A 72,089-nucleotide genomic window follows, 5' to 3' on the forward strand; every position below is an offset into this window, starting at 1 on the left:
TAAATCAACTTATAAAGAGAAAAGTTTTGTTTCATTCACACTTTTGGAGGTACCCATACATGATCAGGTGGCCCTGATGATAAGCACTGGTAGAGTAAAAACAATTACCTCATGGCTGGAAAGTGAACAAAAGAGATTCCCTGGGGCACATTTTCAATGACCTAAAGATTTCCCACAAGGCCTTTCCTTTTAAAGGTTTCAGCACCTCCCATGGTGCAAAGTTAAGGATCACATGTTTAGCACTTGGGCTTTGGAGTACCCTTAAGTGCCAAACTATAGCTAGCTCCAAGATAAGTTCTGTGTTCAATTCCATTAACTTCTACTTGCTTAGTCATGTGCCATAACTATTCTTCCTCTGCTTGTCTTTGTCATGTTTCAATAATTCCTTGATTTTGTTTTTGTAATAAGTAAATGTTAAAATGATGCTACACATGAATTAATGCTAATGTCCTTTGTTGACAATCTCCTTAGCATAGAAAAGACTACTATTTTTAGGGTGTTGTATAGATAAAATTAATGTAAAGGAGTGTTTAAATTAAGGAAACAGGAATTATAAAATCAATCAAACAAGATAAGGAATTAAGACAAAGTTCTTAATTGTAAGGTCATTGATTAATTTGTAATTTTTATTAAGTCTAAGCTAAATCCTAAATTTATTTTTAAACAGACACTTGATGACTTATGGAAAATAAAAAATAAACACCACTAAGAAACACAAATAATTGTAAAACTCAAGCTGATATTACTAACAGAGAACATGTGGTCATAAATTTAGTGAATCTTTTGAGGATTTAGCTGATAGGAATGAGGATTTATTTATTAAATTGTTAAAATCATTACATGCTTCCACAAATTGAACAAACTGGTGATATATTTATAGCTTGGAATTCCTAATCTCTTATCATGACTATACAATATAAAAACCATTGAAAAATCAATAATTACATTATTGTGTTATAATACTAATCTTCTTCCCAGTTTGGTGCAAGTTGCAAGTACATATGCATGTGCAAACACATACCTTTTGTTCGTAGAATCTTCTAGCTTAATATTTATTGAGCTTCCAGAGATACTACAATTTATTATAGTCAGTTGTATATTGGCATTTACAAGTAAACAAATAACTGTATTAGAATTAATTACACTATTACCTACTTAATTTCACTATTCAGTAGTAGATAAACAGCTCTGAGACTGTTTCTATGTGATGAAAGGCTGATTTCCAAAAACCTATATTCTATTATTTCTAGCAAAATTCACTTATATTAGCAGAAAAGTCACCCATAGCCACGTACACAAAACCTAGGACTGCAAATGAATCCCCAGGAGAAAGAATATTCCCTAATTATAATGCAGCTTCTATGCTAATATAGACAGTTATGGTTATTTTAAGGATACACACTTTCTCTCCTCAAAGTTTCTGAGAAGTGAAGTAGAAATACAAAAAAAACAAAGAACATTTCAGATAGGTTTGTCTGTACCCACATAAGTATCCGTGGTGGAATAGACGGAAAACATAGCATGGACCTTAACAAAACTGGAGTATCCCATTGCTTCCTGCACCAACTCAGACATGGTGACAATGAAATGCTGAATTAAGTAAAGAAGTGAGTTGGACTGGCCTAATTGTTTACCCCATGGGGACTTGAATTGAAAGGTAAACTCAGTCCAGTTCGGCACAGCCAATCATTGAGAAAAAGATAAAAAGGGAGAAGCCATGACACTACAAAGGCCAGGGGCAGCAGACTCCAGATTTTCATGAGTCAAATAAGCTATTCACATTATTTCCCCCACTGAGTAACAGGAAGGTATTTTTCTGTGACATGTGGGGAAGGGCAATCTTTATCCTTCAGTTCCTGTCCCACTTCTGCATTGGAAGTCAAACTGATCTAGGGAAGCTACTAATTATTTTGGCACCATTTTAAGATGACTTTGCTATGGAAAAGGATATACCTTAAACCTACAGAAACTTCAATGTAACATAACAGATTTTAATTCTAAGATCAATTCATGTCTCCAATTTCTTTGTCTTGCATTATTGAGCCTCACATCTGTGTTATTGAATGATACAATAGTCAATTTACTTCTTACATTCAGTCCCCCCAAACCTCTCTCTTTCCCATGGTACAATGATATTTATCTGATATAAGAGAAATGTAATACTGAAAATAAAAAAATTACATTTACTCTCTCCCTCCCTCTCTTTGACCTTACCCAAACGAATTCCTATATATTTCTGTTCTGTATTCCAAGTTCAACCCTGAAACTGCATCTAAAAATTAGAATTCTGAGACATTGAATATGCCAATAAATAACTGGAAAATAAAGCAAAATTATCTCCCATCCCAATCACATTCATGAGATTTTACACATCAGTCCTACTAAGTCATAAACCAGATAACTAAGAGGTTATCATGTTAATTGTTCTATATGAAACCATTAAAATTCCAATCTTCACATTCTTCATTTATGTGAGGAAATACAAAAACTGCAAAGAAGTAGAAATAGTGAGAAGTAAAATATTCAATTGAACATCAAGATCATTCATAGAAAGCTGCATATGCAGGGGAGCAGAAGACACTGAAGGAATTTTTAGATGAAGACTATATAAGCTTCATTTATCTAATATACAGACAGCTCATCTTTCTCAAATCACTTTACAAATATCTTTCACAAAAGTGACTGGATGTTGCCTTTCTGAAATGAATTTGCTACCACTTCTGTGATTATACAGTGATTTTTTTTAAAGTAAATTGCAGATCTTATTATGGCAATCCATTAGTAATGAAAGGATAGGAAGATCATTACCACCATGACTTTACCAAATGACAAAGCAGCAGGTAAGAATAATCTCTCTACCTAACATTTCCATGTTGCTGCTAATAGCATTGTCTAGCTTTTCAAGCTGTTTGACAAACAAACAATATAGCAATTTCTCAGTGAGGCAGCCAGGATAATATTTAGAACAAATGCATTATCTAACCCTCACAGCAATACACTCAGTAGAAAACTATTAGATTCTAACATTGTATATATCTGATTTTGATTCCAAGGTTGAAGCAAATTATAAGAGCTCAATAAATGTTTCAGCCAATTATACCCTTGCAAATATATTTCAAATAATTGTTTCACATTTGTATTTTTCTGTTTTAAATTATTTGCTAATATAAAGTGAGATTGCAGTAAAATATTTTCTTCAGACTAAACAAGTGTGATTTATGCAAAAGTTTTCCTACAAACTCACAATTCAAAATATTTGACTATGAAAAATGTAAACATCTTTTACTTTCATCAGAGGAATCAATGAACTATAACGGACACTGTTGCATTGAGGAGTTCAAATTAACTGCTGGTTCTATTTGTACAAAGAGATGAGACTTATACAAGTAGTATGAAATAACATCAATTTTATTGACAGAAACATTCCAGCCACTCCAGCCTCTAAGTTTACTAGCACTCTTATTTAGTGCACACCAAAAGAAAGCTCTGAATCTTTATTTTGAAAATTTCATTACATAACCATAACCCACTTTTTATATTCTGTTTCTCAAGAAAATTCTACTTACCATATAAATCATCTGAAATCCTTCCTACCTCCAATTTAACTTGTAGATAATGAGGGAAGATATTCAGTGGCTTAATATGCTTGGTTGGTTCTGGACCACCTTTGTCAGGTGAGAGAATAACACCAAAAGAAACATCAAAATGCAAAACAACTACAATCACTTTTCAAATAACTCAGAAAAACTAACTTCACTCCATTTTTTTAAAAATCCAATGAAACTTCAGCTAGTGACTTAATATCAAAATGGAGGAAGACATGATTCAAATTAGTTTCAAGAAGTTGTATTCTTATTCATTATTTATCCAAATTTTATATTCAAATAAACTTACATTCTAACTGACAATACCCTTCAAATTGAATACTTCCTCTGTAAAACCCAATCTTCAATTGTGCATGTTGAAATGATGTATTTAGAAACTATGGTTCCACCCTGTGCTCACTTCCATTGGTATTTGGCTTTGAAGTATTACCTATCTAGACGGCTCATATAGAGAGGGTTGACCTCAAATATTCTTTCTTTGTTTTCCATAGCTATTTGATATACAGGCCTGTAGGGATTTTATTTTTAAGAATGATCCCAGAGGAAAAAAAAAATAGAGCATGAGCTTCACAGTCTATCTCTGCCAAGTCATGTACTTTGAGTGGAACAACCTATCAAGGTTCAAAATGTTTCTCCGTACCTAAGCTAACCTGTCTGTCTGTTGACATTCCATATCCTCCAAAATAAAGTGGTTTGTCCTCAGCATGCTGATTTTTAAAAGTCCCTTCATCTGGGACAAAAACAGATACAGTTAGCCTAGCCTGGTTTAGTCCTTCATTCAGCAGTCTTAGAAATCACAAACAAAACCTGAGCCTGCTACTATCAGCCTCTGTTCAATTATCCAACAGCACCTCCCATCTCCATGAACCCAATTCCCACTAATTCTTGCACAGAGCCATAATTTTGCCAGAGCACTCAGAACAAAGGCAGGCCGTTGAAAACTCATAAGGTGATGTAACAATGAAAAACCTGAAACAAAATTTGAAGATTTTGTGGTTTATGTCTTCAGGAAGAATTATTTGTGCACACTCAGATAAAGATAATTTCTTAGTAAAAACATTAGGATATCAAATTTTAGAGGAGAAGAAAAGTAATTTGTTTCTTCTTCATTTAATAAATGACAAAAAAATAAGGTTCAGAGAATTGAAATGTTATGTCCAAAGTCACCCAAAAGTTAAAGACATAAATGGTGCAAGTGGGACCATGGTAACTACTATTTGCAGTCTATTCAGTTCCCAAGGTGTGGACATTGGAGTCCTCACAGTTCATTGTAAGGAAGAAAAGCTTTTAGAAGCAGCAACTTGTACTTGAGGCACTACAGAAATTTCTCAAGCCAAAAAAAAAAAAAAAAGGAAAATGCAAGAGAAATCCCTTTTCTAACTGATAGTTTTGAAGAATAAACAAAGTGGATAGCAGTCTAAGTAATAAGCCTTATTTTTTCTGTAGTCCACCAGCTTAATTTTCTGCTAAATTTTAACTCATGGATTATCAAGATCAAAACGACTAAGCAGTGAAGTTTTCTTTTTCTTTTCTATTAATTTGCTAATCTTGGATTTCCCCAATGGGCTCGGTTTGCAGCATATCATTTCTGCTGATTTTCTTCTATTATCTTTCATTTTTAGGAACACATAAAATATTGAAAAATTAAATTGTTCTTTCTACATCTTCTTGTCTAAAAAGAATGTCTTCTGACATACAAACACATAGCAAAATGAATACTTATAATGAAGACGTTTGTCTAATAGGAATAGTAAAATAAAATAGTAAAATCAGAATCTCCTATGGTCACAGCTTGGGATTTATAAGTTATACCGCTTAGTTTATTTCCAGATAATTCAATAAGAAGGCTGTACCCAGTTTCACATATGTGCTGTGACTTGTGTCACCTTCATTGTGCAGAGTCACCAGCATAATAATTGCACCAGCTAAAGATGAAATAGCCTTTTCATACACATATGGGAATATTTCTGCATTATGCCACCTCCTATCAAGTTGAACATTAGGTAAACAAATCTAGATTTTCAATCCTTGTTCTGACCTTGGCAAACATAAAATGTTCCAAAGAGCTTATTAATTTAAAAATTCAATAATCTTCAAAGCAGGACTATTCAAGAAGAGATTGATGGGGTTATTATTCAAGCTAAAGTACCATGCAAAACATGAATAAAATATGATACATTTGTAAATCCTGTTTTTCTTAACATGTTAAAATCTTCATTCTTTATGTACAGAAGTGTTTCCCCTTCTTATCTGCATTATAGAGCTCCTTATATCATTAAATAATTTTCTAAAATATAATTTGTAATTATTATGTTCTAATTAATGGATTTTGGGATACTAGTTGTTCCCTAGAAGAGAATTTGACATCTTTTTTCAGGATCATACATCTAAACTATATCAGAGGGAAAACTTAGACTCTCAAAGTTCTTAGTACATCCTTTATTCTTTTTTTCTTGGTTTATATAACTAAGGCATATTTCTTCTAATTTTAATATTTTTCTGAATAATTCACTGAGACTTTTTGAGTGGGAAGAATTAGATATCCATACTCAAATAACTGAAAAAATCACCAGACTTGTCAACATTCACACATTAACTGTGGGAGTATATTTTCAAATAGATATATTAGCATACAGAGCTCATGCCTACTTGGTTTTAGAAATAATGACCCTTAAGCTAAATATTGGACATAATAAGCTTACTTAATGGACATCAACATTCTACGGCAAAGGAATTCAAAGAAATCTCAACTCCAAGCTATGTATGGTCTGTTCTCTGATTTTCTTCTCAGTGTAGGGGTAGTTATTTATCATGTTTTGATTTCTTAAATAAATTTACAAAAGAATCAGTGCAGTGCAGTCTAGAATAAAAATATGCAATACTAACATAAGTACCTAATTCTTTAGTTTACATACACACATAGCTTGATAGTTGTTGAATCAAAAATTGGCATCTTTTTGCTGATCCTCAGGAATTTGAAATATTAAAACTTTTTTAGGTGAATTTTGGCTTTTTTCTAAAAGAATTATTTCTTTAGCCCTCAATAACTGTCTTTCAGTCATGTTTGCTTTATCTAATTGCTTTGTTATTGTAACAACCAAAAAATAAATAATTGTTAGGTAATTCCTACCATCTTTCATTCTGTGAGATCTGTAATGTCAAATGTATTTTTGTGATGGTATCAAAAACTTATGTCTTTTCAAGGTACTTACATATTCTCCTATCTGTATTTAATCTGCTGAAATACGCTGTTTGGGTTGAACATGAAAATAAAGGAAGGGATATTTTAATAGACTTTTCAATTTGCTCTGGATATTCTTATTTGATACTATTTATCTACATATGGATGTTTTTTAAAGGTTAGTTATAATGTACAATATAAAAACATCAATGACATTTTTGTATTCTGTTATATTAAAAGCTATTGGTTTGCCTTTTCTTTTCACTCGGAATGGTTATTTTTTACTTACGTATGATTTTGTAGCATCTTGCATTGACATTTGGAAAGTATTGGTTCACTAAGTTATACAACTTCTGACACATTGTGTTGACACGTTTTATTACATAACATATATGTATTTTTTTAAAGCCATAATTTAGAACTCACATCAGAAAAGTCTTTTAAGAATTGGAAAACTGTCAAATTCAAGGTAACCAATACAACTGATTGGCTTGCTTCCTTTGTTTTCAAGAACATGTCTGCCACATACGCAATTTGAATAACCATAGTTTTTTAAAGTAAAAATGTTCCTTTATAACAAAAGCAGCCGTTTCAGATTGTAACACAAAGTGTTGTGATTTTCCTGGATACAATCATCTCACAGTATCAAATGCAGCAGAAATGCCTTATATCTGCTCCTGCTATGTGTTAGAGTCTGTAAACAAGTCAAGATGGTGCCTGGCATTTTGCAGAGGGAGTGGTTTGTGAAGTAAAGCCAGCAAGCCATTAAGTGTGGAGATTCCTTATTGTTTGACTGCTGTATCTAGTTAATGTTAATTAAGATAAGATGTGTGTAATGTATATATACCCCTCCATTCCTACAATAAACGGCTCCCACTCCTGCTGTATCAATGTACACAAGTTGCTCGTCACCCCCCGGTTATTTTGCTGCAGCCAGACTGCGGCAGCTATGTCACTACATATTAAAAATATGTGTGCTCAAGTGTTGAGATTTAATGAAATTATTGATAGTCTTCTGCTAAATAACACCATGATACTCTTAAGGAAAACTGACTCATTTTGTAAGTATGTGGAGATGATTAATAAGTAACTAAGACAAGAGCTTAGCATCCTGCCTCAACCTTGGTTTGTGCTAAAAATCCCAGTAGTTTTACCATTACTCTCTGTTGGTTCAAATGTAAATACATGTTCTTTCTGTGCCGAATCCCTACTTGCAGATACCTTCTGGACTCATGGCCCCTTTTCTGCAAGGTCCTACTTAAATTTTCTCTCATCAGAAAAGCCTTACTAACCATTTTATTTTACATAGACCCTCCTACCTCATGACTCTCTACTGTTTACCCAGCATTATTTTATGTAATACACTAGCCACTATGAGACTTTTTTATTTTTATTATTCTGGTTGGAATGTAAGCACCACCAGAGCACAGTGCTTTGCTCTTGCATTACTGGATGTCTGAAACATAATTCATGCTCAGTGAAGATTAATTTAAACAATGAAAAAATATGGGCTCTGCTTTTTTAGTTAATTGAAATATGATGATTTAAATATATCACTTTAACTGAAAAAGTTTGGGAATCAAGATTTCATTATTAGAGTGATACCTACAGAGTGCTTGTCTCCCCAAAGAACTTATGTCTATCAAAAAAAAAAGTAAAACTTTGAACACTGTGTCCCTTTCGAGAAAGCAGAAAATTTTTGTACTTGACTCTGGATCTGCTCACTCAGGAATGACACTGAAAACATTGTAGCCACTATGCTTGTGAGTGCCAATAATAGTGACTTGACAAGAAACAATATGCTTCTGCACTACGGAGAGGAATAGGAAAAAAAAAACTAAGTAGAAATGGATATCAATCTTATCTTGGACCCACTTCTATGTACATTGAAAGAAGTATTTAACCTTCTAATGAAATATAGTTTAATCCATTTACATAACCAAATATCCATTGGAGGCCTATAGTCATGAACATAAGGTAAGAATACTAAGCCCAGATATAAACTTTTTCTTTGGCTACAGTGGCACAAATGAAAAAAGGAAAAAAAAAAAGTCTAACCCCATGGTAGATCCAATTCTGCTTTCCTAAAAAACTTACTATCTGATTATTTATATTATTCTCTTAATATATTGATGGATTTTATTTGCTAATATTTCTTTAAATTCTTTACATCAATGTTAAATGTGTAAGTTGAGACTAAAAGTTCTTATTTACTCTTAATTATTTTAACCACAGATTGGTATAAATTACATGCTCTCGGAATTCAAAAGATTTTTTTTTTCCTTTAAAAACTGATTTCTCCATCAATGCTTACTTTTAAAGAGGGGTGATATTTACTTTCTTCTTTTCTTTCTCTTTTTCTTATTTCAACGGTTTTAAAAGTGTTGGGAATAAATAAAGGGATACAAAGGACAAAGCTTTCCTCTGATCTAATTGCTCACTAACTGGCATATTGTGTTCCTAATGTGTGGGAGTTTAATTTCCTCCTTGGAGGATTATTCATCCTTAAAGAGGGCAAGATATAACTTCAGGTGGCTGAGTGGAAGATCTAGGAATAATGCCAAATGTCTCTGCACGTATTTCTTTCATTGCAGTTTTAATAGACGTGAAGAAAAATGACAGACAGCACTCCCTTCCTGAGGTTGTGTAATGCTTTGGCTCCTATCTACTGCTCGACACCACTCTGTGTTACAATAGATGAGTCACAATAATGGTTACAATGGTTATTTAAAAATAATCCATCCAGTCATCCAGCTGAGAATTTACCTTAAAATGCTAATGATAAAAGAAAAAAGGGTAAGTGGAAATACTTTTTACATAACTGTACTATTTTTTAGCAGGCAAGAATAGGATCATGTTTCATGGTTAAATAACCAATAAAAACCATAAAGATCACTGGAGTCATAAAAACACACTTCAGTATAAGATAATGACAGCATTTAGAGCTAAAAGGCAACTTCACTTAAACTGATCAACAAGTAATCAGAAATGGTAGAGTAATACCTTCATAATTCTCTTCTTCATAAATACAATAGTAAATGTGAAAAATATATCAGAATCAACGTTTTCAAAACTACAAATTAACCGAAGGTCTGCATGCTTAATTGGAGCATTTCTTCAGAAGAACAGATTGAATCTTGGTAAGAACAGTGGATTTTGTGACATTTAAAAAATATGCTATACTTGCCAGGTGCAGTGGCACATGCCTGTAATCCCAGCAGCTCAGCAGGCTAAGACAGGAGGATCAAGAGTTCAAAGCCAGCCTCAGCAACTTATTGAGGCCCTAAGAACTCAGTGAGATCCTGTCTCTAAAATACCAAATGGGCTAGGATGTGGCTCAGTGATTTAGCAGCTCTGGGTTCAATCCCTGGTACTATAATAAATATATGTAATATGTATATGTATGTATATTATATATATACATATATATGTGTGTGTGTGTGTGCACACCATTTATATATTATATATAATGTATAATTATAGATAATATATCATATTATATATATATACATATATATATATATATATATTATATATACTATTCTCATCCCCTATTCTCAGAAAAATAAAGGAGAAATTAAGACATTTTCTGATAAATAAAATCTAACAGAAGATTAACATGAAGATCTGTCACTCACAAATTGCCCTGCAAGAAATACTACAAGAGTCCTTCATAGGGTAATGAAAGGACACTACACAGTAACTTAAACTCACTGAAGTAAATAAACAGCATTAGTAAAAACAACTGTATAGGTAAATATAAAAGCATAAATTTGCATTTTGTTATAATTTGCATTTTTCTCTCATATGATTTAAAAGAGTAAAGTAATTACCATGCATATATATAGATTATGGTATACAGTATAAAATGCAATTTAATAAAAATACAACAAAAAGTAAGGAGAGCAAATACAAGCAAAGTTACTATATATTATTGAAATTAAATTGTTAATAATCCAAAGTAGATTTTTATAAATAAAAATATAAATTATAATACGCAGGACAACCACTAAGAAAATAATAAAAAATATACATTAAACACATGAGAGAATTAAAATGGCATACCAGAATATAAGAGTTTATAATACTTAGGGAGAAGTTAATGGAAGACTAGAGGAACAAAAGATATAGGAAATAGCAAAGTGGCTTAAGTAACTGCTACCTCTTCATGATTATGTTTAATTAAAGTGTTAAATACTCTAACAAAAAGTCTGAGATAGGTAAAAATGGGTTTAAAGTAAATAGGAGAGTATTATATCCCATCTAAATTAGAGTCAAATTTTAGATGCAGATACACAAATATTTTGAAGGTAACAGAACAGGGTAAATATATACAGTATAAACAGTAATCAAGAGTAGATGGAGCTGCTGTATTAATATTAAGAACAATATGCTTTAAATAAAAAATTACAAAGAAAAAGGATAATCTAAATTGATTTGTTCTGTCAAGATTGCATGACAATTATTAAGATGTATGCAGCTAAACACAGAGCCCAAAATACATGAAAAAAGCTAAAACATTGAAGAATAGACACCTCAACAATAATATGTGGAAACATTCATACCCTTTCTTGAATAATAGAACAACTAGAGAGAACAATAAGGAAAAGTCACACTTAAGCAGTACTGTAACTGGAGGAACCGACATCTGTATACTACTTCATTTAACACCAGAATATATGTTTTTGCAAGTGTATATGTGGGTAAGGATAGGTAATATGTTAGGTCAAAAAGCAAATCTCAATACATTTTAAAGGATGAAAACTTTCAAAGTTACCATAATGAAATGATACCAATAAAAGACATAAATGTGGGACATTCACAAATAAATGGAAATTAAGCAACATACTCCTTAATAATCAAAAGGCTACAGGATAAAACCAAAAGGAAATTACAAATATTTTGGACTAAATAAAAATGTACACAAAACACTTCAGACTTATGGAATGCATCTAAAGCAGTGCATAGAGAGAAATTTATAAGTATATTAAAAACATCTGTATTAAAATGAAAAGAAAAATCTTAAATTAATAACCGAATTTTCCACCTTAAGAAACTAGAAACATGAAGAGTACATTAAACCCAAAGCAAGCTGAAGAAATGCAATAGTGAAGATTATAAAGGATATAATTAAATAGAAAATAAAAAAACAATAAACAAAACCAATAAAGCCCCCATAAATGGTTCTTTGAAAAGATCAATGAAGTAAGCAAGTTTAACTAAGCTTATGAAGGAGAAAAAGAGAAAAGACTCAAAATACCAAAATCAGGCATGAAAAAGGGATATTGCTTTTGACATTACAGAAATTAAAAGGATTAAAGAAAACCATTAATAATTCTATGCCAACAACTAAGAAATTTAATCACTAAATTTAAAACTTTCCACAAAGAACATCTAAAAGTAAAACCAAATGCCGTCACTTTCAAGTGATCCCAGTGTTATACTATCTATCCACAAGTGATATGATATAGAAAATTCTGAAGAATAAAGAAGAGATTAGATATAGTGTACTAATTCAAACATGTCTCAATATGCAAAGTTAATATACAAAAATCAATATGCTTGTATTTATGAACAATGATTTTTGAAATGAATATAAAATTAAAAACACGAACTTACAATGTGATCAAGAAGAATAAAAAGCTAAAGGATAAATTTAGCAAACAAAAATCGCACAAGATTTGTACACCAAAACTATAACACATCATTGAAAGTAGTTGAAGGTAATAAACATAAAGACATCCCATGTTCTTGTGATCCCATGGATCACAATCCCTAATATTATTCAGATGACATTACCCCAAATAATCTACAGATTCAATGCAATCACTATCAAATTTCCACATAGTAAGAATATTTCAAAGATGTCTTTTAAAATCCTTATTTCTTGGTATGAACAATCTTTTATAATTCTTTTCACCTGAGTTTAAGATGGAGCTTGTGACTTACTTCTAAAGCAATAGGCTATTACTTGGTGATTAAATTATAAGATTATGATCTCTATTTTGCTGGTGGTCTATAGGTTTCCTGACTTACCTGCTCTGTTGGAGCACCCTACCAGGTATGGAAGGCCTGTTGGCAAGGAACTAAGACTGACTCTGATCAACAGTCAGCCCCAAAGCCCAGAGGAATTAAGTGGTATCAGAAACCACTAAGTGAGCTTGGAACTCTAGTTGAGCCTTCAGATAAAACCTAAGTTCACAGACCCTGAACTAATACTGAGATTGCAACTTTGTGAAACATTAGGAAGCAAAGCAGAGATTCCATTTAAGCTAAAACCCTTCCTGACACACAAAAATGGTGAGGCAATAAATGTCTACTGTATTAAGTCACCATAGGTTTTTAATAACTTGTTAATCAGCAATCAATAATTATCATACTTGGTTTCATACAAACAATGTCCTTTCCTATTCCTGAACCACATTCCTCACACCTGCACAATTCTTGGCAAGGTTTTTTGTTTATTTTTTGATTATTTATTTATATATGTTGTAGTTCAACACAATACCTTTATGTTATTTATTTATTTTTATGTGGTGCTAAAGATCGAAGACGGCACCTCACACATGCTAGGCGAGGACTCTACCACTGAGCCACAACCCCAGCCTTAACTTCACTTTTGATTTTATTAAACACAAAATTTCAGGAATCAAAAAAGATTTTTAAAATGACAACTTTTCTTGGGAAGGATGGAAAAAACTTCTAACTGTGAGCTCAAACTACAAATTACTTTTTCATTATATCATTTTAATGTTGTAAAAATCTCTTTTGAATATAGTGTCAAATGTGTAGAAGGATATTTTAAGATCTTTTCATCTCATATCCAGAGGTCAGTGTAATCATCATTTTTTTTGCCTTTAAATCTTTTATCTAAAGTGGTTTCCTTATTCAAAAACCTGTCAAATTGGTCAAAGATAAATTTATTTCATAGTGCTTATTATATGTGATAGATAACTTCTTCATGCTTTTTACCTAATATTTAAATATTACAATATAATATTATTTTTCTCATTCCACAATTAACAAAGATGCATTTTAAATGACTAGTCAACCTATGGCATTAGATTCAAATGCAGACTGTCAGCCACTGATGTCTCAAATTTTCCCTACTGCCAAAAATAACAGACACATCATGGTCTAGTCCTAGAGATTTCCATTTGGAAGAAAGCTCAATACTCACTGTAACCAGCTTAGCAAAAATATAGATATTATAATAATATGTTCCTCAAATATTTTTTGAATAACCCAATTTTATTTTTTGTATTTTGCCCAATATTTGATTTTTATGACATTCAAAACAAGAATCAGCATCTTGTTGATTTATCAGACTAATTCCAAATTTCCTTAAACTTACTTGGGCAATATTTCACAAACTATATTGCACATATTAACTTATAACAACCATATCAAATAGATCATTTAACAAATATTAATAGCCACTAACTTTGTGTAGGCACTGTAGGCAATTTTATTTTAATATGACTATTTTTCTTTTTTTGTGGTGCTGGAGATTGAACCCAGGGCATTGTGCATGTGAGGCAAGCACTCTACCAACTGAGCTTAATATGACATTTTATGAACTTCAATTGTGTTTTTGATACACCAACAGATTATGAAAATTTTATTTCCTGGGTTTTAAATAATATCCTTATTTTCATAAAATATTTAATCCATCAACATAGATGCATGTTCGATTAACGTTATGATATAGGAAAAAATATTTTGTGTTCTATTATTTGGTAAGCCATAACTAATTTTTTTCCAAATTTTCAATAATAATAATTTGAATGCAAATCTTCTATAATAACATAAATACGCTGGAATCTCAAATCATACTTAAAAATATTTAGTGTATCTCCTAAATTGCCACTCATAGTATCATAATCTGAGAATTGAAGCATTCATGATTTATAGCTGTTTTCAAGCACAAAGGCCTATGCTATATGTTAAGAGAGTTATCCAAGACATTAGAACTTTGGGAATCAAGGGCTTAAGAAGTCATCTCCTCGAATGGCTGATATGAAAGGGTAAATCTCATGGAAAATAATTCACTTAGAATTTAAATAATTTGTGTGTTATAGAATCACAAAATAAGAGAAGTCGAATATTTCCCATTATTACCTATAAAAAGGGTTCTACTACACTGGTATAGGCAGTAGATGTCTCCTGGCAGAAGAAAATGCCCTGATTACATATTTTTTACTCTTTATGACTTAATTTCCTTGTTGTGCTTCTTGTTGAAGTCAATTATTAGATCTAAGAATGAGTGGGACAAACTGATTACCATATTGATTGAGCCTTACCTTTGTAATCTAAAATGAAGTATGAAATTTGAGGGAGAAGTGGTATGAATGTTACTAAATTTAGAATTTTCTTTATAAAGAAAAATGACTGACTATAATCCTTTGTCATCTATGAAGAGTATGATTGTTACTTAAAATATATCTTTAAATTCTCATCTCCATAATGAAACACCACAAAGAACAAATCTCTTCATTGCCACTGTATAGGTTGTTTCATTTATATGTCTAGCCCTTCAAAGTTAGTTCATCAGCAACTATAGTAATTATTTTCCTTATTTTATCAAAGCCCTACATGTTTTTTAAGCCTTTTTTTATATCAGTTACTTTGATAAGCAAATGAGCTCATAGAGACGAAGTTTTAAGTGGTATTGGCATAAAGACTGAAATCCTTAACATTCCCAAAATTCATATGTAACATTAAAATTTTATATCATTTAAAACTTTTCTTTCAGAAAGAGAGATAACTAATATTGAAAATGGTGAATGATTCTGTATGTTCTACTTCACTTAAATATATTCTAATTTATGAAAAGAGAAAAAAGTAGAGATTTGTCATGTTTTTTTAAGTAGGACAGCCTTCCTAGTTTCTCTGATTTCACTAAAGAACTAAAGATAAATGTTCTCAAAATCAACATGACTGATTTGCTTTTTTCTCATAGATAGAGCTTATTTAGTGCCTAGAAGCAATTTGTGTGTAATAGAGATGCCATTTCTTCAAATGAGTTCTTTAATGAGCTTTTGTCCCACAACTTAATAGTACTTCTTATTTTATTTCCCAAGATGGTCTGGTGTCTTTTGTGCAAAGTATGAGGAACAATATGTCCACCTGGAGAAATTCTGATACGGCCCACCTTTAGTAATAATGACAAAAACAATAATAACAATAATAAGTTACTCTTGTAAAAGGATTTTAAATATTTAAAGAATATTCAAAGAATTTGTTTTCAAGAATAAGACTTAGCTTATTAAGTAAATTATTCATTTACTTTTACAATCTCAATATTCTTACAATCTATGAAAAGCATTAGCTTTTCATTTTTCCCAGCTGAATTTTGCAGTTTGTAATGTTTAACCATATTTTAACCTCATTTTACTTTTGAGTAGTCTTAATGTTAAATTCAGTTGACTTAAAGAGATAGTAATATTCACATATCTAAAAAGAAAAATATAAATATACCCTGTTCGTGGATAGGCAGAACCAATATCATCAAAATGGCGATATTACCAAAAGTTCTCTATAGGTTTAATGCAATGCCAATCAAAATCCCAACGGCATTTCTTGTAGAAATAGAGAAAGCAATCATGAAATTCATATGGAAAAATAAAAGACCCAGAATAGCAAAAACAATGCTAAGCAGGAAGTGTGAATCAGGCAGTATAGCGATACCAGACTTCAAACTATACTACAGAGCAATAGTAAAAAAAACAGCATGGTACTAGTACCAAAACAGGCGGGTGGACCAATGGTACAGAATAGAGGACACAGAAACCAATCCACAAAACTACAACTATCTTATATTTGATAAAGGGGCTAAAAGCATGCAATGGAGGAAGGATAGCATCTTCAACAAATGGTGCTGGGAAAACTGGAAATCCATATGCAACAAAATGAAACTGAATCCCTTTCTCTCGCCATGCACAAAAGTGAATTCAAAATGGATCAAGGAGCTTGATATCAAATCAGAGACACGCCGTCTGATAGAAGAAAAAGTTAGCTACGATCTACAGTCGGTGGGGTCGGGCTCCAAATTCCTCAATAGGACACCCATAGCACAAAAGTTAATAACTAGAATCAACAAATGGGACTTACTCAAACTAAAAAGTTTTTTCTCAGCAAAAGAAACAATAAGAGAGGTAAATAGGGAGCCTACACCCTGGGAACAAATCTTTACTCCTCACACTTCAGATAGAGCCCTAATATCCAGAGTATACAAAGAACTCCAAAAATTAGACAATAAGAGAACAAACAACCCAATCAACAAATGGGCCAAGGACCTGAACAGACACTTCTCAGAGGAGGACATACAGTCAATCAACAAGTACATGAAAAAATGCTCACCATCTCTAGCTGTCAGAGAAATGCAAATCAAAACCACCCTAAGATACCATCTCACTCCAGTAAGATTGGCAGCCATTATGAAGTCAAACAACAACAAGTGCTGGCGAGGATGTGGGGAAAAGGGTACACTTGTACATTGCTGGTGGGACTGCAAATTGGTGCAGCCAATTTGGAAAGCAGTATGGAGATTTCTTGGAAAGCTGGGAATGGAACCACCATTTGACCCAGCTATTCCCCTTCTTGGTCTATTCCCTAAAGACCTAAAAAGAGCATGCTACAGGGACACTGCTACATCGATGTTCATAGCAGCACAATTCACAATAGCAAGACTGTGGAACCAACCTAGATGCCCTTCAATAGACGAATGGATAAAAAAAAATGTGGCATTTATACACAATGGAGTATTACTCTGCATTAAAAAATGACAAAATCATGGAATTTGCAGGGAAATGGATGGCATTAGAGCAGATTATGCTAAGTGAAGCTAGCCAATCCCTAAAAAACAAGTGCCAAATGTCTTCTTTGATATAAGGAGAGTAACTAAGAACAGAGTAGGGATGAAGAGCATGAGAAGAAGATTAACATTTAACAGGGATGAGAGGTGGGAGGGAAAGGGAGAGAGAAGGGAAATTGCTTGGAAATGGAAGGAGACCCTCAGGGTTATACAGTGGAGGGGGTAGAGAGAGAGGAGGGGAGGGGAGGGGAGAGGTGAGGAGGGGGGATGGTGGAGGATGGGAAAGGCAGCGGAGCACAACAGACACTAGTATGGCAATATGTAAATCAATGGATGAAAAAAAAAAAAAGAAAAAGAAAAATAGTCTTGGTCAGGGGATATGGGTCTAATACTATTAAGATTTGGAGAAGGTGCCAAGGAAAGTAAATGCTGTCAAAAGAATATGTTTCATTGAAAAACTGTTCCTGGCAGTTTTCAATAAAAGCCATTCAGAAAATAATGCTTTGTGCCAATGTCTGAAGTGCAAATGAAATCTTGATTTAATTTATTTATATTTATTTATATCATTTCTATGTCTTGCTCTTAATTAAGCTATTGTTCTCTTCATAAGTATGCCTCTTTAACTTTTCATTTTTCAACAATGTGGTTCTCCCTAATACTGTAAATGTGAAAAGGAGAAATCAAAATATCATTCTTAGAAAATTCAAGATATGCATATATGTGTATATATATATAAATATTTGTTGTTTTTTATATACTTAAGAAAATAAAGAGAAACACTAAATCATTTTCACTTGTATAACTCACTTGTATTGCTTCCCAGTTTCTCCTCATTGCAAGCCCAACCAGTTTATTAAGGAATCCTGACTCTTTAGAGTATAAAGCTTTATTGCTTCAAATGTCATTTCCACCCCTACTCCAAGCATCTTTTGCTCAGTGGAAGATCCTTTAACATTTGAGGTCATATTTCTTTGGAAATTTTACTTCTGATTTTGTTTTTCAGTTACTAAATTATTTTATCCAACAGTTCTTACCCATTCAATTCAGAAAATCCTACCAAACCATATTTCTCCCCACCATTGTGCTGACCAAAAATGTTAAAGAAATATTGGATAATAGAAAAAAATATCAAGAGGTTAGGGAATGGAAATTTCTAAAATAGTTATAGAGCTTTCTTTTAATTGTTCTTGTTATCTAGCAACAACATTTTCTCAAAAGTCTCATCTACAATTATTACACAGTTCATGGAAGAATCATATCACTATTTATAGTATATTCTAGTGTTAAATAGTAGTGCCAAATTTATATTCAAATATAGGTTCCTTTCCCAGGTAAATAAATAAGTGGAAATATTTCAGCAGCTATAAGGGAAATACTACCATATCATCCAGGGACCTTTAGGTAGGAAAAGTAACACACCTTGGCTCACATACATAGGAAACGTGTGTCACTGATACCAGATGCTCTCTTTGCATTTCATAGAATCACAGGTGACCTAGGCTCAGCCAATTCAATGTCCAGGACTTTGAATCTTTCAGAAATAATTTGATCACAAAGACAGTTGAAATTATTCATACCAGACAGGGTGGAATCAAGAACCCTGTATCAATATTAAGCAGCAGAGAAGAAGGTTTGTCAGTGGAAGTTTCACTAGCTGTATTCTAAAACTATACCTTGTTCTTGAGCTTGATGAGCTAAGCTTGCTGTACTCTGTGTGAGTAATCAAATATACTTTTTAATAAATTTTTTCTATATAATTGTTCAAAATTTTATTTATACTTCCCACAATTTTGATAATATAAGACAGGAAAGCTCTAAGCTGAAACACAAAGAGAAAAAAAACCTAAAAACCTCTGAATGGTGCATGCAAGACCTGAGGACACACCAGTCTACCATATGTGCAATATGAGTCTCAACGGGAAAAAAAAAAAGAGACACTGGGCAAATAAAATACTTAAAGAAATAATAAACATGAATTTTCTACAATTAGTGAACAATGCCATATCATAGATCCAAGAAGTTTAGAAAATTCCAAATAAATTTTCATTTTTATAAAAACCAAAAAGGATTATTATTGAACTTCTGAAAAACAAAAATATAGAGAAACTCTTGAAGGAAGCCAGAGAAAGAAATGTTAGATAGAAATGATAAAGATAGGCATGATATAAAATTATTTGTTCAAAACTAGGAAAGCCTAAATATAAAAGAGGGCTTAAAGTGGGTGTGGTAGCACATGCCTGTTATCCCAGCAACTCAGGAGGCTGAGGCAGGAGTACCACGAGTTTGAGACCTTAGTGAGATCTTCAGCAACTTAGCAAGACCCTGTCTCAAAATAAAAATAAAAAGTACTGGGATAAATTACCCCTGGCTTCAATCCTCAGTACCAAAGGGTTGGGGGAGAGGGTTTAAATGTAGTAGAAGAAAAATATCTAGCAACACAAAATTCTATACCTGTGGTATGATTTGGAAGTATTCTTCTAAAGAACCATGTGTTAAGAACTAGGTTGCAGGAATATGGTGCTCATGTGGAGTCATAAAACCCGTAGAATGTAGTGCCCAATAGGAGGAAGTTAGGTCATTTGGGAGGATACCTAGAAGGGGATATTGGAACTTGAGTCTCTTCCTCTTTCTCTCTTTACTTTCTAGAGTCTGTGAGGTCAATAGGCCCAAGGCAACAAGACCAATTCACCCCAGACTTAACCTATAAAATCATGAGCCAAAATAAAGCCTTCCTCCTATAAGTTGATTATCTCTGGTATTTTGTCACAGCAACTAGAAAAAGAAATCATCCAAAAATAGTAGCGAAGTAAAGTTAACCACACTACCAAAAGAATTAAATGGGTTTTCCAGGCAGAAAGAATGAATCTACAAAGCAGTTAAGATTGCCAGCAAGGGTAAAACTTAGAGTAAAAAGTATTCTTTTTTTTTCAAATTTTACTTTCTTAAAACAATTTGATTTTCTGAAGAATAATTACATATTAGGGGGTATACAATATAAATATTAGCAAATAATATAGCAACAATAGGATAAGAATGGAGATAGTCAGTTGTGAAGTTTTGATCCCATATGTGAAGTGGCATAATATTATTTGAAAATAGACTGTGATAGGTAGAGATATGTATGACACACCCATGAGCAATCATTGGAAAATTAATTAAAATGTAATTAAAAAGTCAATATTATATATAAAATAAAATTATAAAAGAAAGTATGAAAAGAAAAAAACATAGGGGAGAAAAAAAGAAATAGTTACTAAAATGTTAATCTGAAGTCCAACTATGTCAATAATTACATTAATTTTAAATGATTTAAACAACCCAAATGAAAAGAAGAAATCAATAGTTTGAATTTAAAAATCGGTTCTAACTATAAAATATAAGAGGAATAAACTGAAAATATAAGGACATAAATAAAGTATATGAGGCGACACGTCTATACACCCATACACATACACACAAATAAGGACTGGAGTGGGTTTATTAATTTCATAATAAGTTGCTGCAATCTGGCTGGGCACACAATCACGAGCCACTCAAGCAGGAACAAACTTTATTTTTTGAAACTGCCGCCAATGTCCAGTACGCGCCTGGGAAGATTTTCGATCCTCCCCCGGAACTCCCTCCTACTGTACTTCCCCAACCAATGGGAACTCTCCAGGAGTCCCGTAGCAGGCCTAGGTGAACAGCAGGAGTCCAATATCCATATGAATGCAAATCTTAACATAATCATATCATCTCAATGGCTAGCTGGCATCACCTTTCAACCAAAAATGCCATGCATCATATACTTGGCTCTTAGCATCTCCCCCCTTCTGTTTAAGTAACAAGCAATCTGGCTAGGGACCGTGCCTGTTAGGTTTGTCCAATTCAACATATGGTTCTTACCCGTCATCGGAAAACTGACTTTTAGGCGTCAGCCTCCTGTCTTAGGTTGATAGCACTGCAATTGGATCATTCCCATCACTGACTACCAGTCCAGCATATAGCCATACTTGTGGATAGGCCTATGCACCAGTGGGGGGGTGAGGTTCTTTGCCTCACCTCTGTTGGCCCCCAAATTTAGACCATCACTAGTAGAAGGGAGGAGGATACAGAAATGTCATGACACCAAGTCAATTGACGGCTCCTAGGAAAAATTGCATCACTGGTGACACATCAGCAAAGATACGCTAGCACTACCATAATTCGCTGCATCAACAGATAGATCACAAAGCATACAAGTGATACATAGTCCAGGCAAGTTCTGTAAGCAGTTCAAAGCAGAGGAATCTATCAATATGTCCATATCCTCCCAAAATAAATTGACTCATTGATTGAGCATTACTTGTTGAGTTATAAATCATTGATGTATCAGTTTATACAGTTTGTTGGGATAACTCTCGAAGAAGTTGTAGTTTGGTTTTATCTTTGTCTTCACCGGCACTGGGATGAAAATAGGAATTCTGACAATGATGCTAAAAAAAAAAAAAATGTAACATTTCAACAGGTACTAAGAAAACAATTTTTAGAACAATTTACATTATCCTGAACAGAATTATTAAATATAATGAAAAGGAAAGGTGAAAGTAAACAAACAGATCTGTTAACCTTCTATTTGTTCATATATTAAAACAATCCTCAACAGCTGTTTACCCAAATTAAATTAAACTATTAAAATCACGTGAATAATAAAAAAAAAATTTTTTTGGATCCATGTGCATGAGCGCTCCTCATATATGATATATGGACATATGCACATACAGACATACAACACAAAACAGAAGTGTGCACACGTAACATACAACACATAAGACAATAGTAATGGCCTTGTAGCTTTACCTAGGTGAAATCTCCATTGCAATGTTCAAAAACTCCACAGTCAAAAAATAAAACTGATCAGAAAAAACATTAACCTAGGTCTGTATGAGCTCAAAAATAAAATAGAACTTTATGATGTGGGAAAAAGCAATAATAAAATAGATATTGAAAAAAGCATCCTGGTTAATCACTGTCACAGATGTAAGAATAGCCAAGCTGGGGTTCTGGATATCAGCTGTTATGGATTTGAGTCAAATCATCTTCCTTTTGGTCTGTAGAAATTGTTTTAGTTAGTCTCTCTGGAATCCAAATCGGCTGCTGTTCTTCCTGTGGAAAAACACAAACAGAGCCCTGACTCCAGACTATCACTGGGTCAGGACCTTTCCATTGTCCTGTTAGAATATCTTTCCAAAGTACCTTAGGCTTATGTACATTTTTTGGATACAAATGTCTTTCCGCAGCACTAAGCCCTGATGAATCCAAATTTAAAAAGTTTAGAGTAAAAAGGGTTATTTTAAGTTTATCTTTGGGGGATATATACCCCTTTCCAATTCCCTCCTTTTGTTTTAATAAGTACATTTTAATAGTTTGATGAGCTCTTTCAACTATGCCTTGTCCTTGTGGATTGTATGGAATTCCTGTTATGTGAGTAATGCCAAATGATGAGCAAAATTGTTTAAAAGAGGTGGACGCATAACCAGGACCATTATCGGTTTTTAACTGTTTTGCAATGCCCACAGTGGCAAAATTTTGTAAGCAATGAGCTACAACATCTTTAGTTTTTTCTCTGGCATGAAGGGAGCCCATCAAAAATCCGGAAGAAGTGTCAACTGTAACATGTAAATATTTTAATTTTCCAAATTCTGGCAAGTGTGTGACGTCCATCTGCCAAATATGGTTAGGTATCAGTCCTCTAGGATTGACTCCAAGATTAAATTGTGGTAAAAATGTCACACAATTTTGACATTGTTTTATTATATGTCGGGCTTGTTCTTTAGTTATTTTAAAACACTTTTGTAAAGTATTAGCACTGACATGGAACCTTTTATGAAAATTTATAGCTTCTTCTATTGTGGAGAAAATATGTATGTCATGTGTAGATTTATCTGCTAATTCATTGCCCAAACTAAGGGCTCCAGGCAATCCTGTATGTGCCCTGATATGTCCTATAAAGAATGGATCTTTTCTGTCCCAGATTAGACTTTGTATAGTGGAAAACAAAGAGAAAACAGTAGAAGAAGGGGAAATCCTACCAGCATCTTCAAGGGATACTATAGCATTAACTACATACTGACTATCAGAAAATAAATTAAATACAGAATCTTTAAACATCATAAAAGCTTGTAATACTGCATTAAGCTCTATGTTTTGAGCTGATTGTTTGGGTACTAAAAATGTAAAAGTTTGATCAGGGGTAACTACTGCTGCTGTACCATTATTTGACCCATCAGTGAATATATTTGGAGCATTCATGATAGGGGTTTTTCTTGTCATCTTTGGAAAAACTACAGGATGCTTAGACCAAAAAGACAACAAAGGATTAGATGGTAAGTGATTATCAAATGAAACATTAGATTTACACATGATTATTGCCCAAGTATTTAACTCATTAACTAACTCATCAATTTGATCCATAGTATATGGAGTAATAATTTTATTGGGAGAAATCCCAAACACTCCCTTGGCTGCTTTTATTCCTTTGAGTATTAATTGTCCTACAGCCTCAGGATACCTAGTAAGAATAGTGTTAGGAGAATAAGATAAATGTATCCATAATAATGGACCTTCTTGCCAGAATACTCCTGTAGGAATATTTTTTGTTGGCAGTACAATAAATAATAAAGGCAAACTTATATCAATTCTATCCAAATGCATATTTTCCATATATGTTTCAATGATTTTTAATGCCTTTCTTGCTTCAGGCGTCAACATGCGGGGTGAATTTGGATCTGATGGACCTTTTAGAATATCAAATAAAGGTCCCAACTCTCCTGTTGGTATGCCTAGATAAGGCCTTATCCAATTTATGTCTCCTAATAACTTTTGAAAGTCGTTAAGTGATTTGAGTTGATCTACTCATATTTGAATTTTGGGTGGAAGGACCATGGTTGAAGATTTAATTGTACTTTATCTATTGCTATCTCTAGATTATAATATTTTAATAAGTTTGTAAGTATGGCATAACATTCTAGCAATGTGTTTTTATCTTTATGTGCCAATAACACATCATCCATATAGTGAAATATTTGTAGTTCAGGATTTTGATTTCTAAGTGGCTGGATTGCTTTGTTAACATAAATTTGACACATAGTTGGACTATTAGCCATCCCTTGAGGGAGTACTTTCCATTCATATCTCTGATCAAGACCTTCATGATTTAGTGCAGGGATAGTAAATGCAAAATGTGGACTATCCTCGGAATGAATTGGAATTGAAAAAAAACAATCTTTAATATCTTTAGCTAAAACATACCAGGTTTTTGGTAAAGCAGACAATTGGGGAATCCCTGATTGAGCAGGTCCCATAATAACCATCTCATTATTAATGGCTCTTAAATCTTGCAATAATCTCCATTTACCAGATTTCTTTTTAATGACAAAAATGGGAGTATTATGGGGAGATACGGAAGGTTGTATATGTCCCTCCACTAATTGTTGTTTGACCAGGTCATGGGCTATTTGTATCTTTTCTTTAGTCAGGGGCCACTGAGGAACCCACACTGGTCTTTCTGATTTCCAAGTAATTTTGATTGTCTCAGTGGCCCTTTCTGAAAACCCAATCCATGTCTATTTGTTTCTTGATCTATTTGAATTGGTGCTGTCATACCTTGTTCTTGTTCTCTTAATCTTTCTTCTTTCCTAAAGCCTTGTCTAGCCCTAGTAGTGGGTGCATTAGGATTGATGTTATTTGTTAATGTCAAACCTAATTGATCTAGGACATCTCATCCCCATAAATTTATAGGAAGATGATCCAATACATAGGGCTGTATAGTTCCTTCACATCCTTCAGGATCCTTCCAATCTAATACCATTGCACTTCTATGGGGATTAGTTGCCACTCCTAGGCCTCGAAGCGTTTGAGTGGCTTGTTGTAATGGCCAGTGTTTTGGCCATTCTTGAGGAGATATGATGCTAAGGTCAGCCCCTGTGTCCAGTAGTCCATTTAAGTCATGTCCTTGAATATTTAGTTTTAGCATGAGGCGAGAATCTAGATTTAAAGACAGCATAGCCCAATCTACACCTGTGGAGCCTAATCCCTTGGAACCTCTTTCTACAGTACGACTGGAAAATTTATCATGCAGGCTGGGTATTATTAATAACTGTGCTATTCTATCTCCTGGTGAAATTACTGATATACCTCTCGGAGAACTAGCTATAATTTTTATTTCACCCTCATAATCGGGATCAATTACCCCAGGACTTATCATAAGTCCTTTTAGTGTTGAAGAACTGCGTCCCAATAATAAGCCTACTGTTCCTTGGGGAAGAGGTCCTTTTACTCCTGTAGGAATGATTTGAACTCCCATCTCTGGAGTTAGTACTGCTCTGGCAGAGGCGCAGATGTCCAACCCTGCGCTCCCTATAGTTTGTCTGATGAGGGATTTAATGGATAATGCGTCCTGGGCACTACCTTGATGGTGCTGTTGGGTTCCTCCATTGCCCCGTATATTTGTGGTTTTGGGCCCCGGAGCATTGGGCCCTCCAGTCCGTCTTTTGGCAATGGAGCCTGATGCCTTTCTCCACAATATTGTGGGTAAACACTTGGTCCTTGTCTGTTTTTTGATAACGGAATACCCTCTATGGTGGTTTGAGAACGGCATTCATTAGCCCAATGTTTCCCTCTACAGCATTGTGGGCAAATACCCGGTATTCTATTCCTTTGATACCTAGCTTTGTTAAACCCTCCTCCTATGGGGCAACTCCTTTTAAAATGTCCTATTTGATCACAATTATAGCATGTTTTTGGCCTGGCATCTAAAGCCTGTTGTACTGCTGCTAAGACTTGCCCTTGTTCATTAATGTCTCTACATAATTTAATATATGTGTTTAAATCTTCATGTTTCCATGGTCTGATGACCTCTCTGCAGCAACGATTTGCTTGGTCATAAGCCAGTTGTTTTATAAATGGCATTGCCTGTTCTGTATCTCCAAATACTCTAGAAGCTGTCTGAATAAGCCTATCTACAAATTCAGCATAAGGTTCATTAGCTCCTTGTATTACCTTAGATAATTGTCCTTGTAAATCTCCATGCCCCTGTAAAGTTTTCCATGCCCTAACTGCATCTACAGCAATTTGTGTGTATACGCCAGGATCATATTCAATTTGTTGCCGTTGACCCTCATAAGGTCCTTTTCCTAATAACATATCTAGATTTCTTTGAGGGTAACTGGCTGCTGCATTTCTCCTAGCTGTCTCCATGCAAAATTCCTCATTGGCAACCTTCCATAACAAATATTGTCCTCCATTTAGCACAGATCGATACATGTTAGCCCAATCTGCTGGCGTCATGTCTAAGTTGGTAATGGATTCGACCATGCTCACAGTGAAGGGTGCTTGTGGCCCGTAGGTTGTTACAGCCTCCTTTAATTGCTTCACTGTTTTGAAATCTAAAGCACGGTGAATTCGTTGCCCTCCTGCCTGCTCAAGTACAGGGCATGCTAATCTTTGGGGTCCTGCCTCAGGATTCCGTCCATCAACTACGGGAGTTGAGGGCCGCTCAGCTGTAGATGGAGCTGTTGGTTGAATTACGCCCTCTGGTGATAGAACGGGGTTTGTAGCAGCCTCCTGTTGTAATTCCCCGCCTGATGGTTGTTTTTCCTCTAAGCTTTCTTTCTTCAAATCTTCCTCTGTCTGACTAGCTCGAGAGACCTTCTCTTTTGCTTGACCTAACATGTTTTCTACCATAGTCTGGACCTCTAACAATTTACTTAACAGTCTTTAGGTTTGTTTTTTACTAGTTTCTAATCTACTATAAAGGTAACGCAACCCAATAAGATAGCATAAAACAAAACCGAAACAGAATGAAACAAAAACCGAACAAAGAATAGTTGTATCAATTTTCTCTTTCTCAGGGCCGAACTACTTCAAACCTTGAGCCAACCATTTTTCCCAGTTTGCCTGAGAAAATTCTAGGGATAGGCAGCTTGAAACAAAAACAAGATAAATCAAAACGAGAACACATTGTTTTTTGAAATGGTCACCCATTTTGTTGCCTTCCCTCAGGGGCGAGCAATTTTACTCACCTCCAAGCTTCAGGCGTTCCCCGTACGGGCCGCCAAATGCCGCAGTCTGGCTGGGCACAAAATCACGAGCCACTCAAGCAGGAACAAACTTTATTTTTTGAAACTGCCGCCAATGTCCAGTACGCGCCCAGGAAGATTTTCGATCCACCCACGCGGCCTCCTCCCAGAACCGCCAGAGAGAGTTCCTCCCCCGGAACTCCCTCCTACTGTACTTCCCCAACCAATGGGAACTCTCCAGGAGTCCCGTAGCAGGCAGAGGTGAACAGCAGGAGTCCAATATCCATATGAATGCAAATCTTAACATAATCATATCATCTCAATGGCTAGCTGGCATCACCTTTCAACCAAAAATGCCATGTATCATATACTTGGCTCTTAGCAATAAGTAATCTTTTGAATAAGAATAAGAAGAGGTACCAAGAGATACCTAAGGATATTACCTAATAACAAAGAAATCAGTTAATGTTCCATACATTTACTAATATCAACAGAATTCTAAGGTATATAAAATAAAAACCAATGGAACTGAAAGAAAAAGTAGATAAATCTATAATTCCATTTGAAACATTATACAGATCATTCTCAGTAATTGACACAATACATGGAAATAAAATCAGCAATTACTAGAAACCTTGAACAGTACTTCTAACCAAACACCTTCACTTCATTGCAATTTAGGGACAGAATGAAATAAGTTTCAAGTAGTCATGAAACATTCAAGCCAAATGTAAAATATTCTGGGCCATAAAACAAACCTCACCCAATTAGAAAAATTAGTAATCTCCTCTTTCACCAATGTGGAATTCAATCAATACCCACAAATATTTTATACAAGAGCCTAGCATACTCTGCTGGAATATAGGCATGCTATTTCCCAGCAATTTAGGAGAATGAAACACAGGTGCCAATAATTATGAAATAAAACTTTTCATTCATGTGGTAAATAGCACAGATGTTCTTCTGGATAAATAACTCAGGTTTCTTCTGTGTTTACATAATAGTGAGAGCAGTGACTTTGTTTTTTGTTAGATTAGGAGGTGAAGCCAGGCAAAGTTTTGCTTGGTTTGTACCTCCCAATTCAATTGCCCAGGGGAGGGAATTCCAATACTTCACTATCAGTTTTCCATTGCAGTACAAAAGAGAAAGCTGTCCTTAATCAAATATCCAAAGAGGAATATTTTTATCTATTTTTCTATTTTTAAGTTATTTTACAATGGTAGTTATTCTTTCACTTATTATACAAATATATCTGAACAGTTCTTAGATATTTGGAAATTGAACATCATGCTTCTGAATAGTTCATAAAATAACTAAATGTGTGGTAGGTTTTTTGCTTTTAGGTACCAAGGATTGAACTCAGGGGCATTTAACTACTGAGATACATCCCCAGCCCTTTTTGTGTTTTTTTTTTAGAGACAGGGTCTCATTGAGTTGCTTAGACCCTTGCTAAGTTGCTGAGGCTGGTTTTGAACTCGTGATCCTCCTGCCTCAGCCTCCCACACTGCTGGGATTACAGGTGTGAGTCATGGTGCCCAGTTATAACTAAATGTGTTTTATTATTCATTTGAGAATATAGAAGTTAAGATGAAGTACTCTAAGTGATCTTCAGTTTTTCTCTAATTGACAATATTTGTACTTATTTGTGGGACATGGTATAATAATTCAATACCTATATACAGTATATAATGATCAAATCAGTAACTCTAATTTCCATCTGCTCAAATATTATCATTTCTATGTTAAAACAATGCCAATACCATTATAAATGGTGAAAAAGTGAAAGTATTACCTCTAAAAACTAAGACAGGGATTCTCTTTGTCACCATTTCTATTCAACATAGTCCTGAAAAACTCCAGCCAGAGCAATTAGAATAAAAAAATAAAGGGATACAAATAGAAAAAGAAGAACTCAAACTATCCCTATTTGTCCACGACATTATTCTAAATTTAAAAGATCCAAAAAACTCCACCAGAAAATTTCTAGAACTCATAAATGAATTCAGCAAAGTAGTATGATATAAAAATTAACACTCATAAACCAATTGCATTTCTACATATCAGTGGTGAATCAACTGAAAAAGAAATTGGAAATATATCCCATTCATAATAGCCTTAAAAAATAAAATAATTAGGATCAATCTAACAAAAGAGTGGAAAACTCCACAATGAAAACTATAGAGCATTAAGAAAGAAATTGAAGAAGACCTTAGAAGATGGAAAGACTTCCCATGTTCTTGGATAGGCAGCGTTAATATGGTCATAATGGCTCTACTGCCAAAAGCACAATGCAGATGTAATGTAATTCTTATTAAAATTCCAATGACATTCTTCATAGAAATAAAAAAAGCAATCAAGAAATTCATTTGGAAAAATAAGAGGCCCAAAATAGACAAAGCATTCCTCAGAGATAAAAGTGAATCAGGAGGCATCACAACACCAGACCTTAAATTATGTTGCAGAGCTATAATAACAAAAATGGCATGGTAGTGGCACCAAGACAGATGTCCACCAATAGCACAGAATGGAAAACACAGAGATAGACCCACATAAATATGGTTATCTCATATTAGACAAATAAGTCATAAGCATACATTGGAGAAAAGTAGCTTCTTCAACAAATGATCCTGGGAAAACTGGAAATCCATATGCAGCAAAATGAAATTAAACCCCTATATCTCACACTGCACAAAATTCAAAGTGGGTCAAGAACCTAGGCATTAGACCAAAGACCCTGTGCCTACTAGAAGAAAATGTAGGCACAACTCTCCAGCATATTGGCTTAGGAACTTACTTCCTCAATAAGACTCTTAAAGTACAAGAAGTAAAATCAAGAATCAATAAGTAGGATGTTATCAAACTAAAAAGCATCCACACAGCAAAGGAAACAATTAAGAATGTGAAGAGACACCCAATTCAAATCTTCATACATGTATTTTATATAATCATGATCATCACATTCCACCATCCTTGTCAACATACCTTATATACAAACAGAGATATGAAAAAATTATACACATATATACATATGTGTATTAAGAATTATAATGTAAAAAAAGAGTACATGTATAATGGCATAATTTGGCATGAACATACTTTATATACAGGGTTACAAAAAATTGTGCTATATATGGGTAATAATGAGTGTAATGCATTCCACTATTGTCATGTATTGAAAAAAAAAAAAAGAATGTGAAGAGAACCTACAGAATGGGAGAAAATCTTTGCCAGCCCCCACATGGCAGCTGAAAAACTTGGGGAGTCGATTTCTGGCAAACCTGATTTTGGCCCAAAATATAGGCCTAGCAAACCCACACTGCAATTTTAACTCTATGTACATTCTTTCTCTGTCCTCCACACGCTTCAGGGAGAGAGATAGTTTCTTTCCTGTACAAGGGTATTGTGCAGCATGACTTTCAGTTTACTCAGGCAGTGTCTTTGATTTCCAAACTCTCTGTACCCAGATGTGGCGCGTCTGGGTACAGAGAGTTTTTTTTTCCCTAAAAAATATGGGTTCCTTTGATTCCTTTATCCCTCCACTTTACCCCTGGAGTGACTGCTCTGGGTGGTGTCTCTGGCCATGAGGGTGTCTGTGGTGCTGGGGATTTCTTCCTTATTTTATTATATCTGATCTTCTGATTCCCTGATCTGTTTTGAGTGTCCAGTTTTAAATTCCAGTAAAGTCTCCACCTTTTTTTTTTTAATTCACCCACTTTGCTGAGATGGTGCCTGTCCACTTTCATGGAACAACCATGAAAGTGACCTTCTCTATTCTGCCATCTTGAAATGCTCTCCCTGCTCATCCTCAATTTTATTTGTATTCCATTAAGTTATTCAGCTCTAAAATTTATTTCATTCTGTTTTGTAATATACATCTTTATTGAAGATCTCATTTAGATCATGAGTATTTTTCCTAATTTCATGGAATTGTCTGTCTCTACTCTCTTGCATCTCACTAAATTTCTTCAGGATCATTATTTTGATTTTATTTTCAGACATTTTATAGATTTCTCTTACGTTGGGTTATGTTTTTGCATAGCTACTGTGTTTCTTTCAAAGTATCATGCTTCTTTGTTTATTTATGTCCCTTTTTTTCCCCTATTTGCATGTTTGCTTACTGGTGTGACAATTTTCTCTTCCAATTCTATAGAGCTATTTGGAAGGACTGCTTCCTATAGATATGTTAGAATATCATTTGGGTAGATTTCTTGGGCTTTGGTTATGAGTGGGCATGGAATTTTAAACTCTGGGTTTATTCTTCAGCTATTTCTAATACCAGTGGTGTCACACATGCCTCAATGGATTAGAATGCAGGTGCTGGTGAAGGTAACGGTGCAACTTTTCAGTGGACATGGACTGCAAGGGATGTGTGACTTCAGGACCTGGAGGACAGGGATAAGTACCTATCACTACTCATTCCTGAGACTCTTATAGGAGTAGTAGCAGTGCTAGGGGAATGGATCATGAAGGATGTATTCTTAGGTCCCACAGGGTAAGTGTTGCTGGTAGGAGGAGCTTCTAATGGCAATAGATTATGAGGAGCATTCCATACCTCAAGCCCCTTAGAGGTTATTACTAATGGGTTGGGGCCATAGACAGCAGAAACAGCCATAGTGGGCATAAGGAAGAGAAAGAATAGAGGGGTATTCAGAGCCCAAATGCCTTAAACCAGGTCTTGGTGACAGAAACCTATACTGAGCTGGATCCACTCTTCCCTGTAGTGCAGAACACTATGAGGGCTCAGGTACTAGCGCCACAGTTGCACACCTGGACCTAGTTGGGTTCATGAGATAATAGCTTTTTATGAAGGTTCAATAAAATGTTCATAGGGTTCCAGGAATGGGGAAAGGTAGAACCTATCAGTATGGAGGCAAGCATGTACTCTAGGGTGACTCCTTTCTCAAGATGACACCATTCCATAGCAGCTTAGCATTTAGGGTTGGAGGGAAAAAATTTGAGTTCCTTCTTTGAAGCAAATATACCATGCATTTATACAGGCATCTCTGCAAACTGTGTTCAACCTTAGGACTGTGAAATTCTGCTATAACCAGGACTGTCAGCATCCACAGTAGTGAAGAGGTCCTCTGAAACTTTCCAATTTACCCTTTGCCCTGCAAAGGAGAGTCCCTTCAGCTGGGGAGCCAGGGTCAGAGTTCCATGAATTTTGTTCCTCTTTCTATACTGCCATTCTAAGCCTCCAGGTGTACAAACTTGTCACCAGTCCCTTTCTAATTCCAGTGCTCTCCCTCTGTCACTCATCTCAAAATGTAGTCACTTCTTTATTATTTGTCTTAGTTCTTATGGAGGAAGCAAGCATTTGGCACCTCTATTTAGCCTCTTTGATCCCCCTCAGTTAAGTGTTAGTCTAATAAAAATGTAAATTTTTGACACAGTCTAGAACAAATAAGACTAGAACATATAATATATAACTATAGTATATAACATTATAATACATACTTGTACATATGTAAATAACTACATATAGATATAATAAATATATATACACACACATATATATCACACAAATGCATATAATTTAAAAATGGAGAGATTGCTACCAGAAGATATAGTTGAAGGGGTTACATGTGATTTCATTTGTCTGGTAAAAATGGGAATTTGAGAATTTTAGATTTATTTTTCACAAGACTTCATTTTTTTATTTAGAAAAAACAATGTGCCAAAGTAATAGAAAAAAATGAAACAAAATAAGAAATAAACATATTACTTGCTCTGCTCTTGATTCCAAGAACTAAAGTAATTCACTTTAATGTTTTGACTCTCAAGTCCTTGTATTAGTAAGCATGAGATTGAATATTTCCAAGGAGTGCTCCAAAATTACTCGTGTAATTATGCACACAAAAAGAGTTCTGAAGCAAGCTTGGAAAGAGTTAAGGCTGTAAACAGGTTTCTTCATTTCAGGATGTCTGCAAGTCACCCAAACAGTTTGTACTGTGAAGCTTTAAGAGGGGGAGATTATCAACACAGATAATTTCAGGTAAAAACTATCGCAAGCTATTCTGAATCAAACCAAGAGAAACTGTACTGACACTAATAGGATTTCTCTTAGAAAATGGTCTTAAGTCTGCTACAATATACAAATTAGTAAAGATTCAAGGTTCGCACGTTTCTTCTATACAGCATGGGGAGAGTGGCTATAGGTTAAAACACATGAAGATACACATGAAGTAAACACCTGCCTGGGCCAAAGTACAATGTCAGTAAAAAAAAACACTACAGAATGTGACCTTTAAAAATATTTTCTGAGCTACCCTGTAAGATACATAGTCATAAGATGTATAGTATGATTTTTTATTTGTTTAAATAATTAGGTTTATTATATCTGTTGCATTGTTTTCTGTTAATTTTGATAAATATTAGCAAATAATTTCTTCTAATATTGCATTTTTCTGATTTTTCTTCCCCTCTTTCTGCAACATCAACTGTAAAATTTAGGTTTTCTTACCATATAATTTATATATATAAACTCTTGATACATATTTGTTTCTTCTAACTTATCTTCCAGTTCATGAGTCCCTTCTTCTTTTGCATAATACCCTTCATTTTCCTTTTGGTGACTTCATTTTTTGTTTTAATTAGTGCATTATAACTATACATAATAGTGGAGAGCATTATGATATATTCATATATGCACATAACATAATTTACTCCAATACCTTCCTCATTACTTCCCTTTTCCCTTCCCTCCTCCCTTCCCCTGTTCTCATTCCTCAACTTTTCTGTTATTCCTTCTATATGTTTATAGTTTTTAATTGGAGCATGATAACTATAATAAAAGTTGGACTCCTGTGACGTATTTATAAATGCATACAGCATAATTTGGTCGATTTTATTCCCTAGTTCTTCCAATCTCCCTCCCTTCACCCTCCCATTTAATCCCTACCATTACTTTATTGATCTCCTCATAAACATAACTTTCAGTTTCTTAAATAATTACTTTGCAGTTTTTAGATATAATTTTTTTCATTTTTAAAAAATATCTTACAATTATATTTTTTTCAGAAATTCTCAATCATTTCTTTCTATCCTTGAAGATAAGCTGAGATATTTTAAAGTCTATCTCTTTATTCCCTGGGCACTTGTTGGTCTGTTTCTTTTGTCTGATTTTTGCTGTCATTCATGGGGTTTTGTCTCCTTTTTGCTTGATTCTTTTTTCATGTTAGACATTACATTTGAAAAATTGTAGAAAATTACTTGGGTCCTACTGTATCACCTTCTTTTAGAGAGGAATCATGCTATTTTGGTTAGATTCATAGATGTGCTGACAATCTTGGTTCAACTCAATTCAATTCCAAAGATTAAAGGATTAAAGTGATTCAAGGTCTATCTTCTTCTTGTTCTTTATTTCAAAGTTGTAGGATTTTCTTAGTTTGGTTGCTTTTGTTTTTGTTTTTGGGTTTTTGGGTTTTGTTTTGGTTTTGATTTTGGTTTTGGTTTTGGTTTTGGTTTTGGTTCCTAATAAAAGTAAAAGGTATTCACAAAAAAATAAATAAATATACTTTTGGTAGAACCTGGATTCAAAATCCTATTATACTAGTCGAGTAAGACTGTCAAAAGCAAAAATGCAAACAAAGCATCTCACAACTCTCCTAGGATTATCAAGAGCCCAGGAGAATGTGAACCAAATTCCAGGACTTGGCAGCTTGGTTTTTTTCTTTTCTTGATTCCTGAGCTAATATTTTTTCATTAACACTGATGTCTTTTTAAGAAAAAGATTTTTGTTTTCACTGTTTAATCCAACCTTTCAAATTGTCCTCAGCAGATTATCTTGGTCATCTCATCTTTGTTACTTACAAATACTACATCTAGCACTCATATCATAAATATAATAATATAAATATTACAAATAGCATTTAAAATATTATTTGCTACTAACAAATAATATTATCACTACTCTGACTCATGCGTCAGTCATCTTACTGAACTAACTGTTAGCCTGCAACTCGCGCTGGCTTCATGAAAGAAGGTTCAAGTAGTGAGAAACCACTAGGGAGTTTTGAATTAAAGAGACAAGACTCTTTGGGCTGGGATTGTGGCTCAGCCATAGTACTCAGGTTCGATTCTCAGCACCACATAGAAATAAAGGCATTGTGTTGTGTCCATCACAAAAAAAGATTCTCTCTCTCTCTCTCTCTCTCTCTCTCTCTCTCTCTCTCTCAGCTCCAGGACGGCTCCTCCTACCTCCAGCCTCCGGCCACCTATTGTGGTAGCGAGGTTTACTGAAGAGGCTAGCAAGAGACATGCCAGGGAGTGGACTTTTATTGGGGAACAAAAAATTCTGGGGAAAATCCCATCTAATGAAGATTAAGGGGGTCAGCATCCCAAGGTCAGTGGGGGCGACGATTGGGTCTTCGGGGTAGTGGCCAGATACGCCTCTGCAAGGACAAGCCCTTGGCCTGGAGAAGGGTGGAGAAAGCTCTGACACAGCTGTGTCTAAGCACCTCTCACCCAGCCAGGGAGGTAACTCAAATCACTTTCGAGGATGGCCTCCCATACTAACTCCCTAGTTTTCAAGATTTCCTGCCTCTGTTATAATTGCCTTCCATCAAGCCTGTATCTTTACTGGGAAAGAGTGATAATCTAAAATGAATAATCAATAATGTCGCTTTGATATCTTAAATTCCTTGGTAATTTCATAACATACATTTAGCATTATGTAGAAATAATGAAGAGGATATTAATTTTGGAGCAAAACAAAAAAAATTAGTGCTTACTATAACAAGAGGGGCAGAAATTTGAGAAAGTTAACCTAAATTCTCAGCCCCAAATATCTAATCCCTAAAGCAAGCATGGTGTTCACAACTAACATTAAAAAGTTGTTTTGGAGACAAGAAGTAAAATACTTAGTGAATATTAATAAGATATATAGTACTGCTTATAGCATTGCAAGAGTTCAATAGGTATTAGAAGTTTTCTTATGATTGCACAAACATTCTATAATTTCTCTTCTCTCCATTATTTTATACATACTGTTGCATCCTGCAATTTGGGGAGAAACTATAGGAAAAATAGAAATAAGTATTAATGTTGTTGTTTCTCATCTTCCAGAGTGGTAAGAAAGAACCTGTCTCTCTAGCTTAGGCAAGCTGTCTAGAGGCTCTCTAACCATGACCATGACTTTCAATTGCAGTGGAGAACTGCCCCCCCAAAAAATAGAAGTCAATAATCCCGTATAAGTTATTCCTCATCAAAAAACAGTTTTTGCAACATCAAAGAATAGGAACTTGGGTTCAGATCCAAAAACAAATTTCTAGGCACCTATTATGAAAGAAAGATGTTGAATTTTAACCAAACAGGGAAAATGGAGAGCATGATGTAAATTATATACAATGAAGGCACAAAATGAGAGTTTAAATGAATTTTAACTCCCTTAAAAGGGATTCAATTGCCTACCAAGTTCTGATAGTTTTCTATCACTGTAGAGAAGAACAAAATGTGATTATTTCCAAACTAACAGAAAGGGCAATTATTCTAAAATAAGAACAATTGGAGATGATCCAGTGGCTGCTGTGATGATAATTACAATTGAAGGAGCAAATATTATAAAAGCTGTGCCTGAAAAAAATTCATCGAAAGCACAACTTCCTCCAGTGTCTACATCACTAGCCTTACCCTAATGTTTGGTTTGGTTCTCAGATTTTCAGTGCCCCTTTGTCATTATTCCTCACATAAGCCATCTTTCCTTACCCCTAGAGAATCAGGGCATATTTGGAGCCTAAATAAACTTAAAATAAGGTAATAGAGCTTAAAGCAAGGGAACAAGATATAAAGGACCTATAAAGATATAGAGGTGACCTTTAGATGAACTAAATTCTACCCTATTGAAGTTGAAGGAGTTGAATTTTAAATGTGATAAGACAACTTAAACACCTTAAACATGATTTTCCAGAAAATAGCTAGTTCAAATCCATTGACTAGCCTAGAGAGAGGCTTCAGCCATCTGATGCTGTGAGCTCCATACATTGAGTGAGATGGATATGCACTTACTTAGCTAATGAGTTCACCTTCAAACCCTGAATACTCGAATTGAAATAAATCACCAGACAACTGCATCAAGAAGCCACAGAAAAGAAATAAAAATAAATCAATGAATTGCAAACCAAAGAAATATTGCAAACCTATTTCATCATATCTGAGATGTTGTCAGTTATATGATGCACTGTTACCTGATATACCACAATTTTTTAAACACTAGCAATTAATATCTGACTTACCATTGATTTCAAGATGTATTCTGATTTCAAAGATGTCCCAAAAAATGTGAAAAAAATGAGTATCTCTGAAAAATGAAATGAATTTATATGTTACATTCTTTATTTCATTTATTGGCTTTTATTTTTGCCTCCTATAACAAAAATCTATCTAAATTCTAGGACTTCTGATATGTTCAAAATCCACAAAAGTACAAAGTGGCTTTAAAAATGTATACATATAGTCTCAAAGAGTGACTTGGTCTCACAGCAGCATTGTAAGCAATAGAGCTACTTTAGTTTTTAAAAAAGAAAACTCTGTGTGTGTGTGTATGTGTGAGCATGAGTGTGTGTGCCCTAGTTAATCTTGCCAATGAACTTTCCTCTTAATTCTTGAAAATTCTGCTGATTACTCAGCTCACTCAGAACTATTTTCCTATTCTCTCTTCACTCCGCCCACTTCACACTCCATTGGGCATATTTTTCTGATCAACATCTGAAAAGATTAGTTAGAAAGCTTCCTGTGACATATTTGCCTACAGAAACCAGAACAAAGGAATGATCTCCTCTGTTTCATTAGGTTCTAGTGATAACGTGTCAAGATTTAGAAGCCACCTCCCACTTAATTGAATTCACAAAAATTGTGCTCTAGGAAAAATGTATTGAACAACCCCGATTTTCAGACACACACACACAACTTTGGTGCTACCAGAAAGGACGAAAGTTATCTTGCTGTACTCTCCTTGATGACAGTACTTGTCTTATTGCACAGCGTTTCTGAAGGACAAAATGGATCTTAGAAATAACCTAAGACATAGTCTCTTTCTATAGTTAGTGCCAGCTTTAGAATTAATAAATAAGAGAAATTTGCAATGAATGTGGGTGTGTTGGGCAGAGTCGAAACTTTTCTTGACTCTCCATCTCCATAGTTCTATGTCAGAGCGAAAAAATGAAGTAAGTGGTACAGCTGGTGGAGATCATTATGTGGGAAAGAGAGTAAGTACCCTGTACTTAACCTTGGTTCTCCCCCTCTCTAGACTGATAATGGAACCAAAAAGACATCCCCAAACCATCATCACAAATAAAGCAAGATACAACTCATTTTTGTAGAACCCATGGAGTATGATATGTTCTTGAGAAATACACATCCAAATAGACTCCGAAATAGTAGCAATTTAGCTCCTATGAGAAAGTCATATATTCTTCAAGAAAAATCTTCTCTTACAAAGTTTAAAAGCCAAATCATTAAATACAAGAATTTATTTTTAAAACTCCAATTCTTACTCATCTTTACTTTAAAGTGCCTTTTTAGTATTTGAAGGTTGTATTTCCTTCTTTATTTTCAACTTAAAATTAATCAATAATACAGGTCTATATGATAAGACAAAAGTAATTTGAACATGAATAACAGCATTTTATAGAGAGACATATATTTATTACTAGCTGATATTAATAATGATGAATTTTATATCACATTGATTTTTCATCTCTACAGGGCAGAAACAGTATCATAGATCACAATGCTATTGTTGCTGCCGAGTATCAGCCATGCAGAGTGGGAAAAACTAACATTTTTTGTAAGTTTAATTGTAAGGTAGAATTTCCACGTATACTAAATGTAATACAGAGCTCCTGACTCTACCCAGTTATATCTTACTGAAAATAAAACAATGATATTCACTCCAAATACTCACACTGTGATGATAATTAGGTAACATGATGATTACCATTTTTCAGTTTTCTTTGTTGTAATTACCACCATATATGCACATCTTCCATGGGATAAAAGTAGACCTAGATGTCTCTTGTTGTTACATTGCCTAGTACCTGAATCACAATCCGGGTAGGAAAAAAATAAGGCCATAGTTGAGTTTTCTCAACAGTGTAAAAGTAGTTGGTCTTTTTTCCTTCAGTTTTGCAATCATTTTACTTGGAATTTTTCCTAGATAACTCAAAGAAATCCAACTCATGAATTCCTTCATAAGTAAAGTTCCTATATGATTAACTTATTGTAAGATTGATTTTAATGCAAAGAACAGCTATACAAATGTGAAAAATAAATTGATTTTTCCAGGAATGTTGTGAATTTACCCATTTGTATATACAGGTCTTACTTCAAATGAAAAAAAGAAGTGTTCTATTTCATATTTGATAATTGCTTCCTATTTCTAGCTTTGGCCTATGTGGAAATGATATGGTTTTACTTCATTAGTTCTTTGTTTTGCCCTCCACTTATCTTCTTCACTGTTTCAACACTATTTGTAATTTTTCTGTCTTATGTTTGTCATTCATACTAGTTCCTAGAATATTAGAAGTAATAAGCTTGCTTCTTATTATAGCATATGTTCATTTTAATGTTACTGAACTTTTAAGTATAATTATTTTTAATATTTTCAAAATTTAAAATTAATCAGATTCATGATAAAAATATACATGAAATCCCTCCTTGATATCTGAAATCTAAATTTCATTCACCAAAAAGAAATCCTATGAACACTATTCCTAACATAATGCTTTCTTTGTCCATGTTATAGTTTAGATATGAGGTATTATCCAAATGCTCATATGTGAGAAAATGCAAGAATGTTCATAGGTGAAATGATTATACTATGAAAGGTGTAATCTAATCAGTAGATTAGTCTAATAATATGGATTCACTGAGTATTAATTGAAGTCAGATGGGATGTGACTGGAGGAAGTAAGTCCCTGTGGGTATGACCTTGAGGTTTATATTTTGTCCTTGGTTGAGCAGATCCCCCCCCCTCTCTCTCTCTCTCTCCCTCTCTCTCTCTGCTTCCTGGCTATCATGTCCTAGACTGCTTTCATTTGCCATGCCCTTATGCTGTGATATTCTGCATTATCCGGGGCCAGAGATGTGGAGCTGACCAACCATATACTAAACCTCTGACTAAACCTCTGAAAATGTAAACCAAATTAACTTTTTCTCCTCTAAATTGTTCTTGTTGTAATTTTTGGCCACAACACAAAAGCTGAATAAAATAGCCTGTATGACCTGAATGTCTGTTAGTGTATAGTGTATATGCATTTAAACTTAAATTCATAAGCTTAGGTTTGCAGAAAAATCTCTCCATTTTCCTATTTCTATACTGAATATAATTCTAGATCAAAAAGCCAGCAGTATATTTAGAGCTGATAACTAGAAGTATTTCCATTTGTCTTCAGGACAAGAAAAATAAATTATTTATCATCAGTTTATTTTACATATTCTGAACCTAATTGTTAGATAGTAATAAACATTTTAGGTTGTATCCAATCCTTCCCACCATCATGATGCTTTAGCCAATATGGTTTTATGTATGTCATTTGGTAAATATATGAAAAAGATTTTTCTTCATATTTATAGGAGGTCATTTGTTCTAATACATATATAATTATATTAAAAATAGGTATATACACAAATTTATATTAACATATTATATAATATATAACATGCAATTACATATATAAATGAATATGAATTCTACATATACATGTTTATACACATTATAGATAAATAAATATTAACTGCATTAAATATATATATATATATCATAATTTTATATATTAATTATTACTTGACACCTTATTCGATTTTTACATTGTTAATATTGTTTGGGGGTTTTTTCTGTTCTTTGATTTTTTTCCTTCATTTTCACTATTATTTTTTTTTCCTAAGGAATCTAGCTGATATAAGGTAATAATAATGATAAAGGTTTGAATAAAAGAAATAAAATTAACAGTTATTACAGAGAATACATTGTTAATTACTTATACTTTTTTAAGATTTTTATTTCCAGAATTTTCTTCTGGTTCTTATAAGTTGCTGAGCTCTAGTTGTACAATTGGTCTTAATTACATTTCTCTCTGTGGTAGAAATAATAATAACTATATAAAATGTTTAATTCTAAATTCCCAGTACCCACAAATGTACTAAAATTGCAGGGTAAAGGGAAATTAAGGGAAAAGAAGAATTTAAAGTTTGCTAACTGACCCTAAGATGGGAGATTATCCTGGATTAGCAGGGCAGGCCCCAATGTATTTATTTACTGCATCCTCCTAAGTGGAAAAGCCAGGGAAAAAAAGAAAACATCAGAGAAAGGGCAATAGAAAAAGACCCCATTTTACACTGGGTTGGTCAATGGCAAATGATTGCTATCTACCAAGAAATGAGGGTGGCCCCTTGGAAACAAAAAGGGAAAAGAAATGGAATTTTCCATAGAACCTCCGAAAGTGCAATCCTGCTGACATATTGACTTCTGAAACAATAAGACGTATTTTAGACTTCTAGTTCCCTGAAATATAAGATAATAAATTTATGTTGTTTTAACTCACTAATTTTTTGGCAATTGTTGATAACAGAAATAGAAAAACTAGCCAATCCCCCAAAAAATGTTTTTTCTGATAAGTGGATGATAATCTATAATGGGGCAGGGAGTAGTGGGATAAGTGGAGGAAATTTGGGTTAGGCAAAGGGGAGGAAAATGACAGAAAGAGGCATGAGAATAGAAAGGATAGTGGAATGAGATGGACATCATCACCCTAAGTTGCACAAATGGTGTGACCCTACTTCATGCACAACCAAAACAATGAAAACCTGTGCTCCATCTGTGTACAATGAATTGAAGAGCATTCTGCTGTCATGTATAACTGATTAGAACAAATAAATTTAAAAATTAACAATAACAAAAAGCATTTTTAAAAAAGCAATAGAAACACTAATATACCTGACTAAACTGATGATGTGGAATATTCTTTTACGTTCTAATAATATGTTTTCCTCTATATTACTCTTACACAAGGAAAGATCCATCTAGAGTTAAGCTCTGTCAACATGGGAAGTATATGATCACCATTTTTTAACTACAAAGCCACTTAGGTGTTTTTTTTTTAATCTCTTTGCGAACATACAGTCAGAAATTGTGATTAATATAACAACTGCCAGTCTCCAACAGCCACCCACATATTGTAAATAAGATGTCTTCCTAGTATTTGTTATATATTCTGAAACTTATATTTAAAAAAAGTCTACTCTTCTAGGTGATACCAGCATTCTACCTGTATCTACACAGTTTTATAACTAATAATGAGAATATAAAGTATGCTATATAGTTATACTTTGTCTCTTCCATGTCCTCTAACTATTAGAGCTGTACCCAACTAATGAATCTAGATGTAATACATTGGATTTGGAGGATACATTTTTGTTTGTTTGTTTGTTACAGTCTGCATTCTTGGTAAGGTGCAGGGAGGAAATGAGAAGGTAAATTTCTACTCACTTTGATGTTGGCACAGTACTTGTGACCTACCAATTTCACTTTCAGTTTTGTCCTGCTGGCATTGGGGTTAATGGAAATTTCCCTAGTTACCATTTGAAATAGGAAACCTGTCTTCAATTCTCAGCAATCTCTTTGGTAGTGACTTCTTGCCCTTATGTCTACTTATCTTATTACAAGACAAATTTGTGCTGCCCTTTTAAAATCATCTTCTAATAATAAAACTAAGCACTACAACTAGCTCACAAGGATAAAAACACAAATCAAGTTCATTTAGCAGCAGTGTCCTTGAAATTGGTAAATTTCCACTGTGAAAGAAACTCTTTGTCCCTATCAAGGTCCCTTTTACATTTTGATTAATGCCTTACCCAAATATTCAAAATAAAGGCAGAATTGAGGACACTATGATTGTGCTAGTACCTCTGGATGCAGAACTTCTGTTAATTATTTTTCTTTAGCTCACCATTGTGCCATTTCTTGGAATCAAAGCCAAAAGAATTTGTCATGAACCATCCATAGGTTCCATGTGGGACACTGCGCATCAAAACCTAGTGGATAGAAACATCTGGTGTCTGGGAATGACCAGGAGAAATTTTCTCTGGTCAATTAATTGCCCAGGGACATTGTGAATTTCTATCCCTCTCTGCCATGTCCCACACAGCACCTGAGATGGGTGTGACCTGCCAAGATGCCAATCAACCTGCTGACTGCAAGACATCTTGAAGCAAGACTCTGTCCTTGAAAGCTTATCCCTGCCTTTGATGTACCCCCTTAAATAAACCACCAGAGTCATCTTTCCTTCGTCTAGTTCCAGCTCTTGTGTAGACTGGATGTATCAGGGGCTCCACTTTTGTAAATATATTTCTGACTCTTTATATTTTGTTCTTCACTAATTATTTTAGATTTTAAGTTTTCAGGTGGTTTCCACCCTCCTCGGCAGGAAGAAGAAACCCCACCCCATGAGATGCTGGTCATCAGCCCCTTTTAAGAATTGATTGAAATGGTCTTTTAGGTATAGTCCAAATGTTTCTTTTTTTTATTTGTTCTTTTTAGTTATACATGACACTAGAATGTATTTTGACCTTTCATATATACGTGGAGTATAACTTCCCTGTTTTGTGGTTGTACATGATGCAGATATTTCCAATAATAACAGGTTTTATAGAGATATAGCTAAAGGGATGCCAGTCTAAGAATGGATTCTATGAACATGAGTCCAGGAGCTAATCAAGGAATTAAAGATTAACCAGGTTAAAATGTATATATAGATATCAAGTGAAGGGTGGTAAGAGAATGGCAGAGACAAGTTATTAGCAACTGGGATCTGAGATTTTTACCCAGGGGATTGAGTAACCAAAGTGGAAACCAGGATCCAAGAGATCAGAGAACAAGAGGTAGAGGAGCTCTAGCACAGCACTGGTTGTGGGGCTGAGAGATCATTTTGGCTGAGTTCTAGATTATTCTGGAATAAGGACTTGTGGAGAGCTGCCCTGGATGCAGATGCCTTTAATTCCTGATGCAGTGGATTCTGAACAATTATTGCATCCCCAGCTCAGATAACAAGGAGTAGCTCCAGGAGTAGGCACCACCCACTGGGGTTGAGTTACGCTCACCTATTCCTTTGTAATCCTACCCCTTTGCCCTTTTGGGGAAAGAATATTCCATGGAACAACCTCCCCCAATAAAACCTGTGTTCAAGGCATATTCTCTCTCTCTCTTGCCTGCCTTGCTCCCCTTTGTGGGAGCTGTGGCTGAGGAGCAGTCACTAAACCCAAAGAAAAGGTACTTTCTGTGTCTGTCTGTGTCTTTATTTAGTCCCCAAATTCACTTGGAGGGACTAAAAGGACTGACACCTACATGCAGATGGAAGCTTTTAGAGGAATGTGGATATCAGCAGCCAGAAAAATCAATAAACATCCTGGTCTTTCAACATCAACCACCTTTACTGAGTAATTTACATAATACATTTTCAAACAATTGGATGGCTATTGCCTAGGACTTAATTTCCAGTGCATTATTTCTTTCAGATACTTCATTTTATTTTGCTTTCTAAATTCCTCTCATACTTGTGTACTCTTCTCATTTCAACTTGGTACCCAGGCCTTTTAACTTCTTGAATCAGAGAATTCTTAATTTCTTTGAACAATTTTACTTACCCATTTATCTATTGAAGGGCACTTTTTTTAAGATTAACCAGAGGTTAAAATGTATATATAGATATCAAGTGAAGGGTGGTAAGAGAATGGCAAAGAGACAAGTTATTAGCAACTGGGATCTGAGATTTTTTGCCCAGGGGACTGAGTAACCAAAGTGGAAACCATTGATTCCATAGTTTAGCTATCGTGAATTGAGAAATGTGGTATATATATTTGATGGACTATTGCTCAGCTTTAAAGAAGAATGAAATTATGACATTTGTCAGTAAATGAACGGAGTTGGAAAATATGCTAAGCAAAATAAGCCAATCCCCCAAAACCAAAGGCCAAATGTTTTCTCTGATATGTGGATGCTAATTCACAGTAAGGGTAGTGGTGGGAGTGCTAGGGAAGAACAGAGTTACTTTAGATTAGGTAGAGGGGAGTGAAGGGAGGGGAGGGGATATGGAGATAAGAAGGACAGTAGAATGAAACAGACATTATTACCTTTTGTTCATATATGATTGCATGACTGATGTGATTCTATAACATGTACAATCAGAAAAATGAGAAATTACACCCATTTATGTATGATATATCAAAGTGCACAAATGCGTTCTACTGTCATGTATAACTAATTTAAACAAATTTTTAAATTTAAAAAAAATTTATTTAGTAACATATTTGTGCTATAGTTTAAATCTTGACTATCCCCCCAAAATCCCATATGTTAAAGGCTTGGTCCCCAGGGTGGAATACTTGTGGGAGTTGATGGGACCGTTAAGTTATGAGGCATGGTGGGAGGTCCTTGAGTCATTGGGGCTATACCATTGAAGAGGATAATAGGGTCACATATCTTTCTTTCTGGATACCTGACCACAAGATGAGCAGTTTTGCTCTGCTACTTATCCCCACCATGATGTACCATCTCACCACAGACCAACAACCATGCAGCCGTTCAATTATGGACCAGAATCTCTAAAATATGAGTCACAAGTAACTTTTCCTTTTTGTAAGAAAATTAAGTCTAGTATTTCATTACAACTGAGGAGAAGCTGACTAACACAACTAGTAAACATCCAATATCAAAAGAATGATTCATCCCTTTTTTAAAAAAGCAAAGACAAAGTACTTCTTTATCAAAAACTCATGCACCTTGACTGTTGTCAAGATAGTTTAGTACCCATGGATCTATCTTCTCTTAACTCCTATCACTCATCTTCCCAGGAGGGAAGCAGGTACAGCAACTGAGATGACATTTGCACTTCTGGCTGAGATTGGGTGGTGGCCATAATAGTAGGCATTACCAGTAATGCCCACGGCATCTCCTCTGCTTGGCTCATTAATTAACATATAGCTAGTGAACAAAGATCAGTTGTTAAATTTAAATATTTTAAATGGAGAGTATTTTTTTTCTGGAAGCACATGTTTTAAAACAGTATAACTCTTCTTAAGATCCTAGACTTTTGTTTTCCACTTTCATTTCAGATCCTCCTATGCTTCTGTTTCTGTCCGCAGTCTATGTTAGACTCGTTACTGCCTCTATTTCTTCTATGGTTTCTAAGGCTAGAGAGTTGTTTTTCCCTCCGAAGCACCTTCTTTCCTCTCTTTGCCATGCTTGAATGTAATTTGTCAGTTCTTCAAGCTGTATTCTCTTTAGGCATTCTTATCTCACTAGAAATAGTCACTGAATGAAATTGCATCTGAGCTTGACCACAAATCAATTTCTTTCATCCTGTTCTTGTTAACTTGAATACCGATTCATGTCAAAACAGTATCCAGCATTTTTTCCACTGATATTTGTTATTTAATATGACTTCAAGCAAAGAGGATCCTCATAAACCACTGATTCATTCATTCTTTTTGACAGTTATGTAGCCAAATCCCAAATAACCTCTATCCAAAAGCATATATCCTACCCTTGTTTTAGACATTTTGAAAACCAGTACAGTTCAACCAAATCCTTAACATTTTGTTATGATTTAGATATTAGGTGACCCCCAAAAGTTCATGTGTGAGACAATACAAGAAAGTTTAGAGGTGATTGGGTTATGAGAGCCTTTACTAAATTAGTACATTAATCCACTGATGGGGATTAACTAGGTGGTAACTGTAGGCAGTTAGGGTGTGGCTGCAGGAGGTGGGTCATTTGGGATGTGCCTCTGAGGTTTATATTTTTTCTCCTTGTTGTCCTTTTCCTCCTCTAAAATTGTTTCTTTCTGGTCTTTTGGTCACAGCAATGAGAAAGCTGACAAAAATACCCATTGTTGTCACCCCAATCATTATCCAACTAAAAGTTATTGATGAAATCAGTACACATTCTAAAAGTAACAGTGATAGAAAACATCATGTTACATACAAAGAAAATCCACAAGAATGATTTGTTGGTGATTGGAACAAGGAACAGATTATAAATATAACAAATCTGCCTCCAACATTCAGGTAATTGATAAGCAACAAATACCCAGATTGTAATGAATTATTTTAAAATACAACTCCTTAGTAAATGGAACCAGAGTTCCTTGGAGAAATGGCTGTTTTAGGAACTCACAGCGGAAATAATAAAAAATATATGATGGTGCTGGAACATCCTGTGGTAACAAAAAGAAAGGAAGCGCTAAAATTCTTAAAAAGAAATACAAGGGATGGGGGCATTCTAAGGATTGCATATGCAATCTTCTAGTGGCCAAAGCTAGAACAATTTGAACAAATGAAAAAGTAACACTTGCATTAGATTTATCAAAAGAATGCAATAAATATCCATGCATCCATAATGAGAAAATGAAAGTAAATAAAGCAATAATTCTTCCTAATTAAATAATCCCAATTAATATCTATAGAAGGAATGCAATAAATAGGGACAAAGCTTACTTGTTTTTGAAAAGAAATGAAAATAGCAGTTAAAGTTACATACTGGCCATAAAGCACATTTATAGTGATTTATGAATTCAATTCTCTCAATAACTATGAAACTGGTACTATTCCTCATTGTTTTGGAGAAGTGGAAACTGAGGAATTTCTCTTATTTCATGATTAATGGTGAATTTTGTAAGCTTAACTTTCTCATAGTATTCTTTTATATTTTAATTACATTCTTACCTTTTTAGTTTATTTTCACATCATTTTGCCCTGCTACTATAAATCATAATCTTAAGAAAAATACTTTTACAAAAGCTGAAGAATACGGGCTGGAGTTGTAGCTCAGTGATAGAGCACTCACTTAGCACATGAGAGGCCCTTGGTTCGATCCTCAGCAACACATATAAATAAATAAATAAAATAAAGATATGGTGTCCAACTACAACTAAAAAATAAATGACTTTTTAAAAAACTGAAGAATATATTTATAAATCAAATATACTTTAAAGCAAAACTATTCTGCCATGTTTTCAGAAGTGAAGGGGAATTTCATGGTTGCAACACTAATTTCTTATCAAGTAAAAATTTAATGTTATTGAATTCAGTTTAAACAAGGTTGAGACAATTACTCACACTCATTTTTTTGGTGCAAGAAATATTGTTTTATGACTTTTCTCAGAATAGTTTCCTATTCCTTAGCATAATAAATTATTGTATGAATAATTGATGGTCAAATTTCCTGTGATTTAGGATCCATTTATCAATAGACCAAGGCTTCAGTAAGTAAATTTTCAAAACATTGTCAGATTCATAAGGATTTGTTTCTTTCTGTTACTGTTTTGTTTTTTCTTTTTTGTAAGTGGTATATTTTATCATTTTCTGAAAACTCCTTAATTTGAGACTGCAATTGTTGGAAAATTCAAAGAAACACTCAATTTGAAGGAAAATAGGTAACTGACTCACATAGATGGAGGTAACTGAAATATTGGGGACATTAACAAGCACCCAAACAGAGAATACCAAAAAACAATTTCCAGTATTTCCCAAGCAGAGTCATATTTGAAAATAAAAAGCCCTATCTTTCTAATTCAAAGATATACCGTCCCCCAAAATGTGTGTTTAATCTTACATTGTTTAATGTTTCAGAAAACGATTTTCATTTCGCCAAAATGACAGTTAAGAAATGAGCACTCATTATATCTCTGTTGCAAATTAAAGACATCTATTTCAAAACAAAACAAAACTTGAAATAAATGTTAAAAGCTAATTTATATTCCAGGCATTGCATTGTCTAAATACTTTGCTAACACCTATGTCTTTCATTTAACAAAACCCTCCAGAAACTTAGAAGCATATCTGTTCTCACAGAAGGCAATAAAGCCAATAAAGCAAATTCATTTGTCCAAAATTAATACAAATAGATGATGAAACACAATTGTTCTTTGTACCAATTTGTGACTCAACTATCTCTTTATTACTTGACCCACAAATATCCTAGTTCCTGTTTATGTTCCTGGCATACAGAAAATTAGAACAAATCTCAACTATCACTATCAAAGGAGATCTCTGTTCATGAAAATGATAAATTTGTTTTTAGTTAAGTTAGTCATTTGTTAAAATTTTATTGCCTTTTTCAGGAAGAGGATTTGATTTGATTTACAATTAGCTGTTGTAGTATTCTGGAATAATCCAGACAGCTTCTCTCTAATAATTCATTGTTCACATACGAATTTCTTCCAACCCATATTCTGTTGTTTTCCACAGAAGAGTGCTGGGTTCACAAATTAACATGAAATTATCTATTTTAATTGTCATAAAAATGACACTATATAGCCACAACCAAATTTGGCATTCTCTTTTCTGTATTAAATCCTACCTCATATGTAACATAAATTTCAAATTATTAATAAGCATTGATACACTCTTTGTATTTCTTTTAATATTTATACTTTATCCCTTTGAGGGTTTTGAACAGAAATTTGTTGTTGTTGTTGTTTTGCCTCATGCATTAGGTTTTATTTCCACTAAAGTTCCATTAACAGGAGGCAAGACGCTGAATGGCTTTAGAAGTAGCTTTGTGAAAGCTCACTTTTCAGCTGAGAGAAATCTCCCTGGGGATATCACAGAGACACAGGAACTTTAATAGCATTTTGTTTTCCTCAGCACATCCCCAGATTTTAACATGTCTGAATTTAATGCACTAGAAACAGCATATGTTGTCTTAACCAAAATCTCTTCTTGTATCTAGAAAAATCTATCAAAAAATACTAGTTACTAAATATATATACATATGAAGAAAAAAGCTAAATAAGTAAACAAAGAGCAAAATCACATAGTAATCCACAGAAGTAGAAAGCTATTATTCCTTGAGGGCAAATAACATCTTGTGGATATTTGTGAATATTCATTTTTCCACCTTTAGTTTGCCTCTGCAGATTAAATATTACCATCATATAGGGTCTGTTCAAAATAAAATATAATATTGCTTAGTGTGTCTTTCTTAAATCTTAATGCTTTGTCAAAATACTATAAAAATTAATATCATACATGTATGAAAATAGATCATTCAAGGAAAAAAAATAATTTAAATAATCTCATAATCTAAAATTCCAGTAAAGATAATTATGGATGATCAGCATAAACAACTCTTTCTTAAAATGTTTTCAGATTTTTTTCCTACCAAACCAATTCTCTACTTCACTGTTTAAATTACACAGTTTTTATAACACAGATTGAAAAAAATGTAAAATTTAAAGTTTTTTTTTTTCTTTTTAGTCCTGCTAGACAAAAGTGAATACTCACAATGGGGTGCAATTTGGGCACAGCATGCATGAATAACATGTTTTCTTTGTTATGCCATTCAATATTAGGGAAAATATAATGAGCCTTTGAGGTGAAATGAGTTAATATTTTTAATTTCATGTTTTCTTTTAACTGCAGAAATGTACTTCAAGTTTGTTGACCATTGAGTTTAGGATAAGAACCGGCAGAGAGTGATAGTCCCTTGTTCTTGTAGGGGCGATAGAAGTCATCTGAGAAAGAACAAGTGGACATGAAGGTTGCCCTCAGTTGGGACAAGGTAGAATCAACAAAGACACCATGGAACAAATGACTGAATACCAGTTAGACATTATGACATATAGCCATACACAGCATAAAGAGAGAAAAATAACAGCACCTTTGCCAACTCCATCCAAATGTCATAGCACTACACAAGTCCCTCAGACTTCATTTACAGCTATAGAAAAAAGAGAATATTCTGCAATGCCTAAGATATGAATGCTGAATTCAATTAGAACAATTAGTTATAATCCTTGCACATCTTAATACTGGCATGGATGACCAGATAAATGTGGAAAAACACATCAGCAAATGCAAAAAAATCATCAGGAAAATTTGGAGAACTAAAGTTAGAATAACAAAGACAAATGAGGAATATAAGAAAATATTAATTGCTATTTTAAAATATTAAATGCTATTTTAAACAGCATTGAGAAAATGTTTCTTTCATAGGGTGCGTTAGCTTTGCGTTAATGTAACAAAACCTTAGATGAATCAACTTATAAAAAGATAAGGTTTATTTTGGCTCACAAATTTAGAGATGCCAGTCTATGATCAGGTTGACCTACTACTTTTAGGCCACTGGTGGGGATTATAGCACATCGTGGCCATAGCAGGTGATAGAGCAAACCCATTGACCTCATGGCCAGAATATGAAAGTAAAGAAAAAGGAGGAGACCAGTGTTCCATGGTACTCTTCAGGGGTGTACCCCAAGGGACTTAAGACCTCACACTAGGCCTGACCTTAAAATTTCCACTATTCCAGCCTTTAACACATGGAACTTTGAGGGATGCCTAGCCAAACCACAAAAGGCTCATGCCATTATCTCTTACCAGAACATTAAAGATACATAAAATTGCTGAAAACTTCCAGAAAGCACATAAGATTAACTGAAATGAAATGAAAATAAGACTATTATCCTATTTCTCAACTGTAACTCTTTCTCCCAGAATACAAAGCAGCACTGGATTCAAATAACTAAGGAAGTTTAAAAAAAAAAAAGCAAAAAATAAAAGAATAATAAAAACATTTTTTGAGTCTCAAATTCTCTGGAATATTATCTGCAAATATTATAAATCAATATTAAACATAATAAAATAATTTCCAGACAAACAAAAACTTTATGAACTCCTTTTGAAACAGTATCCTAATAGGCTTTTATAGGAATGTGAAAAAGAAGAGGTAAAGCAGTTACTCTGATGCATTTCATCACCATATCTAGAGGACAATTTTGAGAAGGAATAAAGTGAGATAAATTGATCCAATTGAAAATAGAGACTATATGGTAAGAGAAGAAGTAATACTTACTAGGAGGAGAATCCTTGCCTTAGAAACGTGATGATTGAGATATTTTTACTTAGAATTATTTATGGTAAATATAGAATCTATAAATTTATAGGAATGGCTCCCTGAAAAATAGGATAATTATCTATAGATAGTTTAATAACTATCTGGCTATAAATGAATAAATTAAAAGATTTGTTACTTAAAACAGGTGGCAAAGAGTTTTGGGGCTTTCAATCAAGAAAGGGACAAATGAACTAAATAGACACTTCTCAAATGGAAAAGGACAAATGGCTAACATATATAGGAAAAAATGTTTGACATCTTTAACCACCAAAGAAATGAAAGTCAAAACCACACCGAGATTTCCTCTCACTCCAATTACAATGGCAGAATACAAATAACAGTAGATCTAGCCAAAGATACAGAGGATAATAACTCATATATTAATAGCAAAAATGTAAATTAGTACAGTGACCATGGAAATACATGTAGAGATTCCTCAAAGGACCAAGAATGGAATCACCATAAGGTCCAATTATACCATTCCTCAATATTTACAGAAAAAAAAAGAAATCAGTATACCATAGAAATACAAGCATACCCCTGTTTATAGCAGCACTTGTATTTTTAATATCTAAGCTTTGGAATTGGCTTAGGTGTCCATCAATAGAAGAATAAATAAAGAAAATGGGATATAGACAGATAGATATAGATAGACATAGATAGACATGTATATAAAATTTTCTGGTAAATGGATAGAACTAGAGAACATCAGTTTAAGAGAAATAAGTTAAACTACAGCCAAGGGTCATATATTTTCTCTTAAATGTGGAACCTAGAGAGAGAAAAGGAATCTCATGAAAACAGAAAGAAAATTAGTAGAGGCAAGGAAGGGGACAAGGGGGAGGGAGGAGGGGAAGAAAAGGAGAAATATTGGAGAATGAAACTGATGGAATTATGTTATGTGCATGTAGAAAAATACCACAGTAAAACCCATTATTATGTATAATAAATAATAACCAATAAATTTTACTTTTTGATTGGCTTATAAGAATCAGTGGTTTTAAACCCAGGTGTACATCTTTGATTTGCTTAAGTTAAAAAATTATATATGGGATGTTCTTTTTTCTTTCATTTTATTTTTCACATGGTTGTAGACCCATCCTAGCATATTTTTAAGACCATTATATTTGTCTCTTAAATCTCAACTATTTATATGTGAGTCTATTTCTGGATTCTCATTTTAGTTATATTCTATGTGTCTGTTTTTTGGCCAATACTACCCTGATCTTGTTTCTATAACTTTTTACATAAGTTCTTGAAATCAGGTAGCATGTAACCTCCAACTTTGGTTTTTCCTTTACAAAACAGTGTTTGCTCTGGCAGTTCATTTGCCATCCTCCTATAAATTTTACACACTTTTATTTACTTCTTTAAAAATGCCATGACTTTGACTTGGATTTTATTAACTCTTTAGATCAATGTGAAATTTCGGGATATTTGACATCGTAACAATATTAAATGTTTTAATACATGAGTACTGTATACCTCTCTGCTCATTTCAATCTTTTTTTCTTTGTTTTATCATTATTTTACTAGCATAAATATCTTACAAATATTTTGGCAGATTTGTTTATGTGTTTGAAGGGTTTTATTGTTACCATAAATGGTGGGGGTATTATTTCAACTTCCAATTGTTCATTAGTAGTACTTGAAGGTACAATTGCATTTTTTTATTCTAACTTTAGATTCTTTGGAATTTTCTCAAAGACAATAATGTTGAAACTGAATGACAGACATTTTACCTATTTTTCTAACTATATGTCCAGTTCTTTTTCTTATTCATTGCTTAGACCCTCCAGGATAATGTTAATATGAGTGAACAGAATCTTTTCTCTCTGTAGAGAAATGGGGAACCAACCTAGATGCCCCAGTAGATGAATGGATAAAGAAAATGTGGTATATATACACAATGGAATATTACTTAGCAACAAAAGAGAATAAAATCATGGCATTTGCAGGTAAATGGATGGAGTTGGAGAATATGATGCTAAGTGAAGTTAGCCAGTCCCAAAAAACCAAATGTCAAATATTTTCTCTGATATAAGGAGGCCTATTCATAGTGCGGTTGGGAGGGGGAGCATGGAAAGATTAGATAAACTCTAGGTAGGGAAAAGGGGCAGGAGGCAAATGGAAGGGGCATAGGGGTAAAAAAGATGGTTGAATGAGATGGATATCATTATCCTAAGTATATGTATGAAGACATGAATAGTGTGGATATACTTTACATACAACAGAGATATGAAAAATTGTTCTCTATATGTGTAATATGAATTGTAATGCATTCTGCTGTCATATATAACAAATTAGAATAAGAAAATAAATAAAACATGTTTTCTAAAACTAAATTTATTTTAACCAAATCTACAATAAAACATAATGCTTTCATGAACTTTGCCTTTTAAAGATATAATAAAATATGTTCTCTATAAATGTAAAATCATGTACAAAATTCAATACTTTGCATTATTATAACTGTTTTTAAATGATAGACATTTCTAAAACATCTGTTTTTTTAAATTTTTAAAAATTTGTTCTGTCAAGATATACATTATAATAGAGTATATTTTGACATATTTTACAGACATGGATGGAGCATAACTTGTTCCAATTATGATCCCAGTTTACTGAAATGTGGTTTAGTGGTTTTATAAAGTGAGTTGTAAGAAAAAAAATCTTTTCTAGCATTTTCACATCAGTCTATAGTTATTTTTATTTCTTTGCTCTTATTTATCATCTGTTTATGCAGGTTTTCCATCTTCTCATTTGTCTTAATATTAGCCACAATTATTTTAAATGCCCTGTCTGATATTTTTAAGACCTGGGTCATCTCTGAGTTACATTCAGTAAGATGCTTTATCTTGTGACAGAGAGATACTTTTTTCCTTGAGTTTTTTTTGGTGGGTGTGTTCCTTAATTTTTCATCATTTGTAAGACATAGTCTACAAAAAAGTAGTCATATATATCCTGGGATATATGTCATTTCTTTCATTAGGATCATTATTGCAGAAAAGAGTTGTACTCAGTTTGAATATTTTTATTGCTATGGTTACCTTAATTCATCACTCTTGTTAAATTCCTATTCATTCTAGGTTGGAAATGGTTCCTTGGTGGCTTTATGCAATTTGTTCTCCAACCTAAGCTTTAAGGCTTTCCTATGCAATTTGATTCTTTTCGCTTTATTCTTTATCCACCTACAATGGAGACATCTTACTTCACTGGGGCAATAGAGTTTTATGCTCTTCCCTAGCATTTTAGGACATTCCTTTCTTAGGTGAGAAGCCAAGAGCAGGAGGGAGCTTCATCTGTTTCTTACTTCGGTGGTTGCCATATTCTTCAGGAATGCATCCAAAAAGAAAGCTATAGCCAGTATCTGCCCTGCCAACAGGCTATATTGTCACCTGCAAGTGTGAATCATCTTCACCTTCCAAAACTTCTATTATACCATCCTTTGGAAATTTATTGAAAATCATAATGAATTCTTCTTATCCACTCACACAGTAGACCTGTCTTCCTCTTGTGCTTTTACATAAGTGAATCCATCCTTATACCCAATCTCTGCACAGAAGTACCTGTCTTTCTTCTCATTTTAGGTTGTTTGTTTTCATGCAACATCATCTCTTAAAAGAGTTCAAGAAAAGTTAAGACTTGAGAATAATCTTTTTTTCTTGATATAAGGTAAAGATGGTTTTTCTAGGTGTCTATATCTTATATAGATGCCAGTGGTCCTGGAAGTTTGGGTTTTGTTTTTGACAGGATTTGTGTCCCCCCACTTTAAGTCTTTCTGTAAGAGGACAAGTGTGTTTTCTTTATTGTTCAGTCACTTAGTACCTTTGTCTGACCATGCAGCAAAGTCTTTGATAAATGCACAACAGTCTATGAATATCCACATACTTACCTGATGGTAGAGGCCTAATTCTTCTTCCCCTCTTAACTATACTGCTATGGCCCTTGTGCAAACTTGTACTTACGTTGTTCTTCAAGGTTTAAAAAAGTGCCCCTGACATCCTCTATGTGGATCTTCGGTCTAGTCATTAAAACCACCTTTTCCTTTCCCAGGAGAGAATCACAATCTTCAGAGCATACTCTTAGTGGACTCTCATTTTTGTTCTATAATCAGTAAACCAACTGACAACATAAGCACTGGGCTCTTTCTGAAGTCCCCTCAACATCCTTCTAATTTACCATTTCTTCTTTGCAAACAAGCTTTTCTGTGCTATACACTTCCTATTTAAATGTCTTTCTAATATTACTCATGGTATGATCAGTATTTCTGTCCTTAGAATTTTCTGATGGCCTTCAGTACTAGGAATCTCAAGTCACTATTCTCTCTAATTATATGTAACAAAAACTTGGCAGCTTTTGAGCCAAATTGAAAGAAAATTCAATATCCATGTTTGATTCTGCAAATTTTTATAATCTGTGTATGTACTGGTTACAGATAATTTGAATGTTACCTAACCAAATGAATCAAGAGATATTAGTGAATTGTCAGTACCTCCATCCTTGATATATCTGTAACACTTAGATCTGCACAGCCCGCTCAAATTTAGATTTCTTCCCAGGGACTTTGTGGACTGGGCCAGAAGGATTAATAAGTAAATATGATTACTACAAAATGAAAACAGCTCTACTAATCACTAAACTTCTTGCCTACTGCCAGTATCTTAAAAACTAATAACTCATTTCTCATAGTAGAAGAACTATCTCTGGTTGCTCCCATCCACGTAATTTCTAGGAATTTCACAAGTTGGGCTAGACCTTAAATTTTATTGTATTTATCAGCCAGCTTCTATTTTTCATCTTGGTGACTCTGACTCTTTACTCATCCTTATCTTTCTCTAAAGAGGCAATGATTATAGTATCATCAGTGTAACACACTGACTTTCTGTTAAGGGACTAGGAGGTTAAAAAAATCACTAACAGAAAGTCCTAGTCCCTTACAAGAATATGGCAATATGCTGACAACTTTTAAAAATCTCCATTGCAATGTAGGAAATAATAACTGATCCACTTCTCACGAGAATGCAGATTCTAACTGACTAGACTTCTAAAATAGAATGGTTAAAATAGCATCCCACTGAATCTATTGCATTTGCTTATATTAGTTTTTATAATATCAGCTCAAAATACTTCATGAGATTAATAACAATTATGAAATGTTTATGATTTCACAATAGAACTGCAAATGGCTATAATTTCTTATAAATTCTTGAAGAACCAAAAAAGCATGATTGTTTGATAGCTTTTATCTACCTAACAGATAACTTCTATCATTTGGTTTTAGTTTTATATGCAAATATTTTATGTAAATGATTAATCAGTAACTAATTTTAATAAATTCCAAACATCTGCAGAAAGTACAATTTATGCACCTACTAAATTATATCTTTGTTTCCCTGGATTCATTCTGTAGTTTTAAACAAACAAGTGCCCTTGAAAAACCAGCATATTTCAACTTTATAGAAATTATGTAAATCCCATAAAATATTTCATATGAGCACTAAAATTTGAGCATTTGAAATAAATGTATCAAACTTACAGCATTCTATTTCACTAGTTTAAATTTTAATTACAAATAAAACTCTCAGTGGTGCATAGAATAATAATTACAACATAATTCAATTTCTATTTTGTTATCTGTCCTATAATTACTTCTTTAGATTCCCTTATTAAATAAATGAAAGTTATAAGATAAAGTTAATTCTACTGGGGAAAATTCTAAATTTATAATTTTGTTAAGTCCTATCTGTGTGAAAATAAATTGAAAGAGAACTTAAATTCTACTGATTTTGTTACAAAGGAAAATTGAGTTATTGGGATATAGAAATGTATACTAAAGTTTTCTGAGTAATGCTACCTGAAACTGTATTTATTTCTATGTAAGCAGTGCAAAAAAAATCACTTAGCTGTTTATGAAGTAGTTTTTCTCTTGCTAGTCTACTTATTTATCCTTGTACCAGTAAATTTATTCATTTACTAGCTCTAGTAAATGAACCTAGCATATTTATGATTGAGTACATGTCCTTATTGGAAATTGTGGAAATGGGGTAATATATTTAATATTTGGTTCACTGAAGGGAGGCCTAAACTAAAGGGGAAAAAAGCATGCCATTAGCTAAATAGAAGCTGTCTTGAAGATGAACATTCAAGGAGATGATGACAGCAGCATAATATGAATCTCTAAAAGAACCTGGTCTGGTGATAGGCCTGAGTTTGTAGTGGTATGCACCATGACAAAATAATTCAAAATATGGAGGGGAAAAAAACAAAGAGAGGGACATCAGAACATTGGGGAAATTATTTCTATTTAAATGATTTTTTCCTGATCCACAGAGTTATAATTTTTCACAAAATGAAAGGAATAATATTTGATAAGAACTGCTATGATAAGGCCAAATTGCTGTTTTACAGTATCTCATTTTTTAATTGACTATAAGTTTCTTTGATAAATTTGAGTTCATTTCCTATATTACTTAATCCACAAAATAAATGCAGCAATGAAAAAAAATTTAAATGCGTTGGCATTTGTTTACAAGTAAAATTATTTGCAGACACGAATAGATCATACATTTAAATTTACTTTATTTATTCTTCTTGACCCTGAAGCCCTGCTATACTGCTACCTATAGAGAATATAAAGGTCTGGGCTGGGGATGTGGCTCAAGCGGAAGCGCGGTCGCCTGGCATGAGCGGGGCTCTGGGTTCGATCTTCAGCACCACATAAAAATAAAATAAAGATGTTGTGTCCACTGAAAACTAAAATTAAATATTAAAAAATTCTCTCTCTCTCTCTAAAAAAAAAAAAAAAAAAAAAAAAAAACCAACAACAGTGCCAGTGCATTACATAAGGGAGAAGTGACATAGGTAGAAGAAAAGAGAAAAACCACAAAAGAAAAAAAAAAACTGGCACAGGGGAAACAGAGGAACAGAGAAACAGTCTGATCTTAACTAATCCAAAGTAGCAGAACAAGTGTGAAAAGCACTCCACCAGCAAACAAAGAGCAGAGATGGGGAGCCCTCTTGGGAAGCCAGGCATCAGTATTCTGCTGTGGGAGCTCAGGAGTTCATACCAAGTGTTCCTCCAGGCACCTGTAATGAGGTCTAGAGTGCACCTGCCAAGGTGCAACTGAAATGGGAACAGAAAGATTGCCTGATTCCAAGGGAAATCAGGTCAGGGACAGAGAGCAAAATGCAGTTTGCTTTCTCTTTGGGTCTGGTGGATTTCAGGATGAGCTGGAGACAACCCACACACACTGCATAAGTGGGCACACTGGCACTCAGGCTCTGACCTGGGAAGCCCACATATGTGGGAAATGGAGTGTGCAAGATCTTCCCAGGGTTAATCACAAATTCTCAGGAGGTTCCTGAGATCCAGGTGCCCAGTAGAGATGAGCATCTGCCTGGCAATAGGGTGCGTAGAGCTATTCCCTCTACAGCATTACCACCTGACAAGATTCCAAAAGTCAATCAGAGCTCAACACTAGCTGTGAGAATTTCACATGAAGAACTCTGCATTGGCCCTGCTCTGGGACTACATCTACCTAGTTTCCCCAGACAAAACTCCAATTAGCACTGCTTCCTATTCTTTCCTACCTTATACTGATGAGAAGGAAAGCTGAGAGCTATTACAACCAGCTTCAGTCCCAGGCCTTCCCAGCTTAGCAGTTCAGTAAGCAACCCAGAGGATGGATTTTACTATACCTCGTCTTTGCCTTCCTGAAAGAATACACGATCAAAGAAGAAATGGAAAAGGGGGCATTATGGCATAGGCAGTGAGTGTCCATCCTTCTCAACAGTTATGATCACCAGAGTGGAGTCAATCCCTTTGTTTATATCAAGATTTGTTCCATTTTTTCTTTTTTCCATTGTGTGTGTATGTTCTTACTGTGCTGACATAGATACATAGGTATATGTGAATGTTTTTTCTATTCATTGTTATCAATCTTTCCTTTCTTCACTCATTTGATATTTTGCCTTGTTTCAAATTTAGAGGTTTAGGTATTTTATTTATTTGTTTTGGTTTGACTTTTTGTTTGTTCTTCTTTTGTTTCTCTCATCTCTCTCTCTCTCTTTCTCCTTTCTCCTTTCTCCTCTGATAGCCAAATGCTTTTGTTTCTCTCTCTCCACTTCTCTCTCCTTCTCCTCCCTCTCTTTCTCTTTCTCTCATTCTCTCCCTCTCATTTATTTTATTCCTTTTATTTTTTACTCCTCCTTCCTGATAGCCATCACTAGCACCCCTCTCCTGCTTTACTTCTTTTCTCCTTTTGAATATTCCAAACATTCTTTTCCCTTCAACCCCATTTTCTTTTCTCTTAATGAACTGTAATTTTTACTCTCTTATAGAACTATTTAGTTTCTATAATTCCTGCTTCCACCATCCGTGTTTATGCAGTTATTAGTACTCTGTTGGGCATAGTTGACACTGGCAGTACACTTTAATGCTAGATTTAGCTCCTGGTTGCTTATAGTTATTACTGTTGCTAAATACTGACACCAGCATTCCTCATTTTGTGGTAATTAATGTTGTACATATCATAGTAGGCACTGGACATTTATTTTAATGCTATATATTGATCACTATTGTTGTTTCTGTTGCTTTTTCCCCCATTGTTCTGAGAGAGGCTGGGAAGCCAATGGAACACTATGAGCTCACAAGGCAGAGATTCTGCTGCTGTGATACACCCATGACAGCCAAGTAACAGTACAGTTTGCTCCACACACAAACTTCAAAAATACGTTAACACATATAATACGGAAAGAAAAAAAAAACAAAAACAAATGACTAGGCCCCAACTAATGACTAGAGGTGGGTAACTTGGTCCCACAGTTACACATCTACTCCTACAGTCAAATCAGAGAAAATTTTCAAAAAAAAAAAAAAAATGCTCAGAGGAACCCACAACACTAAAGCAGTTTTCCAAGAGGGAATTAAATCAGCAATTCTACAGCACCAAACCAAGAGGAATTGGTAGTGGAAACACTTAGATTATACTGAGCCTGTGTTGAAGCTAAGAGATACCAACAACAAAAAAGTTATTTAAAAAGAGACAGCTACATACGAAAAGATATCCTCACAAAAGAGACAGAGAAATCCACCTCAACATATGTGCAAACCCACGACCTCTAAAAACATGAGAAAAATAGGTAAACAGGTCTCCCACAGTATTATAATCCCCCAACAAAAGAACACAAAGACATGGGAAAGGTTGAAATTCCATAGAGAGAATTTGAAATTTACTATTAAAATTATTAATTAACTAAAAGAAGATCTAAGAAATGAATTAAGAGAGTAAATATACAATGTGAAAGACCATTTTAATCAAGAGATAGGAATTCTAAAAAGAAACCAATTAAAACTCTTGCAATTGAAAGACACATGAATTATATTTTTAAAAAATTCACATGAAAATATCACCAACAGATTTGATTACATGAAAATCAGAACCTCAGGATTGATTCTCTTATTACTCTCTCTCCTTTCTTTCCCTTCTGATCGCCAAATTCTCTTATCTCTCTTCTCTCTCTCTCTCTCTCTCTCTCTCTCTCTCTCTCTCTCTCTCTCTCTCTCTCTCTTCCCCCCTCTATCTCACCCTCCCCTATTTATTTTATTCCTTTTATTTTTTATTTCTCCTTTCTGACAGCCATCAATTCCTACCCCTCTCCTGCCATGGTTTTAATTGGAACACTCAGTAGACAGTGAAGGAAAATTACAAAAATATAATCAGAATATACAAGGACTCTGGTACAACATTAAGAGACCAAACTTAAGAGTCACCAGGATAGAAGATTATCACAACCTGAGTGACATTTACTCAGTTTTCCTGAACTAGGGTGGTGAGTCAGATTAGAAATATTAAAGTTATTGAGAAATTTAAGACATAAAGTCTTAAATTTATGGAAATAAGTGAAAAACGGGGTGGACCTGATGGAATAATCCAGTTCTTGAAGACTGGATCTAACAAAAGGAAGAAAAACCCACACTTTATTTTATAGGTGTGAGTATTAAAGGGTTTCAGTGTGAAAAAAAAAAAAAAAAAACTTCTTGAGGTAAACAGGATGAAGTTGAGAAAAACAACATGGTTGGGGCTTAGCAGGTTATGCCCATCTCTTCTACCTCCAGCCAGAGGGGATATGAAACCAAAGCTTTTGAACTAGTGAATTTCATGACAAGCACAGAACTTTCCTATCAACAGGAGTCATGCTGCAAATGGGCATTCCCCTAGGACCCTTACACCACAGGGTTCCCAAAAGCAAATCTCACTGTACAGGTTTCACATAATGCAAATCAATGATTTATTAATTGCTAATGACATAAGATGACATAGAAATACAGACTAAGGGCATTCAGAATTCTCTCAAGGAAGCTTATACAAGCCCAAAGAGACAATGTTTTAAAAGAACCTCTCCAAGACACATCAAAATCAAAATGCATCACATAGAGAATGAGGATGGAATATAAAAAACACAAGAGAAAAACATTAGATCACATTTAGAGGTAAACCAATGAGGCTCACTCCTAACTTTTCAATTCAGACTCTGAAAACCTTGGAGGTCTTAGAATTAGATAATCCAAGCTATAAAATAAAACAATTGCCAGCCAAGATTACCAGTACAGCAAAACTATCATTCAGAATTTAAGAAGAAATAAATACTTTACATGATAAACATAAAAAAGTAATCCATGACCACTAATCTACAATACAGAAAATATTCAAAGAAATGCTGACCAAAGAAAACTCAAAAAATAAAACCTCAAAGTTCTCATGTGAATGAAGTTCTCTAGAAGAACAATTAAGTAAATGAAAATTATGAATTAAATCCATGAAACAAACCAAAGGGAAACAATGAACTTCTCTTCATAAAAACTTTGAATGTAAATAATCTCAATTCTCCAATTAAAATATTGACTGACAAATGGATTTTAAAATCAAGACCCAATTGTATGCTCTTTATTAGAGACATCTTTTAGGCAAAGGTATCTATAGACTAAAAGTAAAAGAAAGGAAAGAGATAATTCATGCAAATGGAGTTCAAAAATAAGCAGAAGTAGCTATTCTCATATTGACAAATATTGAGATATTGATGATATTCACAAATTTTGACACATACCTGACATACCCAAATTGAACCAAAAGGATTTAGAAAGCTTAAAAAGACCAATATCAAAGCATATTTCAAGCAAAAATTAGTCAGAAAAGACCAGGAAGGTCATTACATACTGTGAAAGGGAACAATCCAACAAGAAGATATGAAGGTAAATATTTATGATCCAAATGTTAGGGCACCTATTAACTCTAAACAAGAACTTCTTGAAAATAAGTCCCAGATATACCTCAATACTTTAATAAACTTTAATAAACCAATCTTACCAATAGAGAAGTAATCTGGAAATAAAATCCCATAAAGAAACCTCTGACCTAAATAATACTAAAAAATCAAATGGACCTAACAGCCATTTATAGAATATGTCATCCAACAACAGCAAAATACACTTTCTTCTTGGTAGCTCATGAAACTATATCCAAAATAGTCAATATTATAGGTCACATATCAACACTTAGTAAATAAAAATAATTAGTATTGTATTGTGCATTTTATCAGATCATAATGGGATGAAATTAGAAATAAATAGCAAGAAAAAATTATAATAAACACAAACACATGGAGATTGAACAATACTCTTATATATAAGGAATGGATCATAGAATAAATGAAAAGAGAAATTTTAAAATTTCCTATAATCAAAAAATATAGCAACTCATCTCTTGGACACCATGAAGGGCATTCTGAGAACAAAGTTTATAGCATTAGTGCCTATGTTAGGGAAAAAAAAAAACAGAAATATTCCAAATAAACAAACTAATGCTAAATCTCAAGGCTCTAGAAAACCAGGAACAAACTGATTTTTTAAAAAGACAGTAAAGACAGAAAAAAGTTAAAATTGGAATTGAAATTAATAAAATTGAGAATAAAAAAAATTATACAAAAGATCAATGCAACGGAGTTTGTTCTTTGAAAAGATAAGCAATAATGGTAAATCCTTAACCAAACTAACCAAAAGAAAAAGAGAGAAGACCCAAATTGACAAAGTTAAGGAGAAAAAAAGGAGATATTATCAAACATTTCTAAAATGCAGAGGAATATTAGGAGCTATTTTGAAAACTTAAATTCTAATAATTTGGAAAATATAAAATACATTGACAAATTTTAAGACACATATGACCTACCCAAACTGAACCAAGAGGATATAGAAAGCCTAAACCGACCAGTATCAATCAATGAGCAGCAATAAATAGCTTTCCAACAAAGAAGCCCAGGACCTGATGGATTCTCAACTGAGTTCTACCAGACCTTTAAAGAGGAAATAATGCCAATTCTTCTCAAATTATTCCATAAAATAGAAAAGAATGGAGCACTCCAAAAACTATTCTATGAAGCCAGTGTCACCCTGATACCAAAACCAGATAAAGACATATCAAGGAAAGAAAACTACAGACCAATATCCTTGATGGACAGAGATGCAAAATTCTTTTAAAAAAATATTAACAAGCCACATTCAAAAACATACTAAGAAGACATAATTCACTCTATTATCATGTATATCTAAAAAGAACAAATAAAAAAATTTTAGAACCATACTGAGATTTTGCATCATGATCAAATTGGATTCATCCCAGGGATGCTATGTTCAATACACATAAATCAATAAATGTAATTTATTTCACAATTTCAGTCAAGGACAAAAATCATGTTATCATCTCTACAGATAAAAAAAAAACTTACAAAATTCAGCACCCATTCATGTTAAGAACATTGAAGAAACTAGGGATAGACCCAAAGCTAACATCATGCTGAATGAAGAAAAACTGCAAATATTTTCTGTAAAATCAGTAAAAAAAAAAAAAAAAAAAAAAACAATCAAGAGAAGGAAATTAAAGGGACACATTTAGGAAAAGAAGAAATCAAATTATCTGCTGATGACCTAATTCTATAAATATAGGACCCAAAAAATTCCACCAGAAAATATCTAGATCTGATAAACAAATTCAGAAAAGTAAAAGGAACTTGTATCCTGCTACTTTATAGCTTTGTATACTCCAGAGTGCAAAGAAAGAAATGAAAAAATATACCGCATTCATACCACCCTTAAAAATAAAATACTTAGAAATAAATATGAGACAAAAGATCTCTACAGTGAAAATTAGAAAACACTGAAAACTTAGAAGATGAAAAGTCCTGCTGTGTCCATACATAAGCAGGATTAATATCCTCAAAATGGCCATATTCCCAGGAACAATCTAAAGATTCAATGTAATCCCCAACAAAACACCAGTGTTGTTCTCCACAGATCTAGAAAAAAAACAAAGCAGTTCTAAAATTTATATGGAAGAATAAAAGACTGAGAATAGCCAAAGCAGTTCTGAGTAGCATTAGCAAGACTGGAGGCATCACAATACCTGATTTCAAATCATACTAAAAAGCTGTAGTAACGAAAGTAGCATGATACTGGCACAAAAACAGATGTGAAGATTGATGGAATTGAATAGAAGACACACAGACAGATCCACATAAATATAGCAATCCAATCCCAAAGGCATGCATTGGAGAAAAAGTAGCTTTTTAAACAAATTGTGCTGGGAAACCTGGATATACAATGTAGAAGAATGAAACTAGGTCCCTACCCCTCACCCTGCACAAAAGCCAACTCAAAGTGGATCAAAAACCTAAGAATTTGTTCAGAAATTTTGTAAGTACTTGAAGAAAATGCAGGGATAATACTCCAACATATTGGTACAGACACTAACTTTCTAATAAAACTCCCAAATCTCAAGAAATAAAACTAAGAATCAATAAATGCAATGGCATTAAATTAAAAGGCTTCTGCACAGAAAAGGAAACAAGTGATAAGACAGAGTCTACAGAATGAAAGAAAATCTTTGCTAGCTACCATTCTGACAGGGTATTATTAATAACAAGACTATACAAAAAAAACTCAAAAGCCCTAACACCAAAAACACTATTAACCCACTCCATAAATGAGTAAAAGATCTAAATAAATGTTTCTTGAAAGAAGAAAGAATGATCAACAAGTATATGAAAAAAATATTCAACATCCTTAACAATCAAGGAGATACAAATCACAACTACATTGAGATTTTATCTAATCCCAGTTAAACTGGCAATGGTCAAGAACACAAATACTGGTGAAGATGTAGGGGAAAATGTATGCTTATTCATTATTCATGGAACTGCAAATTCATGCAATTACTTTGGAAAGCAGTATAGTGATCCCTTAAGACTAGAAATGGAAACATATGACCCAACTATCCATTATTTGGTATTTATCCAAAAGAACTAAAATCAGCATACAACAGTGATTCATTCATACCAATGTTTATAGCAGCACAATCCACAATAGTCAAGTTATAGAACCAAACTTGATGCCTATTAACTAATAAATAAAGAAAGAAAATATGGTATATATACACATGATAGAGTTCTCTACAGCCATAAATAAAAATGCAATTATGTCATTTGTTGATAAATGATTGGAACTGGAGAACATTATGCTAAATGAAATAATCCAAACTCAGACTGTCCAAGATTCAAATTTTTCTTTCATATGCAGAAGGCAGAGTCAAAAAGGGGTGGGGTGGGTTTTAATAAATGGAATATCTTGTAAAAATAGAACGGAAATCAAATGAGTGATATGCAGGGGAGCAAGAGGAAGGAAGAAAGAAGGAAAAGGGAAGAACTGGGGAATGAAGTTGACCAAAATACACTATGTGCATGTATGGATATATCTCAGTGCATTCCAGTATTATATATAATTATAATGCACTAACTTTAAAAAGAAATAAATAAAAGGAAGATCAATAGAGTAGAGGAAAGGCCCCAGAGGAGGGAGGGAGGGAGGAAGGTAGGGAAGAAGGAAGTAACAAGCAAACTATGCGATATGCATTTATGAACGTGTCAGAGTGAATGCCACTATTATGTGTAACTATACTGCACTAATAATTTTTTTAAATGGCATAAATCTGGTAGCAAAAATAAAAAAGAAATTTTACAAATATTGGTCTGACTATCTTTAAATAGGAACATTCCTGCTCTTACTAGCTGCTAGGGTATGTATGTGGTATCCCCAAAATGTTCATGTGACAGATCATTCATTCCCCAAAAAACATTTAAGCAAAGATTTAAATAATGGTTTATAACATTATTTTTAAATGTTAACAAAAGCAACATTAATGAAAACTAAGTAAATTGCTTTTTCCAAAGAAGTAACATGTTGCAATAATTAAAAATTATAGTTTTCAAAGGAATTTTAAGAAAACAAAATTCTCATGATATAATGTTAAATGCAAAATCATAATCCAAAAGTATTGTTATATCTAAACATATGTTTAGTCCAATTTTAATAATTTCAAAAGGAAAAAGTGAAAGGAGGTAACAATCATCTCAAAATCATAGAATTAGGAATCACCTGTTATTTTTATTGTCAGTATATATTTCTAGGTATTGGGAGTTTTTATTTTTGTATTTTCAACAAACACGTGATTTTCATAATTGTATAAAAATAATATAAAATAAATTCTACAATGTATACACATTTCAGTTTTCAATAAGTCAAACAAAATTCAACCAATTTCTTATTTGAATTCATAACTCCATATCAACAGTAATATCCATTTTTCAATTTCCATGGTAAAATAGAAAAAAAAAAAAAGTTTGGCAGAATAACTTTGGCTACTTTGTTATAAAACGTCAATAAAAATCTTAAAGTTCTTCCTTGGCAGCATTGCAAAATCCCAACATTAAAGAGGGCAAAGGGGCATATATTTTTGTTCACAGTGCTCATTTTGTGTATCAGAGAGATTAGAACACTTTCCCAGAGCAAAACTGGAATATACTCACTGATAGGAAAGCAACCTTGGCCCTCTCACCTTCAATTTAACCTTTAACCTTGTAGAAGAAATCATATTTAAGTGTATGCATAGTCACACTGCATGTCCAATGTTTAACCATGAGGAATATTTAAAATGTGAGATTAAATCTCAATATGGAGAAATTTTTTCTTTTTTTAACTTTAAATTAAACTGAACAGCTAAGTACATATATTATTTTAAGAGACAAGAAGTCGCTGAAAATATATTTATTAGGTTCTTAAGCGACCATACTTCACTGCTGTTATTCCAAGCTTTATAGAGCACCATGTAAATCTTGCATGAAGTATCTGAAATAGCAGGATCTATATCTGTTGGGATTATTAATCCTAAAATAGATTTAAAACAATATTTTAAAATTAAAAAGTATATTTACAGTCTGGTCAGTTAATGATGGCTTTCAATGTAACTATTGCTCCAGGTGACATGTTTTTGTTTTCATTTACTAAATATTCTTTTAAAAATCCAGGACATCAAAAGTACATAGTTTCTAAAATGACCTAGCTATAGTTTTCTCCTTCACTTTTTAATTGATTAACTTTTAAAATATAAGCAATAGTATTATAAAGGACTGAATTGTTTCCCCCCAAACAAATGTGTATGTTAAAGCTCTTCATATATTAAAGTCATGTCTCCAAAATCAATATTGGGAGAAAGGGTCTTTAAATATATAATTAAGATTAAATGGGGTCAAAAGAATGTGGCTTAAATCCAATAGAATGTAAGGGTGTCCTTATAAAAAGGGAAAGAGACATGAGAGTTATGTATACACAGAGAAAAGACCATTTGAGGACACAGAGAGAAGACAGCAATCTGTCAGCCAGAGACAGAACTCAGGGAAAATAATAATAATAATAATAATAATCTGCTGGTGCCATAATCCTGAACTGTGAGAAACACATTTCTATTTTGTAAGCTACTCAGTTTGTGGTTTTGTTACTATAGCCTTACAAAACTAACACAGACAGACATTCTCTGAACATTTTGTAGAAATTATCTATAAGATTATTTTGGCTTTGCATTGACATGTCCAGAGTTTGTTCTTGTATGTTTTGGTATTTCTTATTTTTCTAGAAATGCATCTACTTCAAGTACAGTTTAACAATTTCTAGAAACACATATCTCACTAGAATTTTGTTGTTTGTAATATGCTTTTATTATTTTTGCCTATAATTATATCTCTGGTAATGTTTTTCCTAATTCATTCTGCACTGATTTTTCCTCTCTCTGAAGCAGTTTTGTCTCAGATGTCCACACAATTCACTGCTCCCTACTTGCCAAGTGTTTACTCAATTATCGCTCCCTTCATGTGGCCTTCTTGCAGCATCCTGTCTAGAACTGCAACAGTTAGCTAGCATTCTCTCCCCTCCCCTGCTGTATTTTGCACCTCTACTTCTAACATCATCTAACAAGCTGCTTAGTTTCTTATTTATTTTCAACCTTGTTTCTACCTACTTCTATCTGGAGGCTTATGAGGGCATGAAGTTTGGTCTCTTTTTTTTTTCTACTATTATGTGCCCACCATATAAAAGTGCTTTACATAGCAGAAGCACCTAATAAATAAGTAATTGCTTGAATAAATGAATGAATTTACCATTTTATTTGTGTTTGTGTTTTCTTTCATCAATTTTCTTGACTAGTCAATGCATGAAGGTTTCCATTTGACTAGTCTTTCAAGGAACCAGTATTTGAGATTTATTACATTATTATTATTATTATTATTATTATTATTATTATATTTGTTGATTTATTCCATTTATTCTGCCTGTTTAGTAAGGAAAGATATTGTTCTTTCATCATTCCTTATAAATCAAAGATAAATGTACTTTCATTCAGATCTGCCCCACTTCCATTTCCTCATGGCAGGACAGGAAGCCAGAGGATGAGGTCTTAGGATGGGGCTACAGATCTGTGTGGAGCGAGCTTCTGCAGCAGGCATGTGTACAGAGCTAGGGTCTGGCCTCCAAAGGATGACAGGATGACATGGCTTGGCTTGCCTTTGCACTGGCTTGTAGTGTCTGCATGGTGGTCTCCATGTGGCCTCGGGCCATGTTTGCCACAGTCTGACCCTCCAGGGCTGCCACGTAGCCTCTCTGAACCATGTCATCCCCTCCTCTGAAGAAATACCCCTAACTGCTTTAGGGAAAAGGAGCAATGACTGCTCTGGCTACTCCAGGTTGAAAAGGGGCACTGACAAGTGAATGACAGTCAGGGTGGCCCACTGAGGCCTGTCTCAGGGCCCCCAGTAGAGCTTAGTTTTGGGATTCCATGTATAAGACCATTAGGAGCTTGGGCATCTTGCACATCAGGGCAGTCCCGAGGTCCATGGTGGCAGTTGGCGAGTGACTGGACAAGGCATTCATGTTGTGGGGCAGGTCACTCAGAAAATACACCAAGTCCCAGTTTTGTCCAAATTGAAGAGTCTTTATTTAGCTGGCCAGTCAGCAACTACTCCCCACGGGACCCATACTGTCTCTGCAAAGAACAGCCCCAAGTCTGAGCATTTTAGGATATTTAAAGGCAAAAACAACATCTGGGTTGACGTAGCTGTAAGCAAGCAGGTACAGAAGCTGGATTGGGCAGTCAGTGAGACAATGCAATGGGTACATTGGTATCTCCCTCAGGACTTTCCAGGTTGGCATAGCAGCAAGCAAGCAGAAGGGAAGTGGGTCAAAATGACCCTAGTTGAGTACAAGTTAGAGAATGGTTACTAACATCTAGACAATCAGTTTCTGACAAGGTACATAGCCCAAGAAAAATGGAAAGCAAAGAGAACAATTTTACATTGTATAAGAATTGCTATTTTGTGTTGCCAAGTATGTTATGCTAGGTAACTATTAATGGGTACAGAGGTGGAGCTTTCCCGTGGGAGAAGCATTTCTTACATGATATGCAGTCTCAGGGTAAAATTGAGTCTGTTTGGTCATTGCCCATATAGCCTGGCCCATAACACATAGAGCCAGGATCATGTTAAGACAATAAACAAGATGGAAAAGCATTATTTTCCATAAACAATGAAAATAGTGTTATTAAGCAGTCCCTGAAAAGTATGAAGACAACATCTCATGTTATTTGTGTTAGCGTGGTTTAACATGCCACTGACATGTGAGTGGGGGTCATTTAGGACTTTGGAAACCTTAGAGTTGTTAGAAACATATTAACATCTAGATTTTATGATGGCATATCCTCTTGAGCTATAGTGCCATGTGATATTTGTAAAAGAGCTCTTTCATTATTGTTTGGTAGAGGGATCCAATTTAGGTTGGTCATGTAAGGCTCCCTAGGAAAAGTTGGTTAGGATGTCCATGTGTTGCATTACATCTTTTAGAGAGACAAATATAGGGATTACATAATACCAGTGAAAAATAGATTGTGCTTACCTATGTAGGAGGTTAGGAAGATTTGTAGGCCTCCAGTTGACTTCAAATAGACTTGTGAAAATCTTTGCCACCTACACCTCAGATAGTTAATTGGATGTATAAAAACTCAAAAAGCTTAACCCAAAGAAAAAAATAAGCAACCCAATAAATAAAGGGGCAAAAGAACTGAACAGATACTGCTCAGAAGAAGAAATGGAAGTGGTCAACAAATAATGCAAAAATGTTCAACATCTCTAGTAA

This window comes from Marmota flaviventris, chromosome 3 (genome assembly GCF_047511675.1).
Source record: "Marmota flaviventris isolate mMarFla1 chromosome 3, mMarFla1.hap1, whole genome shotgun sequence".
Lineage (NCBI taxonomy): Eukaryota > Metazoa > Chordata > Mammalia > Rodentia > Sciuridae > Marmota > Marmota flaviventris.